This window comes from Bombyx mandarina, chromosome 21 (assembly GCF_030267445.1).
Source record: "Bombyx mandarina strain Sakado chromosome 21, ASM3026744v2".
In the NCBI taxonomy this organism is placed as follows: domain Eukaryota; kingdom Metazoa; phylum Arthropoda; class Insecta; order Lepidoptera; family Bombycidae; genus Bombyx; species Bombyx mandarina.
This window is the reverse complement of record NC_143227.1, coordinates 9694020-9766108: the sequence shown is the minus strand read 5'-3', so window position 1 is coordinate 9766108 and position 72089 is coordinate 9694020. Positions and strand designations below refer to the sequence as shown.

Below are 72089 nucleotides of genomic sequence, written 5' to 3'. Positions count from 1 at the left end.
CAGTCTCGAAGTCTGCCTAAACTATGTATATTGATTCGGAAATATATTTTAAGTTTTTTTTTTTCTTTTTTTTTTATATAGCCCTTGTAGGCGGACGAGCATACGGCCCACCTGATGGTGAGTGGTTACCGTCGCCCATGGACTTCAGCAATGACAGGGGCAGAGCCAAGCCGCTGCCTACCGCTTAATACTCTCCACAAGCCTCGTTTGAAGAAGGACATGTCATAGCGCTCGGGAAGCACCGTGGAGGGGAGCTCGTTCCATAGCCGGATGGTACGTGGTAAAAAAGATACGTATACAAAATAAATTTACTATTTAGGTGGTAGGTTATTACATACCCTTCTTCTACAAATTGATGCACTTGTGTAAGTCTCGAATAAGTCACCATGATTCCACTGCGTTTGGCAGCTTAATGCCAGAACAGAAAATGTATTTCAGATCACAAGCCTATGCGGCAGCGTCAATGTCATCTCTAAACTGAAGGCACTGAGCTATCTAAAAGTAATTTTTTCCCAATGCTACGATATGCCTTTCTCAGAACGAATCCTAAAAAGACTTGTTATCGTGAGGTAGTTGTTTACCTGCAGGACACTGTCAATATCTACAAGCATCGGTAGCCCATTTTTGTTAATGACTGAGATAACTTCAGTGGCAATAAACAAACAAACATTTTACTGGTGGTAGGACCTCTTGTGAGTCCGCGCGGGTAGGTACCACCACCCTGCCTATTTCTGCCGTGAAGCAGTAATGCGTTTCAGTTTGAAGGGTGGGGCAGCCGTTGTAACTATATTTGAGACCTTAGAACGTATATCTCAAGCTGGGTGGCGCAGTTACGTCGTAGATGTCTATGGGCTCCAGTCACCACTTAACACAAGGCGGGCTGTGAGGGCATCCACCCATCTAAAACATTTCTAAATTTTAAACTAAAATTCAACAAAATCCTGCGTTACAAAAGAGTTTGAAAAAGTAATATCATAGTCAGATTAATCTCAGTCGCTAAAGTTGAGATTTAATGAAAAACTAATCGTGACCACAGCGCAACTCTGTAAGCTTTGTGCCGCTGATGAAACTGAATCTTAATTAAATTTACTGTTGGTGATTGCATTGTTTGTAAGCGAAATTGTATACTTGTATGTGAGTGTTAATGTGCTTTAATCTGAGCATTAAAATAAAAGTTGTATGGTCTCGTGGGACACCGGATAGGAACGAAGTTTCTTATTATAAAAATATTAATTTTAAGTTCTATTCGGGGTATAAAGAAAATAAAGTGGAGGTTTCCCAACAACCCACGGTCATTCAGTAACGTGCGAACTTATTGTGGTACACTTCATTCACGGCTGTTTGCATAAGAGATAGTGTATTGCGCAAACGAGCGCTCTGAGATCGTGGTCAATGAATGATGAAAAAAATATGTTATTTTTTCTACGTTATTACAAAGTTAAGTAATACACTGTGTGCTTTACTAATTTTTACGTTATTACAAAGTTAACTCGTACACTGTGTGCATTACTAATAAAAATCTTACGTTACGGACGTTTTTTCCCGGTTAGGGTACCCCTCCGCATCGTCCCATAAGGAACTTCGTCCCAAAATCAAGCATTAAAAAGCATTTAAGAAAAACCTTCTACACTAAATACCTCGTTTTAGGATAAAGACTACCCGTTACACAATTTAGTGTAAGTAAATTTAGTACTTGAACAGTATTGAAAATCGTGTAATTTGATTAAGTATTTTCGTTAATGGCGCGGAGGCATATAAGCTATTCCTCTCATTTATAACACCGACTTTTAATGACGTATTAACGTTGATCTTCTCTATCATCCTGTACGAGGTGGAGACTTGGTGTCTCAGGAAAAAGGAACGCAAAAAGATCGATGCCTTTGAAATGTATTGATTGAGAAAGCTGCTACGCATTCCTTGGACAGCTATGAGAACCAATGTCTCCATCCTCGAAGAACTAAAGGTCACCAAGCGCCTGCTGACTACGTGCCAGGAAAGGATCAGGAGTTTCTTTGGGCACATAATGCGATCCCCATTGCACAGCCTGAAGAAACTCATCATTCTCGGACAAATGGAGGGGAAGCGCGCTAGAGGAAGAGCGCCAGCTAGATGGATGGACCAACTCAAGGTGACTGTAGGCCAGATACAGGGAGCAGTACATATGGCGCAGAACTGGACCGAGTGGAGAAGATTGACATACAGTCACGATCCTCGGCATTGAGGGAACGACCAGAAAGAAACCAATTTACTCATGTGTAGTGGTGGTAAGGCGTCTTATGAGCACGCATAAGTTCCACTGGCATGTCTAGTTCTGCCGCGTAGCAGTAATGCGCACCGCCTCACGGAGCACATTCTTGTGGGGCTTAATCGACCAAAACCGTTATACACGGGAGCTCTCTTCTTCGACGTCGCAAAAGCGTTCGACAAAGTCTGGCACAACGGTTTGATTTTCAAACTATTCAACATGGGCGTGCCGGATAGTCTCGTGCTCATCATACGGGACTTCTTGTCGAACCGCTCTTTTCGATATCGAGTCGAGGGAACCCGCTCCTCCCCACGACCTCTCACAGCTGGAGTCCCGCAAGGCTCTGCCCTCTCACCCCTCCTATTTAGCTTATTCGTTAACGATATTCCCCGGTCGCCGCCGACCCATTTAGCTTTATTCGCCGACGACACGACTGTTTACTATTCCAGTAGAAACAAGTCCCTAATCGCGAAGAAGCTTCAGAGCGCAGCCCTAGGACAGTGGTTCCGAAAATGGCGCATAGACGTCAACCCAGCGAAAAGTACTGCGGTGCTATTTCAGAGGGAAGTTCCACACGGATTTCCTCCCGGATTAGAAGGAGGAATCTCACACCCCCGATTACTCTCTTTAGACAGCCCATACCCTGGGCCAGGAAGGTCGTTATCTGGGCGTTAACCTGGGCGTTATCTGGATGCATCGATGACATTCCGCCCGCATATAAAATCAGTCCGTGATCGTGCCACGTTTATTCTCGGTAGACTCTACCCCATGATCTATAAGCGAAGTAAAATGTCCCTTTGGAACAAGGTGACACTTTACAAAACTTGCATAAGGCCCGTCATGACTTACGCGAGTGTGGTGTTCGCTCACGCGGCCCGCACACGCATAGACACCCTCCAATCTCTACAATCCCGCTTTTGCAGGTTAGCCGTCGGAGCTCCGTGGTTCGTGAGGAACGTTGACCTACACGACGACCTGGGCCTCGAATCTATCCAGAAATACATGAAGTCAGCGTCGGAACGGTACTTCGATAAGACTATGCGTCATGATAATCGCCTTATCGTTGCCGCCGCTGACTACTCCCCGAATCCTGATCACGCAGGAGCCAGTCACCGTCGACGCCCTAGACACGTCCTTATGGATCCATCAGATCCAATAACCTTTCCATTAGATGCCTTCAGCTCTAACACTAGGAGCAGGTTTAGGGACCTCGGTAACCGTACTCGTCGAAATCGACAAAGAGTTCGCCGTGCAACCTAACCAATGAATCAGCTCGCTGAGTTTCTCGCCGGATCTTCTCAGCGGGTCGCGATTCCGATCCGGTAGTAGATTCATTCGCGAAGCAGCTACTCTTGAGCTGTTAGGTCTCCTTCGGAGGCGCTCGGGTAGCTGTTAGCAAATCCCACCCCTCCTGGCTGAGCCTTTGCTCGCCCACTTGTCCTGGTGAAACTGGAAAGGCCTCCGGGCCATCAGTAATCTTTCAATCATAAAAAAAAAGCAGTAATGCGTTCTGGTCTGAAGGGTGGGGCAGCCCTTGTATTTACTATGAGCTCAGATAAACATTTAATATCGGATAGGCTGTGAGATTGTTCGCCAGTCTAAATAAAAAAATAACAACAAGAATTAGAACCTCAGATTTATAAACAACAAGCCGTACGTACTCGCCCGCTTCGCTGGGCATTTAAAATTAACATTATTTTTTATTGTCATTATTATTAGGGAGTCCAACACTCATATAAATATTAGCCTATCCATTAAGTACATGTATTTTCTACATGAATACTAAGTTTCAAGTCAATTAGATGCATGGTTCAGTGGTTATAACGGAACATCCGTAAAAACCACTGTAGATTTATATATTAATATAGATATAGATGTTACTGGTAATACATATAGATGTTACTGGTGGTAGGACCTCTTGTGAGTCCGCGCGGGTAGGTACCACCACCCTGCCCATTTCTGCCGTGAAGCAGTAATGCGTTTCGGTTTGAAGGACGGGGCAGCCGTTGTAACTATACTGAGATCTTAGAACTTATATCTCAAGATGGGTGGCACATTTACGTTGTAGATGTCTATGGGCTCCAGTAACCATTTAACACCAGGTGGGCTGTGAGCTTGTCCACTAATCTAACCAATAAAAAAAAATACACAAGAATGTTACTATAAACGCAAAAATTAATCGTAACTTTCCAAAAGCTTCTTCAAAATATTTTCAATCCAGGACTTCGCACAGCCAGTACGGAATTATTATTAACAAACATAGTTTCAGCTTCCAAAGTTGAAGCAGAGTTTTGCTTCTGCTCGCAAACAACTATAGTTTTTACTGAAACCTTCTACAGGGAAACTGTGCAAGAATACCGTCGAATATTTGGCGTAGTTTCACTAAAGATATGAGGCCATCCTTGGAACTATTTTCCAGAATACAATGGAGGCTCGCTCATCATATTCTCCATCGAGATATTGAATATTAATGCGTTGCCAGCTTCTTAAGGTTTTTCTTTTGCTTTTATAAATATTTTAAAATAAATAAAATTGTAAATATTAAAACACAGCCCACAAAATTACGGCTAGTATACTGTATCAATGATTATTGTTTTGAAATTTGTTTCGGAGGTCAATATATTAGCTTCAATCAACACCTTAAGAAGCGAAGGAATAAATATTAAAGTGTCACTGTAGAGCAATGTTAATCTGTGACTTGTTAGAATTGTATAATTCCTAAACGCATCTATATGTTAATACCAACTGACAGCTGTCACTCGTGTAATAAGTGTCAACGTCGTTCGTGTGCTCGTCCCTTTTCTTCTTGCGTCGTCAATGAGTACGGACACAAAAAAGTGTATCGCCGATAGAATAAAAACTATCCATGAAAATCTGCATCTTTATTATAAGAAACCCAGACGATGACTCCAACATGACTATCACGAGCGCTTTTAATTTTCATCGTTTTGATTTTAGTTATGTTACTAAACTGAAAAAAAAATGCTATAAAGAACAATAAGTTATTCTTGGTCAAGTAGTCATCGTATATGATTCTCTGTTCGAGAATATTATTATGCGTCTTCACTGCAACAAAGTGATTGAAATATTCAAATCTATTTAATATTAACATCATTTGCTTTCAAAACTAGGAAAGAAAATCAGTCAGTCAGTACTGTTAGTCAGGAACATAAGATTGGACAAATTCCACCTGGTGGTGTTAGGTGGTTACTGGAGCCCATAGACATCTACAACGTAAATGTGCCACCCCCCTTGAGATATAAGTTCTAAGGTCTCAAGTATAGTTACAACGGCTGTCCCACCCTTCAAAACTAAACGCATTACAGCTTCACGGTAGAAATAGGCAGGGTGGTGGTACCTACCCGTGCGAACTCACAAGAGGTCCTATCATCAGTAAAAAACCAAAGAAAAGACCAAAAAAGTTACAATCTCCTTAATCATATAACCGAAAAACCCATTTTATTACAGCAATTCAATTCGTTGAGTTTATACAATCTCGGACTGTCACTCAACTTAATTTACCCGTACAAGTTGACGATAAACAGCGAGTGAGCCCAAATTTATTTTATTGCGCCGTAAACCTTTGTTATGTAACAGAAAAAGCTTAACGCTATTAAATTTTTAACGAATACGAGATGGTTTTTGAAACACAACTCGTTTAACGTGATCCACGTAAATAAATCTTATATCTTTAAACGAGCAATTCTTGTATATTAATATATATATAATCTGAATCTCGGAAACGACTCGAACGATTTTCATAAAATTTAGAATACAGGGGATTTCGGGGGCGATAAATCGATCTAGCTACGAATTATTTTCAGAAAATATTGTTTTAATCGTGTTTTCAATTTTCAACTTTATCGATTGACTCTTCCCGACATCTATTGGTGAATAATAATACTATTAAGCTATTTCAGCAGATAGCGTTGTCAAGCCACGCGAAGCCAATAAGTGTTTGGTTTAAGGTTAGACCAAGAAAATGAATTGTTTATTTATATTATTTGTGTCTTTTTCATATAAAATATATAAAAAATACCGAGCAAAGCTCGGTCATCGTCTAGTGACATATTACATGCGCACATATTGCGACCGAGAAATATGTGGATAATCGTGCCATCATTCTTAAATACCAGCATCAATTACGTAATTGACAATGCTGTCGTAAATACGCGAATCGTGGGTACTACAGAAAACACTTCGCCTTAATGATATTCCTAAAGTTTTAACTACAATTATTCCTTAAAATTCCAGGTATTATAATATCTAAATTTTTGATTATTTTTTTTGCTTAGATTGATGGACGAATTCACGACCCATCTGGTGTCAAGTGGATTCCAGAGCCCATAGACATCAACAACGTAAACGCCGCCACACACCTTGAGACATAAGTTATAAGTCTCAGTTTTAATATCATATTATGCATATTATAAAATTAAAATTAATCCGTAATTAATTATGAACTGAACGAATCCAAATTAAGATCGCTCAAAACGAAATCGCGTTCAAGGTTACGAAATTTAAAAGTCTAATAACTTAATCAGTAAATTAACCTTTCCATTAAACTTTATCAAACTTTACACGGGCACTCCAGTTTTATGATCGGCTAGAGGTATTTTACATTTTGTTAATATTATTTTTCGTATATTTCGTAGGCACGTTGGCTGTTACAATACAGATTAGATTTTGACATTACATATGTCTCATTGGTGAATGGTAACATTCACCTTGTGTCGACCGTTGGCTCCGGTGGTAATTTAACACCAAGCGTGGCACGAGCTCATCTGCACATATTCAGAAGGAATTGCATACTAGTGGTCCCCGCTGTAATCAAAATTCGACTATAATTAATTGAAATTATAAGTTTGAACATTCTTATTGGTTCTATTTTCAACGTTATACTTCTATAATCACAGATTTCGCCAAAACTACACTATAGAAAAATAATGTTAAAGACAAACAACATTAATCTATTCCCAATTTGACCACAGACTTTAAAAAATTACAAAAGTTTCACAATTGACAATTTACAAAGAGTGAATATTTTATACATATGTGTTGTGTCAAATACACCGTAGTGTGTGTAATGTTTTTTTTATTGATTTAATGTATTTTTAATGCATAATTTTTAAATAATAATAGCATTCTGCACTTCTTCTCTATATTCTCTATGTGTGGGAAATTTCACACTTCTCCGTCCGGGCGATTTTCGTAAAAAGGGATACAAAGTTTTTGCCTCGCGTATTATATTCCTTCCTTATATTCCTTCGTAACATTAAAAGGTATGTTTTATACCTAAACAGTAATGACAATGAGATTGTTAAGACAGCTTTAACTATGAACGTGGAAGGCTTTATAGGAAGAGGTAGACCTAAGAAAAAATAGATAGATTGCGTGAAAGACGATATGTGTAAGAGGGGAGTGAGCGACAAAATTGTATATGATAGAGGAGTATGGAAGGAGAAAAGATGTTGCGCCTTCTCCCACGACTGGGAGAAGGGCAAAAGAATGATGATGATACCTAAAAAGTACAAAATTATTGTCACTGGAATTTTAACGATCGCGAGGTTAAAAATAATTGTGCAATTCGTTTTATTTCGAAAACGACCCTGCTAGTATCACATTATCCTAGACGTGTCCGTTAAAATTTAATATCATCATTAACGTTTGCGATAAATTCTCAATGTACGTGAAACCACATTCCCGCTAAAAGTACTTCCACATATAAAATTATGATTTAGGCACGTGACTCGGGTTGTAAAGGAGATTCCGACGTGAAATTTAGCGCTTCTAAACGTCTCGATGCTGCCAGCATTTACTACGTACCTTCACACACAACATTATTTAGATTTACAACGATTCATGTACCTACCTGAATAAATCTGTTGAGATCGTTTATTGTGAATTAGTGGCACAAGGTTACGTGATTCCTTTGTTGATACTGTTGATACTGATACTGATACTGATGTTGATACTGATGCGGACACGGATACTGATACTGATGCTGATACAGATACAGATACAGATGCTGACGCTGATGCTGATGCTGATGCTGATGCTGATGCTGATGCTGATGCTGATGCTGATACCGATACTGATACCGATACTGATACTGATACTGATACTGATACCGATACCGATTTATTTATTTATTTAATAAATTGCACCAACAAAGTGATCATCAATACAAAATATTGACAAATTGACAAAAGTTCATGGCAGATGTCACCTCAATTATAGATGCAATCGACAGTGCATAACATCAAAAATAAAAATAAAATATACAGCTAAGATTTGAATACATTTCATTCATTGCTTAAGATTAATTTAATTGGGAGATGATCCGCGACAGATTTTTCCTGTAAGTAGTGAGACAATTAGAAAAAACATCTATTTCACTTAAAATAAGTTCAGCGCAATCGGACAACTCCGAAGGAACATTGACGGAGACCGCGCTACCGTGGACATTATTGTAGTCCCAAAGGATTCTGTTTAAGGGAGAGTAAGCACCTAAATTCGAATGAGCGGGCTTTCTTATAAACGGTTTATATTTCTTCGTTCTTGGTAGGTACTGATACTGACACTGTTGACTACTTTCTTGTCTACCTTTGCCCTGAAGCAATCATGTATTGCGACTTTAACTGCTGTACAGTGGATGCTCAAATATTATTGAGACGTCAATCTATGTCTCGAGATGAGTGGTAAAGAGCACGTAATTCTCCTGTAATTCTTTAACATCAGCTTAAGGGAACGCTACCAGTGATTCTGACAGATGAGGTCAAAGTTTAAATCATATTAAATGACTGAATTTGTCGTTGCTATAGTTAAGATACCCGGCGTAGTTATATCGGGCGATACGATTGTGGCGGTGCTCAAATCCCGTAGGCACCAATTTTGTTTAATGAAAAACATTCTGAACATATATTCACGGACGACTTCCACGATTAACAAACGATATCGTGTTATATAAAACAAATCTGCGAAAAATACTATTTGTGTAATTCCTAGAGCCAGTGAGTAAAAGCTAAGCGAGCTCAGTTTCCGTGTGAGCTAATGAAATAAGCAGGTTCCATTTTTACAATACTACACGATATTATTCCTTCATGTAAAAGTCAGCCGTGAGCATCTGTTAGATAAATATTCTCATAGAAAATTATGTAATTCCCTTTGCGATTCGGCATATTGGCATCTCTCGATAGGAATAAATACATCGGAAATCTTGATCGTCACGCTTAAAGTAATGTATTGTAAATAAATAAAAGCTTTACGATTATTTACTCCTAAAAAACAAGCATAATGATGATTTATATATTTAATCATAATATACCTATATTATACTAGGAGTACTCGCCCGCTTCACTGAGCATTTAAAATTAACATTATTATTTATTGTCATTATTATTAGGGAATCCAACACTCATATCAATATTAGCCTATCCATTAAGGACATGAATTTTCTACGCGAATACCAAGTTTCAATTCAATCGGATTCGCGGTTCAGTAGTTATAACGGAACATCCGTAAAAACCACTGTAGATTTATATATTAGTATAGATTTTATTTATAATATATAACGTTAAATTCCAAATAGATATTCAAAAACCGCAATGTAGTATTTTAATTGCAAAAAGATGCTTGATAAGAAATGGCTGTTATAACTTTATCAAAGAAGTTTTCCAAAATGTACTCCTTCACGTAGAAACTGCTTTGGACATTACATAATTAACTGCAGTGAAGATATTGTAATTAATTGCTTGATAACGTCATAGATTTATTAGGCTAGCAATGTGAGTGCAAATTAAACTAAATTTAATCATTTCATGTAAATTATTATGAAATATGTGTAACTACTACTTTAGCTAACGTCTTTTTGAATAGTATAAGTCAAATAGTACGACTATTATGACTAAATAATTATAAATGACATTATGTTCTCATTATCTTCAAACAAACGTGATCAAGATCTCTACTCTTTGTTTCCTATTACACAAAAGAAACCGTATCTTTTGTTGTCAATGTTTTTCTCCGCAATGTAGATTATCTCAAGTACTACAGACAAAAAATAATTACAGGAAAAAACAAAGCAAAACTGCTAACGATATCCCAAGGCTTCAAGTAGCCAATAGTAAGTTGATCAAACGAATTACTCATCTATCTATTCTGTCTAATATATCAATTATAGATCTAGTTCATGCAATATTATATTAATACACGGCCCTTTATAATATTATTAAAGTTAATTTTATTATTAATGTGAAATTTACGTATTTGATTGTGCCTAACTTCACGTAATCACGTAAAAAATGCTGGATGTAATGACACAAAGATGGATTAATCAAGCCTGTATTAAGACATAAGATATTTTTATTATCGGAAATAACATAACCAGAGCTACGCCGAGTGTATCTGCGACAGTAAACTCTCTTTATCCCGGGAAAATGCAGGGTGCTTCATCTTTCTACATAGCTTCAGTTAATGTTTAAGTCATTACAAAGTAATATGTGTTACGAGCACTTAACACTTTTAAAGTTAGCGCATCCGACGGAATAATAGCGCGTCTATTTTAATGGACCGTACTGTTTATGGACTATTATGAAACATTGCAATGACCGGCAAATTTATGCTTCATAATCTTGAGGTCTAACTCGTATATTAATCTTATACCTTTAAACGAGCAATTCTTGTATATACCTAGTCAGGTCATAAGTATTGTCACACAGTAAAAACTTTTCTTTTAGAATGCTGGCCACAAAAAAGTTTATTGAATTCGAATTTCGAATCGTTCATGAAAATAAAAATGTATACTTTTAGAATTTTACTCATTTTTAAATATGGAGTGGACGCTTAAAGAAGACCGTGTTGCAGTTAATGCGTTGCATCGTTGCGGTAACGCGCCAATTCAAATTTTTAACATACTAAAAATTTTTAATATAACCAAAAGATTCGTTTATCGTACCATCAAACGATACAATGAAGACTCTAGTGTAGATGACAGGTCAAGAAGTGGTCGCCCTCGGTCTGTTAGGACTCCAGCAGTGATAAAAGCTGTGAAGGCGCGAATTCAAAGAAATCCCAAACGTAAGCAGAAACTGTTGGCCCTTCAGATGGGGTTAAGCAGAACCACGGTGAAAAGGGTGTTAAATGAAGACTTAGGGCTTCGGGCATATCGAAGAAAAACAGGACATCGTTTGAATGCTCGTCTAATGGACCTGAGACTGAAGAGATGCCGCGCTTTGTTGAAGCGGTACGCGGGAAAAAAATATCGGGAAATTCTTTTTTCGGATGAAAAAATTTTTACCGTAGAAGAGAGCTACAACAAACCAAATGATAAGGTGTACGCACACAGTAGTGAAGAAGCGAGCAACCGTATTCCGCGTGTCCAACGAGGTCATTTTCCATCTTCGCTCATGGTATGGTTGGGAGTTTGTTATTGGGGCTTAACAGAGGTACATTTTTGTGAGAAAGGTGTAAAAACGAATGCAGCTGTGTATCAAAATACAGTCCTGACGAACCTTGTGGAACCTGTTTCTCATACCATGTTCAATAACAGGCACTGGGTATTCCAACAAGATTCGGCGCCAGCTCATAGAGCGAAGAGCACACAAGACTGGCTGGCGGCGCGTGAAATCGACTTCATCCGGCACGAAGACTGGCCCTCCTCCAGTCCAGATTTGAATCCGTTAGATTACAAGATATGGCAACACTTGGAGGAAAAGGCGTGCTCAAAACCTCATCCCAATTTGGAGTTACTCAAGACATCCTTGATTAAGGTAGCCGCCGATATTGACGTGGACCTCGTTCGTGCTGCGATAGACGACTGGCCGTGCAGATTGAAGGCCTGTATTCAAAATCACGGAGGTCATTTTGAATAAACTTTAGTGTCATAAGAATCTATGTTTTGTTAATTTCATTTTGGTATATGAATGGTTACATAATGAATAAACTTGTTTCAATTATTTTACATTAAACATGTGACAGAATTTATGACCTGACTAGGTATATATATATTTAATCTGAATCTCGGAAACGGCTCCAACGATTTTCATAAAATTTAGTATACAGGGATTTCGGGGGCGATAAATCGATCTAGCTACGATTTATTTTCAGAAAATGTTATTTTATTCGTGTTTTCAATAATCAACTCTTTCCGACATCTATTGGCGAATAATAATATTATTTTTCTTAATTGAGGGCAACTAACCGCTTTAAAGACACAACAAGATGGAGTTATCAAAAAAAAAAAGCCGAGCAAAGCTCGGTCGTCATCTAGTTATAGTAAAACGTGGTCAAACCGAAGGAGTTACAACGATTCTTCATGAAAATATTAGAAAAGATGCTGACAAAACGTTAATTGTTTACTGACAATCACTTTATTAGAAATCGTTAATGTTTTCATGTCTCTAATTACCTTCTCAACTACCGACGGGTACAAAGAAGACGGTAGTAATAGTTTTTTTTGCTGCTCATGCGGTTAAACGACATCACGAGAGTGTTGTGAGACCATACGAGTATGGACCCACCACCCAGCCTATTTCTGACGTGAAGCAGTAATTCGTTTTGGGTAGAAGGGTGGGGCAACCGCTGTCCAAAAAACTGAGACTTACTCTAATGTCTCAAGGTGGATTTACGTTGATGATGTCTATGGGCTCCGGTAGCCACTTAACATCAGGTGCGCCGGGTGTTCGTCCATCCGTGTAAGCCATAAAACTAAAATCCCTCTTACTTTCAACGTAATCGAGCGAGACGCGAGATTTTAACCTTTTTTAAATACCGCCATCTCTTTTTGTAGGGCATTTTCCTAAAATCGAAAAGCACAATCCTGAAACATCACCGTTGTTGTCTATATAACAGGATGAAATCAACCAGCTTACACCAAACAACCTTCCTCGTCCGTTGTATAAACAAACAATATTGAACTTGTTCTATTGCAATGAAGCGAATGTACATTGTTTATTGCGACATTCTGTTTAAAATGCCGATATACATGTTTATTCTGTTTGTATTGGACATTTTACGTTAAAATAACCTTACTTTGACAATTTGTGCACTAAAGACTTTTCATATAGGGTCACTTGAATGAATAAAGGCTAATGTAGATTACCGATTTTTTTAAATTTTTAAATGAAAATGAAAATTGAAATGATAATCTTTCATAAAAGAGATACAACTATTACCTCCGCATATATAAAACAAGATGACACGAGATTTTCTGTAGACAGTAGTTATTTATTAGTCAATAGCTGCGAATCTAAAGGTGAAATCCTAATGGGAATGCTATTCTGATAATAATAATAAATAATAATAAATATTTACTAACAATCACGCCACGTTAACTGGTCCCGTGATAAGTTCGTAAAGAGCTTGTGCTACAGGTACCAGATAACGGATATAAATGTAAGATTTTTATTATACACATACATATATTTAATATACATCCATAACCCTGGAAAAGACATTTATATTTATCATACAAATATCTTCCCTTGGCGGGATTCGAACCCGCGACCCCCTTGTGTAGTGACCATATCACTTACCACTACACCAGACGACCGTTAATGTATTCTAATTATTATTTTCGACTCCCTCGTTATTCATATTATCCTTGTCAACTATGCTTCAGGATCCAGCTGTAAATATATACTTGTTTTTGTCTCGTTCGTGTATAAATATTTTCAGTATTCATACTAAAACATAAGGAAATCTAGACTCGGTATCATTGCGTGTAAAACAAAACTGTTGATGGATAGGATCATGTTTTTTTTCTTCCCTGAACTCGGATTTAAATCAAAAAATCTATTGATTTTGCTTATTACTGTCAAGAAAAATGTCAACAATCTAATATTTGTTTCGAGGAAGTAAACAATTTTTTTTGTTACAATATCACATTCCTTTGTCGGAAAACAGAAAATCCAATCGTTGATACGTAAAGGAAACTTAGAAAAAATTATAATGACTATCGCATACAATAGATGACGGTTTCACAAAACTTCCGACAAATGAGGATTATTTTTAAATAATCTCTAAACAAAGAATATTCGTGTACGATTCAGTCGTGTATTTACTCATCAAACGTCAAATAAGATATTTGAGATCGGTGAGTTGTGACATCTATGAACCCAGATTATAAATCAACGCTTAGATAGGGCATAAACTCCATACTAAAAAATGAAATCAAAGCTAACGTGGATTTATTTATCAGAATACGTAGTCATTATGTATGACTCAAATAAAAAAAAGGGTGCGTATACTTATGTACGCGGGTAAGAAGTTATACTTAATTTTTATTAAATTTATTTCTTTTCTTTTAAATTTTAATCAATTTGAAAAAAAACGATTAAACAACATCCTCAAACACGCATATTGGACTTCCCTTTTCTTGACATCGTATAAATTCGGTAATTCTCGGTACGGTTCGGAAAGTTCACCTGCGGCTATATTCAGACTCGCCAAGTTACGTCGGTCGTATTGTAATGAGCGATTTAGTGGGCAACTTCATTCTGTTAATTTTGTGTCACGGTGCGCGCGCATCGTAAAATTTCACTATCATCAATTTTTCATAACGCGCCTAAAGAAGTATAACTTCAAAAATTTAAAGTTCTATTAAAATTTTCTATCGTATGTAATGTGCTGACTTGTAAAGTTAATATTATAAACACTTTAGTGAATACGTAGAATCTTAATACGAGACGCTACTTTCCATTGAGCGATAATGATAACGGGTAAAGCAAATTTTACCCATAGCTGTACCTATTAAAAAAAATCTAACAAATTATTACTAGGCTACCAATGGTGAGCATTATTTTATTTATTTTAAATGGACTCCTTACGAAATGTTAGCCTTATATCTCTACAAACTGATGAAGAAAATTAGAATATTTATTTTTTTATTTCGGTTTTTGTTTAAAAACTTTTATTACAAGACGTAAGGGTATGTAATAGATTGAGAACTCAGAATAGTTCATATACATTTACAGCATAATAAAAAGTTAATGGCCTACGTGTAATTTATCATAAAAAAATATTATTTCACATTTTTAAGTAAGCTTACAAAGTTAGATAACATCGACTCAAGGCTAAGGAAACATCAAATAGTGTACTGGGATAAGATGGGAATGAAAAGGTTGAAATTGAGTATGTTCTAAAGCTACGAATATAGTTAATATAATATATTATTTATTTTTGGGAGGATATTAAAAAAGAATCTTTTAACGGTTATTTTACAAAAATATCTTACTAACTTAAAAAGTTACGAACTAATTTGGTTATTTAAATTTTGATAATTTAAACAAAAGTATATTCAGAATATTAAGATGCACGAATTACCTATTCAAAAACATAATATGTACTGTATATCAAATAGTGATCGTCGTAGCAAAATGTGCTGTGGAATAATTTAAAAAGGAACATAAAACTTAGTGGAAAAATATTTATGGTTTTTTATCACTGCTTCTTACAATCGCAAGTTCTTATATAAAATTCGCTAAGGTAACCCGCAGGACTCACAATGTGCCTTGATTTGTGACAGAGGCTTGACAACTCACCTTTGTGTGACGGCCCACATAAATCACGCTCTCTGAAGATTTGAGTGGACGTCTTCGCTATCTTTATGTAACAAATAAGCTGCAGCCGGAAAAATCTCGTCCTTTTTCCGTAATGTTTTGTGTTTATCTTACGCATTAAATTTTGAAACTTTAGCTTTAAATATGACAGTAATACCAAAACAGTAATTAACAATATTCTAACGTAAAATTAACAAATCCTAAATCGGTTAGATGAAACGCAAGAAATATAATTTTTAAATTGAAACCTCAAAGTCGACCAATTTCCGGTTTTGCAATTATTACATTATATTTAAAATATAAAAAAAATTGTGTTGTAGTTTCAAAATAGTGAAAAAAAACGAAATTAATGTTTTTTTTAATACTTAGATGGGTGGACGAGCTCACAGCCCACTTGGTGTTAAGTGGTTATCGGAGCCCATAGACATCTACAACGTAAATGCCGCCACCTTCAGACATGAGTTCTAAGGGCTCACTTTTAACAGCACAACGGCTGCCCCACCCTTCAAACCGAAACGCATTACTGCTTCACGGCAGAAATACCTAACCGTGCGGACTCACAAGAGGTCCTACCACCAGTAAAAATGTTCTTTTTGTGTATCGATTTAGTAGTTAATAGAGCAAATCAACCTTAGCAACTTATTGAGAAATTCTTGCTAGCATTTAACGAGTTTGCGGGGCATGATAAAGGAAAGATCTTCGCGACTTGAACTATACTATATGCCAGCCTATCATGAAAATATCGCTAGCGCAATTCTGGTTATAGTCAAATATCTTACGATCTACAATAGAATGGGTAAAAGCATCGAGTTAATCTCAGTTTTATCTCAACTTCATTTGCTCTTAGCTAAACTGACGACCTCGTAAAAAGGGTTTTAGCCATTTCACAATAGAGCTCTGTTTATTAGCGGAGGAGTAAGTGTGGCCTGTCGGATTAACTGCAACGGGATAGTCGATATGACTTCCCGCGCTCGGAAATGCTTTTAGGATCGAGTTTAATCGAAAGTAAGATGGTAAACTAATGGTTTTGCGGTATATTTTAAAAGCGAATAGTCATGTTATGACTCGGTATTCCAAGCTATTTTTATTTATTAATCGATTTTCTAGCGAGAAATTCAAACGAACGTAACTCAAGGGCGGATCCAGGGCGGTCATGGGGGTCATGACCCCCTCCTGAGCTGGTTCCAGGACCTAAGTGGACCACATATTGAACATAATGATTTTAGGACCACGGTTATGGAATATAAATAAGCTGCCTCATTCCGGGCGTGATAGTACTTCTCTGGATGTCTTCAAGAGAAGATAACAATATGTACGTGTATATGTACAAGTTATTATGTGTTAAGTTTTTCAAGTGTACAATAAAGAATAAATATTTTTAAGTACAGTACTTACGTACATTAATAAAATACCTACTTTTTACTTGTATCTATTGTTATCAAAATTAAATTATAAGTTCTTGACTTGACCATGACTATGTGACCCCCTCCTGGCACCAAAGTTGGATCCGCCCTTGACGTAACTAGATACAAATATGTTAACTTTAATAGATCTTAATAACGTACCTTAATTGGAAATTAACGAATAATTCAAACAAGTTACAAAGCTTCTATTTATACATTTATGTACTTTAATGTAATCAACTAAAGTTACAAGTTATTTGTATACCACAAAGGAGCTTACTTGTGATATAATCACGTCCATTATCTATTCCGTCTGCTGGAGGCTGTCGCCGCAGGTGTGAATATTATAACCAATCACCGTCCAAGACAGAGACAGTTCAGTAATATTACGTTGCAAAAGGTAATATGTGGTTGGTCCAAGTTATAAGCTACCTATTAAAAGCTATAACTAAATAATTTTATTCCTAAAAACGAAAAAAGTGATGTTTTATCTTTTTGATATTTGAAAATCTATATTTGAGTGTAAACGCTTACTTTAATAAAATGCAAATGATAAAATCAAATGTATGAAGTAAAAGAAACAGCAAATGATTTAATGGAAAAATTTGCACGTTGCAGTGGATATACTGGATCCATTACTGGAGATATAACTCGAGGTGGGTTGACGTCAGACAGGCAGCTGGTCGTAAAACTGTTGCGAAATCCGTATGCAGCATGATAAGTGGCAAGTTGAGCCGACTCCACAATGTGGGGTAAAGGGAGGAAGAATAAGAAGGTTTTCGGTATGTATCAGAATTAATAGTCACATAGCCTTAATAATAGTGAAATAACGATTTTTTCTAAATACAACATGACAATATGAAATCTCTTTTACTTTTATTACATTAAAAATTTACTAAATTAATTATTCAAATACTGTTACGCTGGTAAGAATAACACCATCTGTCATCAAATAGCAGAAACGGATATCAAAAGAAATAGTAATATCGATAACGCTCGAGAAGTGTAACGCCATTTATTGTTAAATAGCGGAAACACATATCAAAACGACTCGTCCTATCGGGAATGTTTTCGATAATTGTAGACTTGTCGTGTCGACTATAAATGCGTTGCAGAGTACAGTTAGTAATCGGATCTACTCGAAGCGAAACAGCGAATGGATCACCTGAAGTGAAGCGGAAGAAGTGTATTGGGAATTGTAAAGTATTGAAGTGTTAAATAGAGTATTATTTGTACTTCTGTGAAAGTTTTATTTATCCCGAGCCCCAGTGCGTAACAATACTAATAAATTAAATTACTAAATTTAAAAAAATAATACGAACGATATAGAAATAAAAAATATCTTCATTGATTTCAGTGCCGGTCAAAATTACCCTCTTCAAGGCTTACTGCCAAACCTTTTATACAAGCGGTATTTGAGCTACTCATACCCAAAAAACGGATAATGCCCTGCGCATACAATATAATAATGCCTTCAGGGCGTTGTTGAGGCTTCCACCTTATTGTAGTGCATCAGGCATGTTCGCCGATGCGCACACGGATGACTACTTCGCGATGATGCGCCAAAAGGTGACATCCATTATGCGTAGAGTAGGAGGAAGCACTAACAACGTCTTGAGGGTACTAGCTGAAAGACTGGATGGCCCGACCTTGGGTAGGTTCATCAAGTTGCATGTTCTACATGCTGATTGATGGGGCTGCCAGGGACGGAGTTGATTCATTTATTTAAATACTAATTTAGGTTAAATAGTTTTTTGTCGATTTAAATTACACCACTTTAGTGAATGAAATTAATCACTAAAGGTCCAGGTTTAATATTTATTTACATACAACAAGTTGAACACGCACAAACAGGAAGCACAGCACAGACGAAGAATAATTAGTTCATAGAATTAAATAGTAAGATAGAAAAGCAAGGTGGAAACTGAATTTAATAAACATACAGGAAACAAAGAGTTACGAAATAAGTAAGCTATCGATAGGCGACATGCGATCTGCGTGGTGTCGAGAGAATCGCTGTCGGTTGGGACGATGCGCCGGAGCGGAGTTGTCTCCCCGCACACTCCACTGCAAATACCGTTAGAATGTGCGTTTTCGTTGCACATTCTATCGCCGTTATTTTATCGTGTGATGTCGGTGTAATTATAATAAATATGTAAATATACTAATATTATGGTTGTAGTATAAATGTGTGCGTGTTATTATTAAATGTATTTATTATATGTATATATTATATAAATGACAATATACATAGTAAGTGTGCTAGTGTGTGTCTGTGTGTGTTTGTGTGTGTAGGTGGATAGGTAGATGCCACATCACTCCCCCGCGGAGACCGTTACTACGGGCGGTAAAAGTCAGGGAAGTGTACTCTGCGACCTGATCTGGTACGCCTCTCTATGCTAATTTCCTTTTCAGGTTGGTGTTTTGGTGGTTGTTCATCAAGTAAGTAGGCTGGTTTCACTCGGTCTATCGTTACTTTGATGGATTTCCCTTTTATGAGCAGTGTCAATGTTTTATCATCTCTGTGCAGCACGGTGTGAGGTCCTGTGTATGCAGGTTGTAATGACCTGCGCTTTGCATCATCTCTCAAATAAACGTGGCTGCATGTCTTGAGATCTTTAAATATAAAGGTTGGTTTATGTCCGTGTCGTGATGCTGGTTGTGGTTTTAATTGCTGGGCGAATAAACGTAACCGAGCAATAAAGTCAGACACATCATTGGTTGGTGTCACACTAGGACTGTCAAAAAATTGTCCCGGTAGTCTCAACGTTTCGCCATAGACCAATTCTGCTGAGGAAGATTTCAGGTCTTCCTTGTAAGCGCACCGTATGCCAAGTAAAACTAACGGTAGTATCTCCGTCCAGTTCTCTTTGGCGTGGCATACAATAGCGGCTTTTAGATGGCGGTGAAATCTCTCCACTAATCCATTGCAGGAAGGATGGTACGCAGTAGTCCTTTTATGAAGAAAACCTGTCAGCTCCGAGAGATGTTTGAACAGTGATGATTCAAATTGAGTTCCTCGGTCTGTGACTATTTCTGTAGGACAGCCAAATCTTGACACCCAGCACGTTAGTAGAGCCTTGGCTACTGTTTCAGCTGTTATGTCGGTTATTGGTGCTACTTCAGGCCATCTTGTAAAGCGATCTACGACGGTCAGACAGTAGCGGTAACCTTGTGATATCGGTAGAGGACCAATCAGATCAATATGGATTTGTTGGAATCTGGCTTGAGGTAGCTGGTAAGTGCCTAGAGGTGCTGATACATGGCGTGTTACTTTGGCACGTTGACATGCATAGCACGATCGAGTCCAGTCTCTACAATCCTTGTTTATACCGGGCCATACGAAGCGCTGTGAGATTAGCTTGATTGTAGCATTGGCCCCGGGGTGACTGAGGCCATGGATATTATCAAAAACTTGACGTCTAAACTGTCTTGTTATGAACGGTCTAGTGTGTTCAGTGCTGATATCACAGTATACGCTGGTTGTTGTTGCAGGAATTTGGATTTTTGTAAGACGCAGCGACGATCCCTCTTTTAACAGATCTTGGAGCTCTGCATCAACGGCTTGATCTTTAGCTAGCTGTACATAGTCCAGTGGTGCTATTACTTCTTCTATTCTAGATAGCGTGTCAGCAACTACGTTGTCCTTTCCCGAAATGTGACGGATATCAGTGGTGAACTGAGATATGAATTCCAGGTGACGATGTTGTCTGGGTGAGCCTTTTTCTTTACGTGCGTGGAATGCGAACGTTATAGGTTTGTGGTCCGTGTAAATTGTGAAATTTCGAGCTTCCAGCATGTGACGGAAATACCGGACTGATTCATATATCGCAAGCAACTCGCGATCGTAAGGTGAGTATTTGCACTGACTGGGACTTAGCTTGCGGGAAAAGAATGCCAATGGTTGCCATCCTCGATTCTTGTATTGTTGGAGTACAGCGCCGATGGCGTTCTCAGACGCATCTGTGACCAATGCCAGTGGTGCTTCGCAGTCTGGATGTGCCAATAATGTGGCACGGCACAGACTATCTTTACAGTCTCGAAATGCTTTTAGTTCCTGTTCGTTAAAGTTGACAGGATGTGAGCCCTTCACTGAGCCTGTAAGGAGGTTGTTCAATGCAGTTTGAGTTTGTGCAGCTGATGGTATAAATCTTCTGTAAAAATTAAGCATCCCTAGGAACCTTCTAAGCTGTTTTATGGTTTTCGGCTCAGGAAAGTTTTGGATGGCTTCTACTTTGGCTTCGAGAGGTGTTGTTCCTTCAGCCGAGATCGTGTATCCCAGAAACTGCACCTTTTCAACTCCGAAAACACACTTGGAACTATTTATGACCATGCCATAATTTTGAAGACGCTTGAATATTTCGCGTAGATGCGATTGGTGCTCATGCTCGTTATGCGAAAAAATTAAAAAATCGTCTAAGAAAGTGTAGCAAAAGTCAAGTCCTCTAGTTATTTCATCGACGAATCTTTGGAACGTTTGGCCAGCATTACGCAGACCAAACGTCATGAAGGGGAACTCGTACAGGCCAAAAGGTGTGGTAATAGCTGTCTTTGGTACGTCCTCTGGAACAACAGGAATTTGCTGGTAAGCCTTTTCTAGGTCTATTTTGGAGAATATGGTACAACCATTGATGCAGTGGGCGGAGTCTTGGATGTGGCGTATCGGATAGCAATCAGGTATTGTACGCGCGTTTAGCATGCGGTAATCGCCACATGGTCTCCATCCATTGTCCTTTTTTGGAGCAAGGTGTAACGGTGATGCCCATGGACTCTCTGACGGCCTAGCGATGCCATTTCGTATCATTGACTCGAACTCTTGTTTAGCGATTTTTAGCTTGTCAGGAGCCAGACGTCGAGGGTTGCAGGAAACTGGTGGTCCAGGTGTTGTCCGTATATGGTGCACGGTGTTATGATTAACTGTACGCGGAGCTCCAGAAGGTCGAGTTATATCTGGATATTCCTTTAAGATTTCGTGATAGTTCGTCTTCACCAATATCGTGCGAATCGAAGAAATGACGTCAGACCGGGCTGGTGTTGCAGATGTTTGTAATGTGGTTGTATTGTCCACAAGACGTTTGTGTCGGCAGTTAACAGATAAGTTGTAGAAACTTAGAAAGTCAACGCCTATTATGGCTTTGGAAACATCGGCTACTACAAATTTCCATGTATAGTTGCGGCGAAGTCCAAGGTCCAATTCCAAATGTTTATATCCGTAAGTATTGATTAGTGTCCCGTTTGCAGCGTAGAGTTGATAATTGGTTCTTTGTCTTCGTTCTTTAATTGCAGTCCGTGGAAAAACACAGAGGTCGCTTCCTGTATCTACGAGAAACTGTGTTTTGGTTTTTCGGTCCGTGATGAACAGGCGACCAGAACCAGGGCAATCGTGAGTCGCCATTACCGACTGCCCGGGGCGTTTCCCGAATAGAAATCGCAGGGTTTCACGCATTTCTTCGCTTTTGTGCCGAATTTTGCATGGTACCAACAGTTGGGATATTTCTTGTGAGAAGAATGTGATCTGCTAGTGCTACGGCTTCTTTTTTCTCTTCTATATGTGGGCCTTGATCGTATTGTGTCTCGAGTTGATAAAGCGTGGACTTGCTTGGTGAGTTGTGCTATCATTTTGGCCATTTGGTCGATAGTATTCTGTGTGGTAGCAGAAGTACTAGCGACTACAGGTGTTGCTGGTACTATATCATTCACCCTGTCTGCCACCTCGGCGAGTGTCTGAAGCGGAGTTAAAGGCTGAGCAGCCAGGACTGCCTGTATGCTGCTGGGCAAACGGCTGGTCCATATCGTCTTCAAAAAATCCTCTGGAATGTTCGGTCCTGCCAGGTGTTGCAGATGACGTAAAAACTGGGAAGGCTTACGATCACTGAGCTCTTCGTGCATGAGAAGCTGTTGCACTTCCTTTTCACGTGATGCGGATAGTCGCTTAGTTAATTCCGTTTTTAATTTCTCGTATTTGTTTGTTTCAGGTGGAGCGATAATTATGTCTTTTACCTCGGCAGCATAGATGTGGTCAAGTTGGGCGGTGACGTAATAAAATTTTGTTGCGTCACTTGTGATGTTCGCCAACGCGAACTGTCCTTCCACTTGTGCAAACCACAATGCCGGTTCCTGCGGCCAAAACGGTGGGATCCGTACTCCGACACGACATGATTCACCAGATGAGTCAATGGAAACGTGCGCTTGGTTTTTCGAATCACCGGCGATATTTTTTGTTGTATTCATTTTATTTTATGTTTAAAATGTTCTTGAACCGGGGTCACCACTTTAGGTTAAATAGTTTTTTGTCGATTTAAATTACACCACTTTAGTGAATGAAATTAATCACTAAAGGTCCAGGTTTAATATTTATTTACATACAACAAGTTGAACACGCACAAACAGGAAGCACAGCACAGACGAAGAATAATTAGTTCATAGAATTAAATAGTAAGATAGAAAAGCAAGGTGGAAACTGAATTTAATAAACATACAGGAAACAAAGAGTTACGAAATAAGTAAGCTATCGATAGGCGACATGCGATCTGCGTGGTGTCGAGAGAATCGCTGTCGGTTGGGACGATGCGCCGGAGCGGAGTTGTCTCCCCGCACACTCCACTGCAAATACCGTTAGAATGTGCGTTTTCGTTGCACATTCTATCGCCGTTATTTTATCGTGTGATGTCGGTGTAATTATAATAAATATGTAAATATACTAATATTATGGTTGTAGTATAAATGTGTGCGTGTTATTATTAAATGTATTTATTATATGTATATATTATATAAATGACAATATACATAGTAAGTGTGCTAGTGTGTGTCTGTGTGTGTTTGTGTGTGTAGGTGGATAGGTAGATGCCACACTAACATAGTTCGTAAGTTATTTGTAATACTAACACAATATGAGACTGATGTCTTGAAATAAAAGTTTTTTTTTATTCTTTTTTTTTATTGAGTAATCAATAAACCAGTCACTTTTTTTTTATTTTAAACCGAAATGCTTCCGAAGTGAAGTCATTGAACAATTTTTTTAAATCCCAAAATTTTTCAATCTTCTTAAAGTCTGTAACTTGGAACATACCTTAATGTATTGTTGGGGGAAAATAATGAATTATTTCCCCTGAAATTTGTCTACCTGTCTACATCGTTCGACCGTTCGACGCTTATTTTCAGCAATGCAATTACAGTGGCTTTTTATTTACTGGACTTTTATACGATCAAAATTATAATAAATAAATTGACTTTTACAATCGCTTGAGTTCGTCTGTTTCCTTTGAAGTTTCGTTTCCCAAAAACGATTATATTCAACTAATCGTAGTATTTTTATGTGTTTTCAAACATCCATAAATACCAGCTTAGACGTCCGTGGTGATCACACAATCAAAAACATTCGAAGCCTATATTATTACCTACCTATATTTAATGAAATTAACATAATAAACCCGTGATTAACACTTTGACTGCCATGTAGGTTACCGGTGCCCTTTAAGGCGCTGAAATAATTATATCGATTTCTGTTACTAAGGCGCATGGATTGCCTAACATTACCTTTTAAGGTATTGCATAGCTTTTATCGCGGGCTTTGAGCGCGGCGAAATATAAGTTCTAAGGTCTCAGTATAGTTACAACGGCTGCTCCACCCTTCAAACCGAAACGCATTACTGCTTTACGGCAGAAATAAGCAAGGTGGTGGTACCTATCCGTACGAAGTCACAAGAGGTCCTACCACCACCATCTACAGTTTACCGATGACTTTCACAGAGAAAGAACTGGAAAACGATAGTCACAATTTATTTAATTTACTAGGGATAGGGCGTTTAGGCCGCATAGGACGTATATCCGCGCGGATAAGCACTACCATTCCGACTAATTCTGCCGCGCTGTGATGCCTTCCGGCTTGTCAGGTGGGACAACCGTTGTACAATACAATTGAAAGTTCAATCTCATATCTCAAGGTGGGAGGTGGAATTCCCGTAATGACGTCTATGGGCTCCAATATTATTTTACACTAGCCATACTTTGAATCCCTCTGGCTTAAAAGAGGAATTAAAATTGTACTCTGTAATTAACTGTCATGGGGAATTAATAAGACCAGAGGTCTCGCAGTAGTCGAAATTCGACTATGTACACTATTATGATTGTATTTTATACTTCTATAATCACAAATTTCGCCAAGGCTACACTATAAAAAATATTTACAAAGAAACAATATTTAATCTATTCTCAATTTGACAACAGACGTCAAGAACAAAAGTTTGACAATAAATAGTATGCATGCGTGTGTGCGTCAAATACATGGTATGTAGGGTGTGTACTGCGTTCTTTATTGATTTAATGTATCTTTTATGGATTATTTTAAAAAAATATTTGCATTGTGCACTTCTTCTCTATATTCTCTATAAGTGTGGAAAATTTCATACTCCTCCGTCCGCGCAATTTCCGTAAAAAAAAAGGGATACAAAGTTTTTGCTTCACGTATTAATATATAGATAAACTAACATCAATTTCGATCAACTGTAAACCTACAGTGAATCTAATTATATTATTATTCAAGAAATTAACTCACATAGCCACTTGCGGAACAAACGTACGGTTATTCTATATGTGTACCTACATTCAGTTGTTATAATCATACATATTATGATATTCAGTTTATGAACGCGAAATAGCAGCGTTTAACGGAAACTGCTTGCTATTTGAAAAATTTTACCGTTCGACTGATCAACAGTGAGGGAATATGGAATAATATGATAATTGATATCAATTTTGGTTACGTTGTCACGGTAATAACTCGTTTTCGCTAATGTTTGAATTAACTTCTGATATACTTTTTTTTTTATTGATGAGATGTGTGGACGAGCTCACAGCCCACCTGGTTTTAAGTAATTACTGCAGCCCATAGACATTTACAACGTAAATGCGCCACCCACCTTGAGATATAAGTTCTAAGGTCTCAGTATAGTTACAAAGGTTGCCCCACCCTTCAAGCCGAAACGCATTACTGCATCACGGCAGAAATAGCGGGGTGATGGTACCTACCCGTGCGGACTCACATGAGGTCCTACCACCAGTAAAGCTACCACCATAAAAAATAAACATTTTTGAACTTTATTCCCGGTTTTTATGTTCAATTGAAAATTTGTACAGTAACAACCGGAAACCTGTTCCGGATACAGTCATTTCTTTTATTCGATAAACAAACTGAAATGCTAGCGGCTAGCATTGCGAAATTCACGTTCTGTGTTCTTCAATTTTAATGAAATTTTCCGTTGAATAGTATTTAGGGTACAAAGTTGACAATCACAATTGTAGTTCTCGTACTTAAGCATTTAAACAGTGGAAAATGTTACGAAAGTACCTACGCGAATTACCACAATACCTTATTTAACTTGTCCTGACGTTGAACACAACAAAACAGTTGTAATGTGTTTAAAACAAAACAAATTTGCTCCCAGTACGTAATAAATTCCTATAAATGTTTTTAGAGTAATAAGGTTTAATATCATTGTTTGCCACTTTTCTTATTGTAAATTTAATCATTACAATGATTAATAAATATGTATGGGACAATTTTTAAATGAACACTTACGTCAATAGCTAATCTATATATCATAACTTAGAAGAAATATAAAAAATGGGTAAAAACCAGATGTTTGATAAAGATGTGTCTTAAACTTCATAAGCTTGGTTGGTATCTAACACCACGACCCTATTTAAATCGGTTTGCTTTCTAGGAATGCACCTTCTTCTCTACCTATTGGCCGGTAGCCTAAGGGGATATTCCAACCACGCGCGAACCAGTAGGTGAGCTCACGGGCTCAACCAGAAACAATTTGCTTACACTAGCAAGAGGAGTGCTTCGCGGAATCTACCACCGGATCGAAATCGTGATGTGTTTTCCTGTAATTGAGGCAGAACACAGATTGAGCTAACTTTTTGTTACTCTTTTAAAAATAATTCGTACTGTTCTTCTACTAGTAACATATTTGCTTTGCTGGAAATCTAAATAAATAAATAAAGTTTAGAAATCAATCCCAACGAATCAGAAAATTTATTGAGATCAAATTTAGTGAGAGGCGTATTTTTCAATCAAAAATCATTGGTATTTAATCTCAATTACTTATTGCAATCGAGGTGGAGCATCGTTGCGTTCGTTCGTCCAATATTAATCCAATCCACGTCGTTTTTATAGAGCGAAACCGAATTTGCATACTTGACTCGGAATCAACGTGCCGATTTTATGTACACAAAATTCGATAGCAGAAGTTCGTTTTATTGAAACTTTGTTAACGCAGAAAATTGCAGAGAATTTTTATGAAGTTCAAATTAATGAAAAAAAAAATCCTTTTTCCGTTTTTTTTTCTACCAATAGATAGGCAATAGAAAGGCTTATAAAGCAAAAAAAAAAATTTTTATTATTATTCTGAATATATTTGAGCGCTAAGAGTAATAAAAAAAATTGTAAATTTATTTATTTAATTTATTTATTACACTTCATATAAAATTTACATTTGCGGACTTCATGCCTAAGGTATTGTCTACCATTCAACAAAAAGTAGTGCAGACTAAATAATGGTAGCTGTAATTATTATTATTTATTTATATATTGCTCAGATAGTTGGACGAGCTCACAGCCCACCTGGTGTTAAGTGGTTACTGGAGCCCATAGACATATACAACGTAAATGCGCCACCCACCTTGAGATATAAGTTCTAAGGTCTCAGTATAGTTACAATAAATTAATATTAAATTACAAATACACATATACAGAAATACATACATACAATGCATAATTATAAATATATATACATATACACACAAATACATAAACACATATACTATATATATGTAGGTATTATAACATATTAGACAAAATCAAGTTAATTTCTTGAAGTTAAATGAAACCAGCATAATCTTTAAATTTGCGTAATTTCTAATTAGAGTAATGTATTGATCTCATAAAGATATTTTCCTAACCCGTTTGAGGACCCGGTCAGCCATTATGCAATGGAATTATGACTACAACCTCATGCTTCAAGAGTGACGGTAGGTATTTACATTCTGAAGATGTTTAAGACCTTTTTTTTTTATTGCTTAGATGGGTGGACGAGCTCACAGCCCACCTGATGTTAAGTGGTTACTGGAGCCCATAGACATCCACAACGTAAATGCGCCACCCACCTTGAGATATAAGTTGTAAGGTCTCAGTACAGTTACAACGGCTGCCCCACCCTTCAAACCGAAACGCATTACTGCTTCACGGCAGAAATAGGCAAGGGCGGTGGTACCTACCCGCGTGGACTCACAACAGGTCCTACCACCTCCATTAGGAATAAAATTTCAAATTAACCGTGATTCGGTCTAGCCAAAATATCCACTAGAAGTCTCATTTTAATTTATTTTAAGTATCAAAGTATACATACATTGGCTTGTGAAAGTATGTTCACTTTTCGGCATTGAAAAATATTGGTCTTAGCTTAAAATTTCATTGCCGACACTTTAACGCTACAATATAATATCAAACAAACAAGTATTCGGCCTATTTTCACATTAAGATCCCGGCATATGGTTCTCTCATCTTATTTAGTCAGAGCACGTAACGGCAATTTTCGATGGGTTCCATAAAAATAAAGTTATTGGATAGGCCTCATAAACCACGAATATTCTCAAGCTAAGCAAAAAAATATCCATCATATCACCGTCTTTTTTGTCATGAAAATAAAAAAAGTGAAATAGCTCATAAGAGATATTTTTGACACATGAACAATTTGAAAAAATATCAACTAGTTTGACTATGCCTAATGGTTACACTAGCTTATCTAAATTAATTTAGTTATTTTTTTACTATTGAAGTTTTTATTTTACATTTTCTTCTTTCTTCTCCTCATTCTTCTCCCGTTCGTTCGCACGATGCGAATTTTCACTGGTGGTAGGACCTCTTATGAGTCCGCACAGGTAGGTACCACCGCTCTGATTATTTCTGCCGTGAAGCAGTAATGCGTTTCGGTTTGAAGGGTGGGGCAGCCGTTGTAACTATACTGAGACCTTAAAACTTATATCTCAGGTGGGTGGCGCATTTACGTTGTAGATGTCTATGGGCTCCAGTAACCACTTAACACCAGGTGGGCTGTGAGCTCGTCCAACCATCTAAGCAATAAAAAAAAATAAAAAAAAGTGAAATCATTCGCCAGACAGCCAAAGTTGCCGACAGAGCTCAACACATAAGCAAGTTGAAGTGACAAAAGACCGGTCATATCTGTCCAGGAACTGATAGCCGTTAGGATATACGAGTTCTGGAGTGCAGACCACGTAAACGTAGTGTAAGTCGCCCAGTAACAATATGGTGCAGCAATACAGCTTCACACGGAGATACAGCTCATTGTCTACTTGTTTAGATGACCAAGAAAGTTTCAATCGACCGGCCGGTCATTGCGCAACCGCCTTGCAATTTAGCTACCGAAAACTCTAAGGGCTCAAGTTTCCATAGAAATAGAGATCATAAAACATACATACATACATACACATACCTACACACGTACACATTTGAAGTCGTCGTGGCCTAAAGGATAAGACGTCCGGTGCATTCGTGTCGAGCGATGCAACGGTGTTCGAATCCTGCAGGCGGGTACTGCGTTTCGGTTTGAAGGGTGGGGCAGCCTTTTCAACTATACTGAGACCATAGAACTTATATCTCAATGTGGGTGGCACGTTTACGTTGTAGATGTCTATGGGCTCCAGTAAGCACTTCACACTGGCTGTGAGCTCGTCCATCCATCTAAGCAATAAAAAAAACATACATCACCCATGGATAACAGGTACGTCTTAATTCAAATAAGTATTTCACAAAAAATGTACTCAAAACGGGACTTGGTGTTACGTTAAATGTTGTTCGTAAACACGATGAAATAGATAAAAGATTTTAAAACAAATTATGAGTATTCAATCAAAATAATTATGTTCAAATAAATATCCTCACAACAAACAAACTTAAATAGGCAACAATCTACTAATCATTATTTTCAATGTATTGACAAATTTCTGTTAAATTATTTTAGAAAAGTATGCAACGATACACCTACAGAGACCTACATTAAAACCTTACAAATTCCACCGATTTCACATGAGAAAATAACATTGTTTTATTTCCTAAAATCACTCGTAGTCAATTCTGTCCCAATTTGTTCGACATCAACTATTGAGTTGATCTACTAAGTCCCAAGAGATTAAAAGACGTGACTTGTTCAAACTTTCTTACGAAACAACTACTAGTACCTTCGTTGACTTTTATTCTATGAGTTTTTATTGACGGAGCAATACACGGTGAGTATCCCCCTGACAATTTTCGAAATAAGAATCACCATTGCATAAAAGGTGTTTCTTTGAAATGTCTCTTCAATATTTTATCTATACTTCTATACTATTCTATAATAATATTATAATAATAATATTATAAGGAGGAAAGATTTGTTTGTTTGTATTGAATAGGCTCCGAAACTACTGAACCGATTTGAAAAATTCTTTCACTGTTTAGAAACTACACTATTCCCGAGTGATATAGGCTATAATTATTTTTAAAATTACGGATCCTTACTAAAACTCCAATAATGTAACCCAAGGTGTAAAAAAATTACCTTAAATATTTTTTACAGCGAAAACTAGTGATGACAGAATAAAATAGTGTACTACGACTTTGCTGAACACCTTATTAATTACAAAAAGTGTCGCGACAGCATATGTCTAACTATTATAGTTATGCCGCAATAAGTGATCTTTTATTTTAAAAAACCAAACAAGGTCAAATATCGTTGAAATTTTTGTTAAAGACCCGAGCGAAGCCGGAGCGGGCCGCTAGCTTGAAATAAACCTGTTTAATACTATGAGATTGTGTCGAAAGCGTTACTAGTGCTCAAAGCGTGTGTTTTCATGAAATTCGTAAAGATTTTAATCTAACAATGAAAGATTTTGATATTTTTATTATTTTCGTTCTAGTGTAATTATTTAGAAGTCATCAGTAAAGGATGAGTACAGTCTTCAAAATAATGAAGAGTACTGATCACGATCTGGATTTATCAGTTAATTGTTTAGAAAGAGCTAGTGAAGTACTCTTGAAAAAGTATATTTTTAGAAATTTACTTTCAATAATACACTTTGAACAAATGATAATAAACATTTTAATTAATTCACAGTAGATAGCATCTTGGCTGAATGAAGACCATGAATGATAATGCTGTCACATCAAACAAGTTTCTATCGCTAACAAATTTCACGAGCAAATTTTAGTTTAAAATAGCCACAAAATTGGCATTAATATTACAATTTTACAAATTGATATCTTTACTAAGTAAAATAAATAAATAAATATTTGAAGGTGCGATAAATAGGACTTAAATCAACCATTAAAAATACTAAACCTCCGAGAACTTCGTATCAGGCACCTTACACGATCTACCGACAAATGTATTAGATCCATAATTCTTTCGAACCATGAACAGTCGGAGGGTTTATATTGGTTTTTGTTTTCTTGGTAAATAAAAGTCTGTCAACTATATCCAATCTAATTATTTACTACCTTATATAATAAAACATTGTCACTCAATAACTTAACAAGTAACAATCAACCAAAAGTTTCTCTGTGCTATCTTCAGTAGTTTTACATAAACTTTATACTGGGGCTTTCAAGCGACTGTTATAACCAATGTAGAAAGAACAAAAACTATTGTATCGAATAAAAAGAGTACAACAGCATTTTAAATCTTAAACGACTCGAAGTCTGAAAACTAATATTCCATAACAAAGCTACATTTACGATTTACTACATAACGTTACGTTACAAACTCAATTTCGAATCGAAATGAAAACCCAAATCACGAAAACTACACTTCTATAATACACAATAATAGGTTTAAGCTATTGCATAGATTTTACCTCGGGCTTTGAGCGCGGCAACTGAATCCAGAAATTCCGTAACGAAAATAACCTGACACCCCCACTACGCCTACTACGTAGCTCGTGTTCAACGCATTCACACGTTTCGCTTGTGTAGTGTTTGTAAATAAGCGCGTGGCGTGACGTCACATTGCATGCGCATCATGAAAAGTCTGCCCATCTCTCTCTCGCGCGGTCCAGCTTATGAGTGTGAAGGGGACAGTTAATGTTTTGCTTTTATTAATGTTTAATATAGCGTGGTCTTGTTTTATTATTGTTTTAATATTAAATTATCATTGTCTAATTATAATTGTATAAGTTGATAAAAAATGCTATGCAATAGCTTTACTGCAGCGGTTCCCGAGTGCTACACGTTTTTTTTTTCATGCGAGAAGATTTATAATATTACGCTATTTTTTAGTATCCGTTGGGAATAAATTATTCAGCCAACAAATAAATAAATTATTCAAAACATTCTGCGGCTCTTAACGAACGTCAAAGGACTTTTAAATACTTTTTTACCATCGGCGTTCATGGTGAATTTCGATTTCGTGAAAACGCTTCCAGTTAAAATCAACGCAAATTTTATTCTAAACTAGCTGATCCGGCAGACTTCGTAGTGCCTCAATCGATAAATAAAATAAAATAAACTTATAACAAACAAAAGGATTCCGTCCGATGGGGGGGACATCAAAGGAAAAACAAAATTGTTATTTTTATTTAATTCCGAGCATTTTCATATTTATTTTAAACCTTTTAAACCTTCTCTGGACTCCCACAAATCATTCAAGATCAAAATTAGCCAAATCGGTCCAGCCGTTCTAGGGTTTTAGCGAGACTAACGAACAGCAATTCATTTTCATATATAGAGAAGAAGAAGATTTACAATTATAGATTAACTTTTTACTCAATTTTTTAATCTTTCTCAGTTATCTTTTTTTTATTGCTTAGATGGGTGGATGAGCTCACAGCCCACCTGATGTTAAGTGGTTACTGGAGCCCATAGACATCTACAACGTAAATGCGCCACCCACCTTGAGATATAAGTCCTAAAGTCTCAGTATAGTTACAACGACTGCCCCACCCTTCAAACCGAAACGCATTACTGCTTCACGGCAGAAATAGGTAGGACGGTGGTATTTACCCGTGCGGACTCACAAGAGGTCCTACCATCAGTAATTACGTAAATTATAATTTTGCGGGCTTGATTTTTATTACACAATGTTATTCTTCACCGTGGCAGTCAATCGTGAACATTTGTTAACTACGTATTTCATTACAAAAATTGGTACCCATCTGCGAGATTCGAACACGGGTGCATCACTAGATACGAATGCACCGGACGTCTTATCTTTTGGGCCACGACGACTTCAAATTTTTTTTTTATTGCCCTTGTAGGCATACGAGCATACGGCCCACCTGATGGTGAGTGGTTACCGTCGCCCATGGACTTCAGCAATGCCAGGCGCAGAGCCAAGCCGCTGCCTACCGAATAGTTAAGTTATCTACGTTACAAACACTATTGACGGGTTTTTATTACAATTTTATGGCTATACCATTTAATTATCACAAACTCACAAAAACTAAAAATCTCATCCCATAAATAATAGTGTTTAAAAGTTTTTATTAAAAACGAAACAAAACTGCCACATTGCGTTTTAGAAATTTAAAAGTGTTGTCTTACGTTCTTACTTTAGATTCATATTTTAATATTATTTTCTCCGTGGCAACAGTTGTCTTGGGAGCCGTTTTATGATAAAACTTTTCCATCATAACTTTAAGAATATATTTATACATTTTTATTTTATGAAAGTTTAACGTAAAAGATTCCTTTTTTTTGTATTTTTATTTCGGACAATTAATGAAAACTGCATCCAACTAGTTGGGTAAAAATTTTTTAGCCACTATCTAGAGTTTTGAAGAAAAATTTTGGTATCTTCAGTATCAGAGAAGTGGAATAACAAGGCACGTTACAATTTCCAATTAAAGAACCAAAACCTAAAACTTAGGCAAGCGAAATACTTTATAAAACCTTAATTAAAAAATCTAAAATTAAATTTGAAGAATTAGGCACTCATGGCCAATCAGACGTGAACTTTAAAAAATATTTTTTTAATAGGCCACTTAATCCAGTCAGTTCCAAGCCCTTGTATTTAAAGACAGTAAAATTATTTAATCGTAGCTCGCTCAAAATCAATTTGAAAAACAATTTTAATTGTTCATGCTATACAGACGAGCTAACTATTTAATTATTCAACATCGATACCACTAATGAGATTAACAATAATTACTTAAGCCTAAATTACTCGCATGTAGATTAAACACTCTTGCATTAGGGTAATCTTCCACGGGCGTACATAAGCGATATGCGATGAATATCTAATTTATTTTCAACACAACGCTAAAAGTCAGCGTGTTAGGCAAAGTAACATCATTTGCGACATATTTTTGTGGTTTTGTATTAAAACTAAAAAAAGGACAAGAATCCCAAAATTTACTTGCATTAAGAAATAGTAGAGCTGTGTTACATAGAAATGCACGTATATTAAAATTTGAGTACGGTCAAGGAATTCGCAATGTAAATTTGTAAACATTCCACGTTTAACGATCCCACATAAGGTCTTTCTGTTGTGTTGTGTGTGCTCAACACTTTATAGGCACACACACTTTTTAAATAGTTATTTGAAATAAATAAAAAACACCCGAATCGTCTTTCTTTTCTAGTTTGAATCACGTAATTATTGGTGGTAGGACCTCTGTGAGTCGGCACGGGTAATTACCACCACCCTGCGTATTTCTGCCGTGAAGCAGTAATGCGTTTCGGTTTGAAGGGTGGGGCAGCCGTTGTAACTATACTGAGACCTTATATCTCAAGGTGGGTGGCGCATTTACGTTGTGGATGTCTAAGGGCTCCAGTAACCACTTAACACCAGGTGGGCTGTGAGCTCGTCCACCCATATAAGCAATAAAATAATAATAATAATATAATACGTGTCCGGTTTCTAATTAATGTGCATTAAATAATATACAGTTTTATAAAATTACTAGCGACTCGCCCTCACTTCGCTTCGGAAACATTAAATTTAGTTATTGATAGCAGAGTCCAACGATGTTACCCGCGGTTATTGTCGTACCGCGGGTGACGCCGCGGCGCGAAGCTATTCTAAAAAAAGTAGCCTAAGTTACTCCTTATATCATCAGCTACCTATAAGTGAAAGTCTCCTCAAAATCGGTCCAGCCGTTCCAGAGATTAGCCGGAACAAACAGACACACAGATAGACAGACAAACAAAATTGTAAAAAATGTTATTTTGGTGTATATATGTATATTCATATGCATGTAGTAAAAAGCGGTTATTTCAATATTACAAACAGACACTCCATTTTTATTTATGTTTATACATGTATAGATTACGTCATAATTGCGAGTCTTAACTCCTCCCTTTGATAGTGGAAGAGAGACATAATTGAGTGTTCGTTCCACTTGTGAACAAGGGTGTTTAATGCGTAATTCGTCTTTGATAATCCATCTGTCAGGATAATGTTATTAATAGCGCTATATACGAAATCACACATTGAGCTAACTAATATTTATTTTGTATTTACATCTAGATAGGAACAAGAAATATTTTATGTTACTGTAAATTGAATTAAATGTAAATGATTACTTATTTCTGCCGTGAAGCAGTAATGCGTTTCGGTTTGAAGGGTGGGGCAGCCGTTCTGACTATACTGAGACCTTAGAACTTATATCTCAAGGTGTGTGGCGCATTTACGTTGTAGATGTCTATGGGCTTCAGTAACCACTTAACACCAGATGGGCTGTGAAGCTCGTGCACACGTCTAAGCAATAAAAAAGAAAAAAGTGAAAATTAAGTTTGCAAATTGGTTTTAAGCGTTGTCTCAAATAAAATGAATAATTAGTCTTGATAAAAATGTCAACAATACACAAGACTGTTACGTGAATTAAAAACAAAACCACGATATAGAACAACTTCCCGAAAAATTCCGCTGAGAAAATTGCTTTTCATTTGTTACAACTAACGCCATCTATTTTAAGTCAAAGAAACGCTTCCGTAGAAGGTAGAACTCTTTCGTGGCTACGCCGCTGTTCAGTTAGTGCATAGTTTTGCAAACATAAAATAGATGGCGTGCTAAATAACTCTGTTAAAGTCAAAATGTTTCGATTGTCAGATTTCAACACCAAGGCGATTTCAGTCCTTTGTTTTTTTACATAAAAGTATGTTATTTTCTGAATGAATTGATATTTAATTTTCTTGAATCTAAATCCTTCAAACATACAAAACGACATATTGCGGTCAACTCGTTCGCTGCAGTCGACACTTGCTTATATTTTATTAATTTAAGTGTATTTAATATAAAATTGTAACTGTGTTTTTCAAGGAAAAATACTAGATAATTGTAAAAGTAACAAAAAAACTAGAGGTTGTTTTTTGGAACCGGTGGTAGAGTTAGCGTGTTTCGACATTAATTTCGAAATTAGATAGAAGAAAGAATAGAAAGTTACGAATGAATTCTATTTGACTGGCACTTTCAAATTCACATAAAATTCTATTGTATTCTAATTCTAATCTATTCATAAAAATATCAATATTAAATAAAATTTTGCATATAAAATAAATATCTTGATAAGGTAGAGAGAACCTTATGATGTACGCGATAAGAACCCGGAAGATATGTATGTAAATATTCGTATAATATATTCCTACTATAGAAGATACGAACAGAAAAATATAGCTCGCAGCTTCACATATATATATAAATATTCATTTGTATTTGTGAAAATCATGTAATGCCTATGAGATTATAATAAATAAGTATGTACATAAACTATAATATTATTGATATTCCTGTTTAAACCAAAACACTGCCCATTCAAATCACGTAGGTATATATTGCATCAGTTATTTATATTCAAAGTACCGAAATCTATTATCTAAACATAGCTAGTTGTACTAAAACAATACTGTTTTGATTAGGATGAAATAAACAATCGGTCAAGCGAGATGAATTTAAAAATAGTTGTGTTCCGTCTATTTTGTAGACAAAAGAAACACAATCTATCTAGAATCTACCCAGTAAGGATTGCGGGAAAACTGTAATCCTGATATAAAAAGGTAAAGTTACCCATGACATTATTCGAGTTAGTATTCACAAATTAAATATCACCTCATTGATTGATGAATTATTTTTTATCTTCGACTGTGTTTTCAAATTGCTTTGTAATATACCTATATTATATCACGAGGTAAGTGATGGATGAATGAGTATGAAGAAATAGGAACATAACTAATATCAATTTGTATACAGTGCTGAGACTGGTTTGGAGGGTGGGGCAGCCGTTGTAACTATACTGAGATCTTAGAACGTATATCTCAAGGTGGGTGGCGCCTTTACGTTGTAGATGTAGATGGGCTCCAGTAACAACTTAACACCAGGTGGGCTGTGTGCTCGTACACACATCTACGCAATAAATAAAAAACTTGGACTGAACGAGAAGTGCTGGACTGGAGACCTCTTCAATGACATCAGCAGAATAGCCCGGAGCTACATAACGATCAAGATCAGTCTTTCAAGAGTAACGATTGACTTTTTTTTTCCTACCTATGCTGATAGCCTTGAGAGGCTATTTCAGCTTCACCCTAGCGTGTGTAGGTGAGCTCACGCGGCTCAAACCGGAGTGTTGCTAGCACCGACCCTAGCAAGAGCAGTGCTTCGCAGAATCTACCACCGGACTGGAAACGCGACCCACTGAGAACATCTGGCGAGAAACTCAGTGGGCTAACGATTGAGAAAAAAAAGAATGCCTATATAAAGGTTTCAGTGCCCAATCAAATTGCTTATTTTAATCGTTAATGAAGCTATAATACATTTGGATTCGATGCCCAATCGCAGTCATTGTTTATTATATATGTTTGCCATTTGAAGTCCCGATGATACTTGATCTTGCCTCGTATGGCAAAGATTACATATTAGCAGTCACTAGCGCGTGGTTGCTGCACAATTCAAAACATAGCCTGTCAATATCGTATTGGACGAACCGTAAATTGCCAGCTGTAAATTGCATAATCCTAAAAGCGTAATTTAACATTCCTTAGCTCGAAGACTTAGTAATAAACCGCCATAAAACGGAGAAAAGTTATCAACAATAAATTTCGACATACCGTACTGTAAACAAAATAAGCCGACGGCATAAACGTGGCTCAGTCATCGACCATACATGTAGTAGCACATATCAAAACAAACAACTGTTTGAATCAAACATGCGCGCGCATTGATAGCAGTTAAACGAAGGCAGTTAATCGAGCATTAAAATTATTAAGTGAATGTTGATTGGAGATTTTTATGTATAATGTGATGTTTGAAAAGGAGATGAGACGGAACGTATTTGTGCTTTTATCTGTGCTTTTCGTCGTTAGTCTGCAGGTAAGCCGAAAAGTGGGCATTTGTATGTTATAAATGGGACTTCGATGTCATAGTGGGTGGTAGCGTTCTTCTGTATCAATTGGTTTCACAATCCTCGGACGAATTCATCGTCTTCCCAACTCAATAAATTAAAAAGTCTAACTTAAATACATAGTGCATTTTACCATTAATTTAAACTTATACATGAGACACGACTAAAATAATATACCGATTACAGTTAAGAATCTCATAAGAGATGTATTATATTTCACAACTCCAATGTATTCCTGCAATGTACTCACACGTACCCACAACTCTGGTATTCGCTAAGATGGGTTTTTATGAAATTTCATAAAATCCAAATACGATATGAAAATCCAAATAAAAAAGTTAATTTCGACATTTGGTATCTAAACTTTAATAAATAAAAAGATAATTGGACTTTATCAAACACCTGGGATCCTCTAATCGTAAAAATGAAACCCTAAGTTATAAAAACTGACATATCTCAAGATGCGAAGAAGTTCAAATATTAATAGATATTTTTTTCACAAAATTTGACGGTACTTAGCGTAAATGCTGAAGTTAATATATATTTTTCAATTTAATTTCATTTTAAACTAATAACTACCTAACTAATTTTATTTCATTACCCGAAGCTCTTCTGTGTCATTAGTAGGTATAATTACTCTGTAGTGATAGCTTCACACTGATATTAGTAAACTATTTCAAATTTTAATCTTATACCTTTAAACGAGCAATTCTTGTATATTAAATAAATATGTATATAATCTGAATCTCGGAAACGGCTCCAACGATTTTCATAAAATTTAGTATACAGGTGATTTCTGGGGCGAGAAATCGATCTAGCTACGATTTATTTTCAGAAAATGTTGTTTTATTCGTGTTTTCAATAATCAACTCTTCCCGACATCTATTGGCGAATAATAATACTATTTTTCTTAATTGAGGGCAACTAACCGCTTTAAAGACACACCAAGATGGCGTTATCAAAAAAAACCCATCATCTAGTAATTATTATATGTAGTAGTTCAATTTTATTTATTCGAAATATCTTAATGCTTATTCCGTTAAAAACTTTATAGTTACTTTTTCAATTTAGCGATTTATCAAAAGATTAATCAGATAGAAACAAAGTTAATAGATGGTTCTATTTAATGTTCTGTTTTATTTCTATGTCGTAAAGTTTACGATCCCTTGTACTCTGTGTTGTTTTTCGCGGCTATTTAAATTGTTGTTGTTTTTATTTTTTCACGAGGCAGTACAGAACGTTCACCGATGTCAGCAACAAATTGGAAATTATTTCACCTATAAAAGCCGTCTAGTCTTTGTTGGCAACTACATCGGACACTGTCTAACGTAGACAGCTCATATCGCTTGGCTTAATGGTCAATTTAGAGCTTATATTTTTGATCGCATTGAATTGGTAGGCGAGTAAGCCACCCAACCTCATGTTGGGTGGCTTACTGAGATGTGGCGAAACCCACTGCTTCAAGATCGAAATGGATAGTACAATGGCCCTGACACGCGTGAACTTACAAAACTCCCAATTACGAGTAAAAATCTGATGTCGAATGCACTAGAACATTCGAAATCTATACTAATTCGAATTTAAATAATAAAAATTAACACGAAATGCATGGCACGAAATGAAAACATCTTGCATGGTAGTGTTCCTTGAGTCTTTTAAGACAACTCGAAATAGAAATTTTTACAGTAGGTACTGTCAAATGTTAAAAAAGCTAGTAGCAGGTATTATATTGTTTAAATATTTCTAATTTACTTAACATTTTATTACTTCCCTCGTTTTAATTTTAAATTGCTCTCATCTATCATGTTTAATTACGACTCGAGGATGCCGTAAGTCGGTACGGCCCATTAACCTCTATTTATATCATTCTGAAATTACAATTTCAGTTTAAATTTTCATTATTATCTATATATTAATACGTGAAGCAAAAACTTTGTATCCCTTTTTTACGAAAATTGCGCGGACAGAGGAGTATGAAATTTTCCACACTTATAGAGAGTATAGAGAAAAAGTGCACAATGCTATTTTTTTTTTAAATAACGCATAAAAGATACATTAAATCAATAAAGAAAACATTACACACACTACATACCATGTATTTGACGCACACACGCATGTATTGTCAAACTTTTGTTCTTGACGTCTGTGGTCAAATTGAGAATAGATTAAATATTGTTTGTAGCCTTGGCGAAATTTGTGATTATAGAAGTATAAAATACGATCATTATAGTGTACAAATCTATTGTACAATTCCAATTAATTATAGTCGAATTTCGACTACTGCGGGACCCCTAGTTACTATTATTGCAATGTCACATATATGAAATTTGGAACATGTTACGTTGTCAGCAATATTGAGACATCAAAATTGTAGCGATCTATAAATAAACTATAGCTTACAGTGTGTATGAAAACAATTCTCTAAAACAAAGACTGTTGGGAAAGGAAATATTTTAGTATTGTGTTCTTTTTTTTTTCATTGTATCCAATGAACACAAAAAGTAAACTAGTCCATTGTGACGCGCGACTCTTGGGTGAACTAATAAAAGAAAGCTATAAAGAATAACGATCAAATCATAAAAATATTTAAAAAAAAATAGTGGTCATTCTTAATGTTAAGAGAATATTTGTTTTTTATTGCTTACATGGGTAGACGCGCTTACAGCCCACCTGATGTTAAGTGGTTACTGGAGCCCATAGACATCGACAATGTAAATGCCGCCATCTACCTTGAGATATAAGTTCTAAGGTCTCAGTATAGTTACAACGGCTGCCCCACCCTTCAAACCGAAACGCATTATTGTTTCGGACTCACAAGAGGTCCTACCACCAGTAGAATAGGCTAAATTTCAATAGTTCTTGAACGAACCTAACTGGTAGCGTTCGCAAATTATTCACAAATACAAAACAAGAGCAAAACCTTAATAAATTAAAACGAAAATGTTCTTGTTTATTCTTATACCATGCAGTTTATTCAATTATTTGAAATGCTATCTGAAAAACCGGATCATTCAATTTGTATTGAAATGAACATTAACCGAATTGGAACAATGTCACTGAATCAACAAAATGTGGGTTGCCGCTCGCCGATAAGCTGTACAATGTATGTTTAATGATCACAAATCAACATTATTCTTCGTTAATTTGGCGAATTTTTCAACAAGAATTTTGTTTATTCCTACAATTTAAATACTGATATTAAATAGTCGTGCTTGTGTTCATTTATTAGATAGAAATTATTTATTACATTTTATTTGCGATTTATCTCGAAATTTTCTTACAAATTAGAACTAATCTAATACTCGTAGTAGATATGACTGTGATATGACTGATATGACTGTGATGATAATTCAATAAAAGAAAATTTTCACAGGGATATCTGTCAAATGCATAGTTTAGCGTTCGACAGATATCCCTGTGAAAATTTTATATCTATCTTTATATTTTTTTCTAGTTCTCGAAATCGAAACGCATGATTATTTTATAGAAATAGAGAAACGGGCAATAATAAAATCGCAATAAAATTAGACTCTTATATTTAAAGTAAAGAGACCTAAATTGCAATACATTTCTTCTACCCCTTTAGTTACATTTGGTAACTCAAATCCATTTTGTATTCCAGACGACAGATTTCCAGGATAACCTAATAAATGGTTATCGGGCGCTGATTGCGGACATCCAGGTCCGAACTCAGAAATCGCGGGAGGACATGGACACACTAGTATCACAAATAAAACTTTTAATGAAGAACGAAGCTGATAAAGCTATTAACTATATGACAGTTTATTTGGAGCAGATATCGTTATATTTTCAGGTAAGATCATTGTTTTACTAAGGTGCGTACAAAAAACAAAATTATGATACAGAAGAAACTCTTGAGGGGATTATTTATTTATTTCACCAATACTAGATCATTTTTATTATTTTTGGGAAGATTTTCGGATAAAGTGAATTGAGTTCTTCGAGCATGTAACTATACTGAACTTTTGGAGTACATAAAAACATAGTTAACCCTCAATGGTTACGAAAAATAATAGAAAAGGTAAAGTGTTCATAACTAATGCTCTGAAATGAAATTTTTATTTTACAGTATTGCTATACTATTTTTTAATGTACCATATTGTACCGCTTTTACGCGCTGTATAGGGCTCCCATTGATGGGGCGACGATCAGTGGCCTGATTGACGAAGCTTACACGAATCTGCTGAATGCAATCAGCAAAGTATCGGTTATTGTAGCGAACCTTGGATGGAACCTATATCCAGCAGTGGATGTCTATAGGCCTATGATGATGAAAGCACATTACAAAAATGAACATTTGTTAATGACGCATATTCACATGTTTGTCAATTTGTTCGTATTCTTAAGTCCGCATGTTGTTGACCCATTTGAGTTGAAAAGGTGTATTATTATTTCTTTATTCTTTCCTATTTATTAATCCTTTTGTGCATAGATGTATCAATACACGAAATGTAGCAAATCATTCTAAAAACTTTAAATCATATTGAAAGATAGCTGAATTAAATTATCACAAATTCAATCTGTATAACCATGCAAAGTTATATTAGACTAGCCGTACTCGCCCGCTTCGCTGGGGATTTAAAATTATCATTATTATTTATTGTCATTATTGTTAGGGGGTTCAAAACTCATATAAATATTAGCCTATCCATTAAGTACATGTATTTTCTACATGGATACCAAGTTTTAAGTCAATCAGATGTGTTAAGGATCTCTAAATCCCCCTCCAAACAAGTTTTTATTCTCGCCCACCACCGAGCTTCACTTCATCTAGCGATCGCGAACGCATATACATCTTTAACGATTACATACATTATCTACTACAATATTCAACCTCATTATTATTTGTTCTTCAGTTTTTATCTTTTAATATACTTGTAAATACGAGCCAAATCGTTTCATTGAAGAGTACAATAAGACATCCAGCAAGGAACAAGATGCATGGTTCAGTAGTTATAACGGAACATCCGTAAAAATCACTGTAGATTTATGAAAGCTTTGAATATTTTAGGTGATAATTCACGATCGAAAGCCTCGGAACGGCACGTACTGCAAGGAGAGTATCGTTAAACTCCTCGGAGAGAACCTGCAATTGGCCGACGAGAACGTGACGTTATGCTTGGCGCTCGGCTACCAGAGAGTACAGAGACTACCAGGTACTAAATTTATTTATTGGCATTTTCTATCAAATAATATATTTTAAGACTTCAGTTTTAGCAAACGAAAATATAATAGACTAGCGACCCGCCCTCGCTTCGCTTCGGAAACATTAAAACACACATGAAACCAAAAAAATAAAATAATTTTTGTTTTAAAAAAGTAGCCTATGTTCATCAGGGACAATGTCGGCTTCTAATGGAAAAATAATTTTTCAAATCGGTCCAGTAGTTTCGGAGCCTATTCGAAACAAACAAACAAACAAATCTTTCCTCTTTATAATATTAGTATAGACTAATCGGCTATGGAGGAGAGGTTTTTCTATACTTTTTTACTAATCTATACTAATATTATAAAGAGAAAAGATCTATTTGTTTGTATTGAATAGGCTCCGAAACTACTGAACCGATTTGAAAAATTCTTTCACTGTTTGGAAGCTATATTATTCCCGAGTGACATAAGCTATAATCTTTTTTGAAAAAATTAGGGATCCTTACTAAAACTCCAATAATGTAAAAAAGAAGGTGTAAAAAAATTACCTAAAATATTCTTTACATCGCGTGCCCTGCGAAAACTATTGATGATAGAATAAAGTAAGTTACTAAGATTTGGTATGTATAACACATTATTATTTACAAAAAGTGTCGCGACAGCATATGTCTTAGCTATTATAGTTATGCCGCAATAAGTGATTTTATTTAAAAAAATAAAACAACGTCGTTGAAATTTTTGTTAAAGACCCGAGCGGAGCCGGAGCGGGCCGCTGGTTTAGTTTGATATATGTAATTACACTATGTGTTTCGTTGATAGCCGTTGATCTTTATGAAGCCAGTGTCTTTATCAACTTTAAGAGATTACGTAGAGGTCAATATAGTGTTGCGATAGCCTTACGCTGGACTGGAACACACTAAAGTTTCGCGCCAGAAATAGGCAGCAGCATGGTGGTGTCAGGGCGGGCTTATAGCACGTCATTCTACTAATAAGTAGACTCTTGGGTAGGGATAGACAGAATGGCAGAAATGGACCTGATAAAATGATACTGAGAATACTTATAAAATAAAATAAAATAGATAGTCATTTCTCCCACCTATATCTCCTGTTAAACAGCAGGACTGACCATTGTCATTGACCTCTTATTTTCTTGACTATCTCTTCCCATTTCTCCTCTACTTCCAGTCTTCAGTAATAATGGAACGTGTTTTCAATGTTTATTGTTTTTTTAATAATTGTAAATACTGGTAAGGCATATTGTGCCCGAAAGTGTGTCGCGTAGCAGTAATGCGCTTCGGTTCGAAGTGTGGTTTAGTCGTTGTACTAAAAAACTAAGACTTAAAACTTATGTTTCAAGGTAGGTGGTGGTATTTACGTTGTTGGTGTCTCGATAGATATTGGTTATCGGAGCATGGACACTTAACACCAGGTGGGCCGTGAGCTCGTCTATCTATCTTAGGAATAAATTAAAATTGTTAAAATAAAAAAATGTTTATTTCTTCGACGAATCACCTTGCTTTTCAGTAAAAAAGGTGGAGCAATTGTTATTACTTACAATTCAGATTTAAAAAATAAATGAGCAATAATTTCTTCTAACTTACTGGTGGTAGGACCTCTTTTGAGTCCGCAAGGGTAGGTACTACCACCCTGTCTATTTCTGCCGTGAAGCAGAATGCGTTTCAGCTTGAAGGGCGGGGCAGCCGTTGTGCTGTTAAAAGTGAGACATTAGAACTCATGTCTCAAGGTGGGTGGCGGCATTTACGTTGTAGATGTCCATGGACTCCGGTAACCACTTAACACCAAGGGGGCCGTGAGCTCGTCCACCCCTAAGTCTAACCAATAAAAAAATTTCAATAAATAGAAATCTTCGTTCTAATGCATAGGAGCGTTTGCTAACAATCTCCTGACTGAGCGGATTCATTCACGTAGTCGCTCATAACAAAAGGTGCGAGTTCATGTTTACGCGAACGAAATAAAAGTACATAAACTATTTACGATACGGCCTCATTTATAAGGAAGTTGTGAAACTACGTGTCACACATTTGATTTTGCTACAGGTTTCCTTGTTTGCACATTACATTTCCGCTGTCACTATATACAGGAAGTTCCAATATTGATACGGTAGCGTTTTGTATTGTAATATGGTGTGTTGACGATGTTTTTTTTTGCCTTTTTTGCATTTGGTGACTTTAGTCTTATACTGTGATAGTGTGACTTATATTAGTGTGATACCGAAATCCATAGACATTGCGAATCTCACTTCCACTATGAGACCTGAAATCTGAGTATATGTGAAGCAACAATTTCCATACTTCACGTAATGCTTAGTTACTATTACTTTATACTTAAATAAACCAATTAATATTTAGGCTTTTTAAACGAAAAGAAATCTAACATCCTAAATACTTAGGAGATTATATTTACTAAGGCTTTAAATATTATACATAAAGTTTTAATTTCTTAGAATAACTAAATAGTAATTTATTTAAAATCATGCACGACAGTGTAATAATATCTGTCGGATAATAACAGTAATAATATTTGAGAACAGATCACGCATAGGCATCCTTCAGTCCATTCATAGATAAGAATCTCCCAGACAAAGAGAAAACAAACCTGTTCATCACACAATATTTGCCCTATGTGAGAATCGAACCCACGACCCTGGGCGCAACAGTCAGATCCGCTAACTACTACACCACCGAGTCAGACAGACCGAGTCAATAGTATTAGTATAATCTTAATTCCCTACCTCGTTTTCTGCCGTTCATGGTAGGTTGTTGTTGAGCCCGCATGGATTGATTGCACAGGTCGCGATAACCATTACAATACAATCAACTTCGATCTAATGTCTCAATGTCAGTAGCAGTAGTTCATCACGTTGTGTTGCTAATGAACTCCAGAAACCACTACAGGGCTCATACAGTGTGTAACTAGCCTTTTATGATAACTAATTAAAAAAAAACATATACTTAAAACTATAGACGCAGTTTCATAGTGAACAGTCGGTTCGTTCGTTTTTTTCTTACCTATTCTAGTAGCCTCGAGAGGTTATTCTAGATTCAACGTACTAGTAGCTGAGTTCACGGGGCTCAAACCGGGAGTGTTGCTAACACTGGCCCTAGCAAGAGCAGTGCTTCCCAGAATCTACCACCGAATAGGAAACGGGACTCACTGAGAAGATCCGGCGGAAAACTCAGTAGGCTGTGTCTAAGGGTTAATTTACTCGTCGAGCCCTTCGTCGCAAGCGACGGGTTCGGCGAGGATAGTGACTGGTGGACCGGTACTTGAGGTATCTAAAAGCACCGTTAATGGATCGGAAGGATCCGCAATGATGTGTTTAGGACGTCGGCTGTTTACCATTCGATCCACAGGATCGGTTATGGTGGTTCGTTCGTTTGTCGTCTAGGGTATTAAGTTTTGACTCTTCCTTTTTTTCCCTTTTTTCTGTAGTCTTGTCTAGAAAAGCCTCACAATCTCAGGTCTCCGTTTTAGTCTATATCTAGTCATTGTAGGTCGTATGTCCTGTCAAAGAGGTCGCATACCACGACACATAGCTTTGGTTTGGGTATGCATAGGTATATGATTAACTTATTATGCTTAACAGAAAAGCTACAAGTACATTTTGAGACGTTAGAGAATCTAAAGAAGTATTCGGCTTCGAAACTATTCGAGTGCCAGAAACAACAGCAAGTCGGTGGGAACTGCTCTCACGAGAGCCAAGATCTGGAGAGGACTGTGGTAAGTAAAACTATGATAATTGACTTATTATTGAGTTATTTAAACTTATTGAAACCAAAGCACTTTTATAGTTCAAAATGCAAAGGTAGTATCTGTGGTGAAATAATGACGTCAGTATTCACTATAGGGCGCTCTCTTTACAGATTTCAATTAAAAACACTGCGATCAATTTGCAAATGATTAAAAAAAACTTAAAATACAAGAGCGCATTAAATGTAAGAAAACCAATTATAAAATTAAAAAGTCACTTTCTATCGTTAATATTTACAACCTGTCGTCCATGACCATGTAAAATGTAAAGTATTTAGAAGTATCGGAAAATGTAAAATTTATGTGTGTAGTGATTGATGCCTCTAAAAGGCTTGAAATTGTATCAACGAACAGCGAAAACTTTAGAAAATGTTGTTCATAGTTTTGGAAATAAGTAATATTAACCAGATTATTCGGTCTGGAGGATCTAGTCTACATAATTAAACTTTTTTCATTAAGCACGATTTACCTCATAATAGATTTAGGAAAAAGTATAAAACTTTCCCTTTGACTATTAAACCAACTAACGACGAGACCTTTTGAGAAACTAAAAGTATTATGTTTGTGTGATTGACCATCATCTTCTTTTAATAAAATTTACGTCCTGTAGAGTTGAAGCGTAATAAATATAGTTTATTAGATTTTCCCGACGTTTTTTTCGCGTTAATGTAGACAAAAGAATTATATCTCTCGTAAACAGTACTTTTTTTCTGGATGACACATGTCTATGTCCTTTTCTGTGTCCTTGACAGGGTGTATAAAAATTTTCATAATGATAGATTCAGTAGTTATGATATGAAGGCATATCAAACAATCATTCCTAATCTAATCATTTCCCACTGTAACTTGTGCTAAACATGAAATACACCTATTTGGAGTAGAAGTCGAGGCGTTGATGTATGCCAAACAACTTCCTTGAAGTATCACTAAATACGAATAACTAGTTAATCATTATTACATAATCTCTGCTAATGAAACAATTTTACGTTTAGCTCCACAGAGATTTCACATGTTATGCTGGTCCAATCGTGGCTTAGAAACCATGGTAGAACTGCACGTAATCAAATTTCAACTCATTTGATAAATTTAACCATGTCATTTCAAAAAATAAAAACTACAAATTTCCAGAGAGCATTATCATTTCAATCTATACTAAAATTATAAAGAGGAAAGATTTGTTTGTTTATTTGTGCTAAATATGCTCCGAAACTACTGAACCGATTTGAAAAATTCTTTGACTGCTTGGAACCTAACACTATTCCCAAGTGACATTGGCTATAATCTTTTTTCGAAAAAAATTAGGGATCCTTACTAAATCTCCAATAATGTAGCCCGAGGTGCAAAAAAAAATTACCTAAAATATTCATAAATCGCGTGCCCTGCGAAAACTATTGATGATAGAATAAAATAATATACTACGACCTTGTGGAACACATTTTTACAAAAAGTGTCGCGACAGTATATGTCTAACTATTGTAGTAATGCCGCAAAAAGGGTTCTTTTATTTAAAAAAATAAAACAACGTCAAATATCGTTGAATTTTTTGTTAAAGACCCGAGCGAAGCCGAAGCGGGCCGCTAGTTAATAATAAAAACAAATTTTATGTTTTTTTTTACAGTTCCTGTATGAAACGTCACCGTTTCCGGTGGTGATGTCTGAAATAGCTATACACGGCTTCAAAGAAGTCTCAGATCTAAGTGTTTGCCTCAAAGACATCATATCACGAATGATGACGCATTCCGTCAAAGTCATCGGAGACTTCAACCGATGCATACATAACATTGAGATGCCGAAACTGAAATATTTGCTTAAGTTCATGAAAAAGTACGCCTGAAAATGACTGACCGTCTGCGGGATGAATTAAGAAATTGTAATGTTTTGTAAATAACTTTTTTTTAATAGTTACTAATAGTGTTTTAAGTTGAAGCTTTCCACTATATAAAACCGGATAGATGTAAGTAAACATAAAAAATATATATTATTTAAGTGATAAATTATAACATGCTGCGCATATTGGTAGTAACAAAGAAAATCTTTAAAAATTGTATTATATAAAACGCCTTCCTTTTGATACTGCACTCGACTAGTTATAACTATGTCTTAATAAAAGCTAACCCAATAAACGTCAATTTGTAAATTTTCCTTTGTTTTTCCCTTAGAACTTAATGCATTACGAACATAAAAATGGCCAAGTCGCTCTTAGCATTCTCGAGTGCTCGACAAATATCAGTTAATTTTAACTATACAGGTATGTAGATACACATAAACATTATTATTATAAATTTGAACGTTTGTTACATGATTGTGTGTGTTTGTGTGTGTGTATATATGTGTGTTTTAAAAAAGATTTTATCGACGAAAAGCTAATTTTTGTTACGATAAAATACACGATTTGCTATGACAGGAGGCACCTAGTCTTATTAATACAAAATAAATTAATAACTTCAATACACCTAATGTGTCACATTCTGGACAATATGTTATCTGGGATAATCCAGAGAGACGTTCGTTTGATGGGGAATATTTCGGCTGGGGGTATTTTCTGTAAGCTTTTCCTCATATATCTATATACATTTTGATTGGATGATTGAATTCTGAAGGTGTATGTCGTACACAGAAATTCAATTAATTGTTTCAAAAAAAAAGTTTCTCATGAAGTATTTAATTTTGTCTATATCATTTCATTCTAATTTTGTGAACAATTCTATTCTTGAGATTATTTGTAAAATTCTCTTGTAGTTTACTCTACATCTTCGAACGCTGCTCGCATTAATGATCTGACAGATTTCAAAGATAAAACTTTATAGATATTTTTGTCTACTTTACGATTGTCCGGAATGCTGACTCTTGCTTTACTAGATCATACACAAAAGACTAGTAGATACTACTATAGAGACTAGATACTACAAATACTAGGATATTCACAAAATACGAATTCATTTATACCGCAAATTACAAAGATAATAAAATAGATAATTACCGTTAAATACGGATATGAGCCATGAATTTTTCTCCTTTATCCATAACAGTAGTAGCCAGTGGGAGATAACCGCTTCTTATATTGCCACGTAATACTCTCCCTAACCGCTATTTTCGGGTATGTCGTGGACCCTCATGCTGGATACACCAACCACCCTACTTATTTGAGCCGTAAAGCAGCCATGCGTAATTTTTTAAGGGTAGAATAACCGCTAGTCCGAGGTACATTTAGAAATTCACGTTATAGGCTCCAATAACCATTTAAGATTAGTTATACCAGCGGTCGGGGAACCGGGGTAAATTACCCCAAATGGGGTAAAATGAAATTTTGGGGGGGGTAAAAATGAAACTTTTGTGAGTAAAAAGTATATTATATTGAACTGAAACTTCTTTAGAATCGTTGCGATTTCAAATTTATCATGGGGGCTATAATATGAGAGATGCTAAAACAAAGCGATTTCGTTTGTTTTTGTTTTGTTCTTTGCCATGGGGTAATATCAACTTACACAAAAATATTTTGGGGTAATAATTAAAAAAGTTCCCCGACCGCTGAATTATACAGTAAGCTTGTTTGCGAATCTAGTGAAACCAAAAAAATATGTCGACGTTTCTGTTCCAAAGTTTTAGATTGATTTCAAAGAAACTTTGATCTTACTATGACATTACTATATAGATTAAATGGTTGTAAGAATAATTCTAAACTTAAATCAAACAAGCTATTTCTTCAATCAAAAATTAAGTGGAATCTCAAACTTGGGGTGAGAACAAAACATAAATTAGTATAATATTAATAGACACCAGAACATAAGGACTGCCGTCGTCCGTAAGACAAAGTCTCGTGAAACTAGAATATATGACTGCTTCACGGCTGAAATAGGCGGGCTATTGGCCTACAAAGCAGACTTACAATACACCCTAAAACCAGTAAACAGCCACATATTTGAAAAAAATTAAGCTTCTTTAAAGTTTATCGCCTATAGAGACAAGTTAACCGACGTTAAGTTAAATGACGACGCTTGTAGCTGGAAGTAAGTATTGTACTTTTTGACGAAGCATGTTGCTGATAACTCTGTTTCTATAATCTGACGAAGCGTGTTGCGGATAATAATATGTTTAAAAAAAGTGTTATTTCATTATTGCGATTAAAAATGTTGTTAAATGGAGTAGTTAACCTTTATCATTACCGTATTTGATCATATTGGATTTTTGAAAAAAATAACGCTAAAGAATTTAGGTTACTGTTTCTATTTAAATCGCGTTATTTTAATCATGTGTTTTAGTTATTTATTTAAGACATGTGCGTATACAATCATCTTAATGCTCCAAAACCACCACGGCAGTACCTAAGCAATTTGCAAAGAACATTAATTGTTGACATGATAACGATCCAATTCAGATAATTGATACTAATATTTTTATTTTTTAAATCACTCACCAATGATATGAGTACATCTGCGGATGAGGGCTGATATTTCAAGAGCCTGCTGAATCTGAGAGTCCTTTGAGCCATCGTTAGAGGTCCAACAGGCCGCGACACATGGATAAGCGGAGAGGATGGCGGACGAGACGGCGGGGTCGTCATGGCTGGAATGTTCCTACGGACCGTCTCTAAAGGCACAGTTCTAGCCACCAAAGTGTCACTACCGACAGAATTTGCACTACCACTGAACATGTTCATCAAATCGCCAATAGAACCGCCTCCGCTTGAACCAGTACTACACCTCAACTTGTCCAAGTCCGTCAAACTGGACCCTCGTCGGACTCGCAACCGCGAACCGGTCACATTGGTCCGGCTCTGATACGGTTGGTCCCGCCTCACGTCGGCTTCGCTGGCCGCTTGACCCTTTCTACTTCGAAACATTGTTAATCCGACATTCCACATCAAAGCTTAAGAGACAACTGCACGCCACTTACACCTGTTGAATTTGCATACAAACGGAGCGATAATGCGGTTCGATATCAATAGTGCCAGGGCCGCCCGCAGGATGCCGTGGTGTCCTCGCACGTTTCCGTCGCCATCGCTTGCGCAATATTTCAACTCCCTGATCACATTCAATTTTTTTTTTCTATCCTAAGGGGTGCGCACTCAACAGAGGCCGTTTACAGACTGAGTAGGGTGAACGGAGCTCGTAGAGTGCGTGTGGTCGGAGTAGCGGAGTAGAACTAATGATGTGATCGAGTTCAACGCATCAGGCCTCCACAGGCGGCGAGCACTTTAACTTAGACGAATAAAAATCTGTACTTAATACAATGAATATTGTGAGAAACAAAACAAAAAAAAGTTCTATTCTGAATTCGATCCGTCGACCTACTTGTTTAAACATTACTTAAGCACTTGATTACGAATTTTTTTTTTCTCTCTCTACGGACTCTAGATGATATTTAACTTTGAACAAAGTTTATTGAGTTTTGTGAAAGTAACTCAATAGAAAATCCAAGAGTGAAAATAAAATTTAATTAATTGCAAAAGAACTTGTGACGTAATTAGCTGTCACGAGAGTGTTTTGCACAGCTTCTTTTTTTCTGCCCTAGATGAGCTGATTTGTATTAAGTGATTACGCCGATATTTTGTAGCAACTACATTCTACCACCAGTGATCAGTTAGTGTTGAAGTAGGGCTTGATTTTATTACACGGTGTTATTTCCTCGTCGTGAAAGGCGTTTATGATCACCTATGACTCATCACCTTTTTTATGACTTTCGTACTACTCGCAAAGCAAACAAGTGCACTTATCTCATATATAATTTAATTGAGACCTCAACCACATATCTCAAGGTGGGTGCGGTATTGTGATATTTATGTAGTCACTTCATATCAGAACGCTCTTATGCTTATCCGCCCACGTAGCAATAAAAGAATATTTGAGATACACTGTTAATTTTTCACAACAATTTTCATCTGCTATTTTCTATTCTAACACTATAATCATTGCTTGACACAGAAACTATCCTAAAAAGCAACAAAATTCGAACTTCATTTTCCCATTTAATCCACACTAATATAGTAAATGCGAAAATGAATTAGTTAGTTTTTGACTTACGCTTTCGCGTCGTAACTACTCAACCGATCATCACACGTCGACAGTGTTACAAAAAAGGTACTATGTAGTAATTTTCTGGCTCCAAAATCAATATATGCTATTTATTCCGGAGGATTTTTCTAAATGAACACCAACAAAGCTAGTTATAATATCAATACACAAGACATCATTAATGTACATTTTTGGATGATTAGCGTCCTCACAAAGCAAGTGTCAATCTAAAAGTCAATACTGAAGTGAAAGATTGCTTTGATGTTACGCAACACGTCATCCTGAAGAAACTAAGCGACAGATAAATCTGGATTAATCTCATTTCCCTGTACGCGAACATTTCGTGTTACGTACGAGTAAATCTTTCTTATTTCGGGCATTATTAGAAAATTTTGTCGGTAGAAAATTTAATATTTAATAATATAAGTTCAGTGACAAAGTCAAAGCTAGAACGAGCCAGTGGTAAATAATATAAGAGTTTTTTTTATTGCTTATATGGGTAGACGAACTCACAACTCACCTGGTTTTAAGTGGTTACTGGACCTCATAGACATCTACAACGTAAATGAGCCACCCACCTTGAGACATAAGTTCTAAGGTCTCAGTATATTTACAATGGCTGCCCCACCCTTCAAACAGAAACGCATTACTGCTTCACGACAGAAATAGGTAGGGTGTGGTAGGTACCACGACGACTTCAAAGTGCACAATGAATCAATTAAATAAGTGTTGCAGATTGAACGCTAGGATCGAAGACGGACAGGGGGATAGGATTGACCGTGCCGCTTATCAAAATGGTCAATAAATTAATAATAAAGAGCTTAAAAACAAAAATGACTATCGTCTTTACTGGTGGTAGGACGTCTTGTGAGTCCGCGAGGGTAGGTTCTACCGCCCTGCCTATTTCTGCCGTGAAGCAGTAATGCGTTTCGGCTTGGGTAGGGCAGCCGTTGTGCTGTAAAAACCTTAGAGCTTATAATAATGTCTCAAGGTAGGTAGCGGCATTTACGTTGTAGATGTCTACGGGCTCCGGTAACCACTTCACATCAGGTGGACCATGAACTCGTCCACTCAACTAAGCAATAAAAAGAAAAAAATAATTAAACGCGTATGCCAAACTAAAAATCAAGGTAACATTTTTTTTATCCTATTGACATAGTCACAGCATATTAAGTCAAATTATTAAAATCATTGAACTGTCATCGGTTCTCGATATGTGCACAATTTTTCAGGTAAATCAAACATCTTAGTCATTTAAAAATTCATTACATCGGAAGATACATAGATAGAACAAGTGAAGCTAATAAAAATATTTTAAGGCATATTTTAGGCAGACGATCATACGGCCCACCTGATGGTGAGTGGTTACCGTCGCCCATGGACTTCAGCAATGCCAAGGGCAGAGCCAAGCCGCTGCCTACCGCTTAATACTCTCCACAAGCCTCGTTTGAAGAAGGACATGTCTCTCTCTAATAGGCGGCTTATTAGAGATAGACATCTGTCTCTCTCCCTCTCTCTCTGTCGTCAAAGCTGCTTTTCTTAAAGACATAAAGCTAAACGAAGTGGCATTATACGACTGTAACCATTTAACCGGGAACTAATCGATTAACGAAAATAAAGGCATGTTGCGACAAATTTAGTGAAATCCACCAAATCATAAAAGCTGTGATGGCACGTGGTCTGCCTATATTGGGCATTAAGAAATATAATGCACAATGTTCGAAACACGTCGTTGAGTTGTAACCGGTTTCATTTATCAAAAGAGAATTTTGCTGTCCTACTTCGCTTTGAAATAATTTCTTATTCTAAAGACACTTCAAGAATTCAAATGTGTACAAGAGATAACACTAATGAGTTGTTAAAATTTTCAGTTACTTTAATTGCCGCGATAACCATATGGGTATAGTCACTTATTATAAACTAGTCATAAATGTAATTTATATATTAATACGTGAAGCAAAAACTTTGTATCACTTTTTACGAAAATTGCGCGGACTGAAATTTTCCACACTTATAGAGAATATAGAGAAGAAGTGCACAATGCTAATATTTTTTTTAAATAATGAATAAAAGATACATTAAATCAATAAAAAAAATATTACACACACTACATACCATGTATTTGACGCACACACGCATGCATACTATTTATTGTCAAACTTTTGTTCTTGGCGTCTGTTGTCAAATTGAGAATAGATTAAACATTGTTTGTCTTTGTTAATATTTTTTATAGTGTAGTCTTGGCGAAATTTGTGATTATAGAAGTATAAAATACAATCATAATAGTGTACAAACTTACAATTCCAATTAATTATAGTCGAATTTCGACTACTGCGGGACCTCTAGTTATAGTAAAATCATACAGGATACATCCATACAGTACTGTAATCGATATTCATATGATGGTAAATTCTATTCTGTCTAAAGTAGAGGCTTCTAAACTTTTGCAATCAAAGTGCATAGTTAATAAGCGCAGTTTCGAACAACTTTTCACTATCAGAACCAAATCGAGTTAGCGTTCACATGACATGTTAAATTTCTATGAACAGTATAATTTTACACAATTTATCGTCTATTAGGAGTTGGAAAGTGTAAATGAAAGAAAAAAAATTAACTCCGCCGAAAATTTTTTTTATTGCCCTTGTAGGCAGACGAGCATACGGCCCACCTGATGGTGAGTGCTTACCGTCGCCCTTGGACTTCAGCAATACCAGGGGCAGAGCCAAGCCGCTGCCTACCATTAAGTACTCTCCACAAGCCTTATTTGAAGAAGGATATGTCATAGCGCTCGGGAAGGACCGTGGAGAGGAGCTCATTCCAAAGTCGGATGGTACGTGGCAAAAAAGATCTCAAGGAACGCACTGTGGATGAACGAAGTGGTTCCAGGTAGTATGGATGAACTCTACTCCGAATTGTAATTTTGTTAACTAATCTTCAATAAATATACCAAAAAACTAACTTTTTTTATTTTCTTTGAACTAAATGCGTAAATAGGCGTGTCCAAGGTCATCACAGTAGGTGTTGAGTATGGTACGTTGTTACAGAGGTCTCGCATTAACGCAGCGCCGCGCCAAGTGCCCCACAGGGCTAGACTCGGGACACTGTTTTTACTTTAAGAACGATGCTATGTACTCGTAAAATATTTTATGGATAGTTCATTATGAAATTTACTTTCATCTAATGACTCACTTTATTCAAATTTAATTTTAAACGAATTTCGCACTCTTCGATTAATTTGATCAATAAAGGACAATGCCCATTTTCTATGGGCGTTTGGGCCCCTAAAAAAAGTTGTCCTGTCATGATGGCTTTAACTTAATTTGATAGACAAAGAAATATCGTTTCATATTCAGAAAACGATTTTTATATTCTCACCCAGATTTAAGAGAAATCTGTTTTTTTCTGCAGTGAAAATTAAGTTGTTAATTGTTTTCTTCGAAATCAATAATCGCTCTCATAATTATTTACAGTATTAAATAAGTTAATTGTGGTTAATGTTGCTAGAAATAAGCCCTTACGTACATTTTATTATTATTATATCCTCATAATAATAATAAAATGAAATGAAAATCCGGAAGCCGGCAACGATATTGTTGTTGTTTTTAAATTCACCAATAAGCTGGCAAAGAGCGTAGCCTATACAGCCTAGTCTGTCGAAGTTATATATTTTTTATGTCAATAAAAAGCCGGTGTATCTCTTTTTATTGCTTTTTGGGAGTTTTGACGTCAACTCGACGAATACCACATTGACTAAGCACAGACCTTTTATACACAATATTACAAATACAATAAATACAAATTACACAATAAACTATTAAAAAAACATTAAAATAAAAATTCAAGTGACGCTTCATTCGGGTTGCTGCCAAAACTCTCTAATCATATATAATAAGAATAGAGTAATGGTAGGCCATTGATATTTTTACTAATGGAATCATTAATATCTAAAAACATTAAATAATTCATGGTTTTAAGTAATAATTATTATTACAATATATAAATATTGAATTGAACAAAAATAAACTAAGAAGCCTGTGAATTATAAGCATTAGCTATTTTTTTTTAATTTGTTGTTCAAGTCACAAACAACTCTTTCGTTTGACAGCATATAGGTTTGCTATAAGGCTGTATGGGCTAAGCCCTTTGCCTATTGGCGAATTTAAAAACTATGGCATGGATAGTTTTGGGATGTTATCAAATAAGTAATTTATTTTTTTGGAAAACAATGCCAGGTTGAAAGAAATGTTGATACATAAACTAAACAACGTGAAAAAATAAGGCATAGTTTTTCAAGTACAAATAGTTTTGACATAAAGTTGGCCCACTTTTGGGCATTGTCCTTTACTTTCAAAAACATATATTATGTTATTAATAAATAGATATGAAACTCCATGTAATATACTACGTCATTACGAATGGCGATAACATTGAAACAAACAATGATGTTTGGGATTGGTGAATCATCTTTCAAAGTTTTGTTAAATCGGAAATAACAGCAACATGGAATTGGTTGACTTAGAATGAGAAAATGGACTAAGTTTAACAACAAGTCTTGTCAATGATATTATTTTGTTATCAAATACACCAAATTGATACATCCGATAAACCGTACAATTTTCGCTGCTAAGCTATTTTCATTATAACTAATTCAAAAAAGTCTAGTCAATCCTATTATTTTGTTTTCAAATACACCAAACTGATACACCCGATAAAACCGTACAATTTTCGCTGCTAAGCTATTTTCATTATAACTAATTCAAAAAAGTCTAGTTTTTTTTTTTTTTTTTTTATTGCCCTTGTAGGCCGACGAGCATACGGCCCACCTGATGGTGAGTGGTTACCGTCGCCCATGGACTTCAGCAATGCCAGGGGCAGAGCCAAGCCGCTGCCTATCGCTTAATACTCTCCACAAGCCTCTTTTAAAGAAGGACATGTCATAGCGCTCGGGAAACACCGTGGAGGGGAGCTCATTCCATAGCCGGATGGTACGTGGCAGAAAAGACCTCTGGAAACGCACTGTCGATGACCGCAGTGGCTCCAGGTAGTATGGATGAACTCTACTCCGGTGGCGGGCGGTGCGATGGTAAAAACGAGATGCCGGTATCATCTCGAACAATTCCTCAGAGCACTCCCCATGGAACATTCGGTACAAAATACAGAGGGAACCGAAGTCCCTCCGCAGACCCAAAGGTTCCAAAGGATCCGCGAGAATGGGATTATCGACGACTCGAACGGCCCTCCTCTGTATGGAGTCAAATGGAAGAAGCTGGTATTTGGGAGCCCCGGCCCAGAGATGGGAACAGTACTCCACGTGAGGCCGGACTTGTGCTTTATAAAGCAAAAGTCTTTGTCCAGGCGTGAAATACCGCTTCGCTCTGTTGAGGACTCCCAGCATTTTGGACGCCAACTTGGCTTTGCCTTCCAAATGACTCCGAAATTGGACATCACTCGAAATGTCGACCCCAAGTATCCCGATGCTCGCGGAAGGTTGCAGGGATACTCCTTGGAATTGCGGCGCCATGACAAAGGGGTCCTTCTTCGCAGTGAACGCGCAAACTTGTGTCTTCAACGGGTTGAATTGAACTAAGTTCGATTCACCCCACTCGGAGACTCGCCCCAGAGAGTTCTCCACTTCAGACACAAGTTTTGATCGTCTCTCTTGCACCACGCTCCGAGAAAGACTCTGATGGCCGAAATAGTCAATCCTATTATTTTGTTTTCAAATACACCAACCTGATACACCCGATAAAACCGTACAATTTTCGCTGCTAAGCTATTTTCATTATAACTAATTCAAAAAAGTCTAGTCAATCCTATTATTTTGTTTTCAAATACACCAAATTAATACATCCGATAAAACCGTACAATTTTCGTTGCTAAGCTATTTTCATTATCACTAATTCATTCTAACGATGTCTTCGGAACTTGTTAAATCGAAGTAATATACTAAAGATATCAAACACCACGGGAGTTTTATATCCAGTAGTGATAGACGGTTTAATGTCCTAATAAAGCCATCGCTTATGTTGTAATAGTCTATCTTGATGGGCATCATACAGAGATTAGGGAGGTCACGTTTTCCGAAAGGTATAGCTAATATCCTAATTTATAAGATACAGCTAATTTGCTAAGGTAAAATTTAACAACAATCTAATAAAAGACCACTTGTTCTGATCAGGTAAATTCATAGGCAAATTACCGATCAAGAGGAAACCGTTCTTAACTACGGAGATAACTTCTGGTGATTGTATAATAGATACGATACAATTAAATACAGTTAAGCGAAATGTTATTAAGTATATGTTTGTATAGTAGATTCAAAAATTACGAAAAACAAATTTTCTGAAATAATAAATTTTATTTGTGCTTGAATTCAAATGTTACTTGTGTAACAGCCGATAAATTACAGTTTCACCTTGGAATAAATACCTCAGTGAAGAGTTCGTTCAGATTATTTTGTTCAGGTCTCTCGATTTGGAATCCGTAAATAAATCTATTAAGTTATCTTTTGGTTTGGTCGCTTGATTTTAAATAATAGTTGGTTCCGTTTTAATTTGGTAAATTTTTAAATTTGTCACAATCCCTTACGTCAAAAATAACAAAAAAATATGAGAGATATCAATACCTTATGATGCATTCAAACTTCGACGAATGCTCATATTTCGTAAGCTAAACTTATATATAAATTGTAGTCCACGATCTTAAAATAATTACCCAATTTTCTTTGTTTTAGGACAACGTAATATTTTATCACTACATACCATAGAAATACAAACATTCTCCAGTTCCAATGAAATTGCGCACTTTAACTTACCTGATCCAACGAATGCTTCAAATAAAATCCACAACAAAAATACATAATATTAAAAAACAGATTTATAAAAATCCAATGAATTCAGAATTAATAGTGGTAATACATTAAATTATAAACAAAACAAAATGAAACAAAAAAATAGTATGATAATAAAATATAAGAGTTATTAAGTAAACAAAATATCATATTACTATTTAAACCGTTACATATTCAGAATGTTGGAAATAACAAAAACAAATGGTATTCTGAATTCATTGTCAAAATACTAAAATGACTCACGTTTAGCTGCATCACGATTTTGTTGTATGCTCGGTGCCACCTCTGTCTCGCTGTGAACTTCGGCTGCTCTGCTTTATCGTCCCGCTGCTCCGGCTCTTGAAATACACCGTCTTCCTCATTATACTGTCCGTCTCGTCTAAATTGATCTTGGTCATCGAACTTCTCATGCTCATCTTGAAACTCATCTTCGTGGTATGCGTCTTCGTCTTGATAATCATCACCTTGATCATCGAACGATTCCTGTCTACCCCTGAACGAACTAGTGTCCTCGGCTACCTCATGGTACGTTGTGCGCTCATCTTGAAATGTTACTTTTGATTTTTCTGTAGGTTGTTCTGCAATAATTGATACGTTTTAGTTGGACAGTAAATCAATTCGTTTTATAAGAAAAAAATAATAGATGTTACGATTGCTCAAACTACCAAATGAGGAATAAGTATAAATAAATATGGTTAATTGAATTGAGAATTTATTAATTTGAAAAATATATAATGAAACTTGACATTTGTTTTAATTACATTCTAATCCAGATTACGTCTAGTACGCAATCGAATTTGGCGGTTTTCGAAAATATTCAAGTTTAAGTTTCTTTTTATCAGATAGATTATTACACCACGTCACAAAATATAATGAAAAATGTGAGTTTAAATAGTTATAAATTAATAGACAGAAATAAGGTCTCATTTTTGTTCAAATATTCGTTCAAAATTATTTTTTACATTTTTGTATAAATACAATGCAATAAATAATTACCATCTTGTTTACCCGGCACGGATAGTTTATCCTCGTGTTGAAATGAACTTTGCGATGTTCTACGGTCAATAACAGAAGGCGTTTGGCTATGGTAACTGTCCACAGAAGGTTTACGCATTTGCGAGATCGCTCTTGTTGGAGATGCGACCTTGTGCAAAGGACTCCTAGGACTGCTTGGAATTTCCGACATATGCCTATCATCGACATCTTCTTCATGGATTGTATCATGCATGTATTCATCATCTCGATATCTATCCAAAGAAATCTTATCGCGATCTATCGATTGATCGTATTCAGTCTTATGATACTCGTCTTCGTAGGCACTTTCTTCAAAACTTGAGTGGAGTAAGTCATCTGGTGCGTCCGGTAACGTCCGCGTTCGACGCACTGGTGGTCTCTGTATAGACTCCTGTCTCCTAAGAGAAGGAGTGCGGGGTAAAATTGGAGCCGTTGTCGTCGCCGTTGATGTTGGCGCTGACGGCGTTGTTTCTGGGACGGAGGCTGTCACTGGAAGTTTGGATGAAAATGGTGTTACGGGAGCTACACCTGTAGAAAACTGATTTGTAGGAACAGTTGATGATTGATTCATATGCGGAGATTGTGGTGCTGCCGGGGCAGAAACTGCGGCTGCTGCAGCGCCAAAGAAGCTTCCTAATTTCTTTGCGCCACCCGCCATTAAGGAGCCTAATGTAGCAGCGCCAGTCATTACCGTCGCTTGCAACTGTTGTGCCGACTGTTGCTGTTTTTGTTGAAGGTTTTGCTGTTGTAACTGTAATTGTTGCTGTTGTGCTTGCTGTTGCTGTAAATTACTTTTTTGTTGTTGTTCATAGTGTTGCTGCTGGTTTTTTTGTTCTTGTTGAATCTGTTGTGTTTGATCGTGCTGCGGCGTTTGCTGGTTGTATTGTTGTTCTGAATGCTGTTGTTGTTGTGGCTTCTGGTCTTGTAAGTAATCCTGATCTGGCAAAACCTGCTGTTTACTGTCATCTTCATATTGGTACTGAAAGTCCTGCTGGTCTTGATATATACTTTGTTTATCATGATATTGAGCTTCTTGGCTCGATTGAAATTGTTGATCATCATACTGATAGTTAAATTGTGAATAATTTTGGTCCTGATAAATTTCTTGTTGGCTAGTTATAGGCGGTTGAGTCAAACAAGATATTGTCGATGGCACAGTCTTTGATAACAATAAGTCTTGTTCACTAGTCACTGGATAACTAAACTGCGTCGCATTGTCCGAATCAGTCCACGGGGTTTTTTGAGCTGAAATTTTGAAAAAAGCACTGTTGAAATGAAACGTTACTGTGTCGCAGATACTGTTTATCAAACGGCAAGCCATGACTGAATGTCAACAAACAATAAATTTGAATGTCAAATACAGTTTTATTATTTACTCAATCGTACACAGGAAGCCATTATCGTGTGTCCCACAGCGAATATATTTAGCCCTAGTGATAGTACATATAAGTGTTCTGTTTGAATACATATAGTTCACAAAGAAACTACTGCTAATACTTTTAATGGCCACATGATTTTACATGATAACAATCTATCCAGCTATTTAGAAGATATATGTAGATAATGCCGACTGCTTAAAATAGTCGCCAGGTAGTAAGACTTTTAGTATTTGCACAAATTTTCTGTAATGTAATAATGTCGCCTATACATATATTTTGCAAAACAGTCACGCGATTTGAAGGCGATGGAAGATTATTCCAAAACAATTGATACTTCCGCCTTAAGTACCGAAAAAAGATTGTTACACGAATACTTTAAAAGCCTCTTAATAAGTATCAAGTGCCCTTAACCTGTCTGCCCCTAGACTCTTATACAAGACTAAACATTGAAGAAATTTAAGTTTTCACTTGCAACTGTATTCTCGGATATAATTGCTTTAATAAAATACTGTAGGTATTCATCTCAACGAGGTATGCCTTTCGGATATTATGCAGTAAAAAGTGGACGTAAAACATTGACTTCTAATCGCTTTAAGTATCTAACTCACCAGCTGCAGGCGGAGTAGCATGAGGAGTTTCATTAAAGAATGGTTGCATTTCATCTTCGTCGTAACTGCGAACAAATTTAATTATAAGCATTTTTAATTACAAATCCTCACATGGGATCGCCTATGAAAAGATGGATATTATAAACTGAAGTTATATTAATAAAGAGAGAGAGAGAATACACTTTATTGCACACCAAAACACAATTTACATTCAAAAAAACAATCAAAAAACAGATAAATTTGTACAATAGACGGTCTTATCGCTAAAAGCGATCTCTTCCAGACAACCGTTTAATTTATAAAATAAATATCTATTTTAACACATATACCTATTTATAATTATATTTGAATGACAAATCAACGTTTTATTTTTGCATTAATATTTAGAGATTTAGATTGAACTGGCTATTACAGGTGAAACCGAATTGCATATTTTTTTCTAGCTATTCTATTGATCCCGAGTGGTCATACTAGACTCACTGAATGAGTAGGTGAGCTCACAGGGCTCCAACCTGATAAATTTGCCAATACTGAGCAGTACTTCGTAGAATATACCACCGGATCAGAAACGCGACCCACTGAGACGATTTGGCGTGAAACTCAGTGTGCTGGAAATATAATACTGAAAAGAAACGTTAAGGTGATCCCGCCTTTAAGACAGTAATGCAGGATTGATACCATCTGGATCGATTTTTAAATTTGTATTTTTACTCAAAATTTCAAACTGTTTTTATGAATTTATCATTTTCCTATAAGAACATAATGTTGAAACAGACGACCGTAGATACAAACAGATAAATAATGTCAGAGTAAATTTTCTCGCCAGAGTTATACTACACAAACGTTTACGGATGCTGACATCTGTCAATGTGGGCGTGACACTCAGATTTGCTAGACGTAATCACCTTATAATTAAGTAACTTTTTCTATGTCTGATACATATACATATCTCTGTCTGATACCCAATAAGTACCAAATGAACAAATAGAACGCTAACTACCTTGCTGTACATACCTTGTGTAATTATTATCAGTATACAACTCAGTAGCAGTGTCTTGATATTGCGGCTGGTAATTGTAGCTGTCGTAACCGTAGCTCGCGTCGGGAATAACTTTTTCAGGTTCTAAAAAGGAAACTGTAATGAATTTTTGATAACCATGATATTTTTTATCAATTTTATTGATTCGTTGTGTTTGAATTGGTGCAATGCAATGTTTTTGTCCCTCTATCAGTTTTTGTTTAAAATTATTAAATATAGGACAGTCAGTTGTACTTTTTAGTTCGAATTTAGAATATAAACTAGTCTTATTATATCCATCAATAAAAATCGCTTCAATTAATTTCACTCAAAGAAAACTGCCGTAGCATACCGGCCAGGGCCCTAAAACTGCGATAATTTAATACAAAAAAATTTTTTGTATGGAAACTATCGACATTTTGTAGCGGATGCCCCTAAACCTATATATTGTTAAAGTTAAGGCATTTCATTATTGTGTAACTAAACACAGAAAAAAAAACAACTTTATTTGTCACTAGAGGTCCCGCAGTAGTCGAAATTCGACTATAATTAATTGGAATTTTAAGTTTGTACACTATTATGATTGTATTTTATACTTCTATAATCACAAATTTCGCAATTTTCACTATAAAAAAATATTAATAAAGACAAATTATATTTAATCTGTTCTCAATTTGACCACAGACGTCAAGAACCAAAGTTTGACAATAAATAGTACGCATGTGTGTGTGCGTCAAATACATGGTATGTAGTGTGTGTAATGTTTTCTTTATTAATTTAATGTATCTTTCATGCATTATTTAAAAAAAATATTAGCATTGTGCACTTCTTCTCTATATTCTCTATAAGTGTGGAAAATTTCATACTCCTCCGTCCGCGCAATTTTCGTAAAAAGGGATACAAAGTTTTTGCTTCACGGATATAGTACGTATCACGTATATACGTATATAGTATATAGATAGACAAATTGATTAAATTTTATCAATTAGTGGTTTCTGAAATTTTACAAAATCCTTATTTAAACATAAAATGTATGATAGGTAATTTTTTACTGCCATCTACAGGAGCAATGAGAAACTAATCGAAGCGAAGCCATGTAGTGGCTGATGCCCGTAAAAATGTTTGTTGAGTGCTTAAGTTACTTTTTTTAAGGGATTTTATGACCTGGTAACTAAGGCCTTTTTTAGGTCATATCTTATTTTAATTTATATTCTTGTTTTTATGAAAAATCATAATATGGAGTGAAATGAAATAAAATGAAATTGATTAATTTGAGACATTAATTAGTTGGGATCAAATTAAATCAAATGAGATGAGATGATATGATATGGGATGAAATATAATCTCAGTAAAATGGTGATCATTTACTGAGATTTTTTCAGTGGACTGTTTGGAGGATCCCGAGAAGTTACGTCCAGCGGCTTTGTTTCATTTTCCGACATTTAACAGATATTAAACACGGATATTTCACAGATATCAAACAATTAATAAACCACCGTTATTACACATTTAAACCTGAAGAAACACTAAATAGACAAAATAAGACAAATCACACAGATTCACTCCTCGCATTCCCGCCAAAAAGACCGCTTGAGCTACTTATCTATAACTAATTTATGTGTATTATCTGTGATACCGGGTTCGTAAGGCACGTGCGCGGTGGGAGTTGTCGTGGCGGGAGTGTAGGAACCGACGGGCGGCTGCGGGAGCCTCGACACGGTGGGGGGCCGCGGCAGTCGCCGACCCCGCCCGCTGCGGACAGACCCCGACTCGCTGCTTGGAGGCATCGGTAGTGCTCGACCACGTTTCGGCGTTGATGATGGTGTCGCTACAACGATATAGTTCAAGTTTTAGTTTTTTTATTGCATATATGGGTGGACTAGCTCACAGATCACCTGGTGTTAAGTGGTCACTAGAGCCCATAGACATCTACAACGTAAATGCGCCACCCACCTTGAGATATAAGTTCTAAGGTCTCAGTATAGTTATAACGGCTGCCCCACTGCTCAAACCGAAAGGCATTACTGCTTCACGGCAGACGCGCGATCTAGCTTATGAGTGTGAAGGGGACAGTTAATGTTTTGCTTTTATTAATGTTTAATATAGCGTGGTCTTGTTTTATTATTGTTTTAACATGAAATTATCATTGTCTAATTATAATTGCATAAGTTGATAAAAAATGCTATGCAATAGCTTTACTGCGGCAGTTCCCAAGTGCCACACGTTTTTTTTTTATTAGACGGTGTTATTCCTTCACCGTGGAAGTCAATCGTGAACATTTGTTAAGTACGTATTTCATTGGAAAAATTGGTACCCGCCTGCGAGATTTCAACACCGATGCATCGCAAGATACAAATGCACCGGACGTCTTATCCTGTAGGCTCAGAATTTAGTAACATATTGGTAGTTTAGCAGATCAGCATTTATGGCGGTATTCTATTGTAAGCAATTTTAGTGTTTTTAAACTCTATAAATAATTATTGGTATTAGAGCATGCGATGAGTCGGTACGGGTAGAGAACTCATCTCTACTGCGAAGCACATGCTCTGATTTAACGGGCGGAAGGCTTATACTACAAAATTGAGACCAAATATTTTTGCATAGATTTTAAAATTTAACGTAGTCAAAAAGTACATACCTGGTAGGCTCGCAGCTGTTCTTCTAGGCCGCGGTCTGTACGGCGCCATCTCGTTGTGATCCGAATAGCGTGACGACAGAACCGTCTGCAATACAAACATAATGTTACGCCGGTAAGAGTAACGCCATCTATGGCCAAATAGTCGAACGAATATCGAAGGATCTACTAGCATCTAGAACGCTCGAGAAGTACAACGCCATCTATTGTCACATAGCGGAAACACGGTACTCGGCTTTTGTGGAATATTCTCGACTATTCTAGAGATTTCGTCTCGACTATAAAAGCGTTGCAGAGATGGCGCGCAGCCAGCTAGTACCTAATCGGAACTACTCAAAGTGAAACAGAGAACGGATCACCTGGAGCGAAGCGGAAGAAGCGAATTGAGAATTTTAAAGTGTTTGTCAAGCGTTTTAAGTGTCATAAATGCTAATACAGTGTTAACTTGTAATTCGGCAGAATTTTTTATTTACCCTGAGCCCCAGCGCATAACAATAAATTACCTAGTGTTTTTTTCGTATTTCGCGAGTCATAATTAAAATTACTTTTACGGTTTAGTTACGGAGTCATCCATGACCACGAAAACTGTAACTGTAACTGCAGTACTCGAAATTTCAAAAAAAAGTGCGAGATATTCAAAGAAATTTTAATTTCATTAAGCGATATACAACATTTTTCCTTCTATAAAGTATTAATCGTGAACTCTGAATCTCTGCGGTGTATTCTACGCACTCAAACAAGATTTATTTTACTCTCGAGCAAGTATTGTACACTAACCACTATTTTGTTTATCGCACGTATGTATGTAGCGTATCAAAATTGCTTCATTTCAATATAAAATTACAGCTACTTCTAATATTAAATGTTAAAATAATGTTTTACCAATAGTAAAGTATACGGAAAGTAATTTTATTATTTACTAATATTCACCCATTGATCGAAATTCGACCATAATCAATAACACCTCAAGGTTGGTAGTCATTTAATTATGGTCATTTTGAACAGAATAAACTGTCTATATCCTAATATTTTTATCGATAGTATTAGTCAACATGATAACAGAGAAAAGTCATCAATTTTTCATAACGCGCCTAAAGAAGTATAACTTCAAAATATTAAAAACACAATATACTGTGTGACAAACTGACCTGCTTAGGCGGCACTTGAGGTAGTTGAACAACGGAAGACCGTCTTTTATTAACGATGTTCTCGTATTCTGTCGGTGTGAGCCCGTAACCATCATCGAAGAAATACTGTCCTCCACTATCCCACTGTCTCGGCGTATCCCTTACATACGATTGGTATGAATAGCTACTAGTATCGTAGTATTCTTCATAGCTTGGCTGCTGAGATATTACATTTATGTGGTCCCTGAAAAAACTCATTATTTTAGTATATGCGTTTCGGTTTGAAGGGCGGAGCAGCCGTTGTACTGTTAAAAATGAGACCTTATGACTCAAGGAGGGTGGTGGAATTTACGTTGTAGATGTCTACGGGCTCCAGTAACAACTTAACACCAGGTGGTCCGGGAGTTCGATCACCTACCTAAGTAATAAAAAACAAAAAAAAAACACGTAGCACTCGGGGACTGCCGCGGTAAAGCTATTGCATAGCTTTTTTTATCAACTTATGAAATTATTATAATTATACAATAATAATTTAATGTTAAAACAATAATAAGACCACGCTATATTAATAAACATTAACAAAAGCAAAATATTAACTGTTCCCTTCACACAAATAAGCTAGACCGCGCGAGAGAGAGATGGGCAAACTTTTCATGAAATGCATGCAGTGCGACGTCACGCCGCGCGCTTATTCACAAACACTACACAAGCGCAACGTGTCAATGTGTTGAGCTACATGGTATGGTGGAGTAGGGGGTGTTAGATTTTATTTTCGTTATGGAATTTCTTGATTCGCTCGCCGCGCTCAAAGCCCGCGATAGAAGCTATGCAATAGCTCAAAAATGTTGGGCACTGTTTAAAATGATCACCTTATCTAATTTTTATCATAGAATCTATAACTAATATCATAGGATCCTAACCGCAAAAGCAGGGTTGATCTGCATTAACTGTAACCACTGTGTTCATCGATAGATGCTTACAAGGAACCATTTTTTACCATCTACCATCCGTTGTCTGGAATGAGCTCCACTCAATGGTAATTCCCGAACACATCCCCTTCTTCAAACGAGCCAGTAGCAGTAACTCCCAGCGGTATGCAGCGGCTTGTTTATGTCTGGGTTTGCTGAGTATCCATGAGCAACGGTAACTACTTCATACCAGGTGAGTCATAAGCGCACCTGAATCAGGCGGCAAAGGATACCTTACATTTATGTTCACGCTGAGACAACACTGTCGTTCTTTAAATGACCTTCGTAAATAATGATTACATAGATTTCAGTCATTGCTCTCATACTTCCGAACAATGCATATGTTTATGATAGTCAGTCGGAAATATTCACACAACTGTTACTGTCATTAACATTAGCCACTTTGAACGCTATGGTACAAGCTTTGCGATCGAATTTTCATTCAAAGAAATATGCGCTCAATCTAAGTTACCACTAAGTGATGATATGTAATAAGTTGACAGAATTTTTTTACATGATAGTAGATGAACTTATGGTTACTAAGCGGTTACAGACATCACAATCATATCACATCACATGAAATCTAGCGTGAGATAATGTCAACGTAATTGTTAAATTGTGAATGAGTTTATTAGCCAGTTCACAGTGACGGTCTTTTTAACCATGTACTATTCGATATTCAGTAAGTATAATTAATTACATTTGAACGGAGTTGAATGAATTTAAAACCGAATGGAGAGCAATTAATTCTTTAAAATGACAGACGACGAGATCTTTTACCATACAATAACCGTTTCTGTAACTTAAATAAGCTCGTCGCTAATTAATATGAAAATCGTGAAAACCATACATTTGTTAAAGTTTTAAACACCGCTACTTTTTATGTAGAATATTTATTTTTGGAACGATTATTAATAAGAGTCGAAAACCCAATTTTCACTCGCGGACCACACTAATATATCTTGAGGAGCGGGCGCACGGAATCCGATTCTTAAGTTAGAATTGAAGAAAACCTCAGAGTAGTATTTTTTCTTGAGAAAGAATTAATATAGAAATGGGCTTACCCTATATGCGTGCCAGTGGTAGGGTAGGATTCGTATCCGTATCCCAATCCATCATCGTACAATGTGCTCTGCCTTTCTAAGCTTGGACGTCTTTGTTCCTCTGCGAATAAATTTAACAAAAATCTAAATTCGGCTCTGAATAATGACATTTAAAATAGTAATTGAATAGTTACGAACATAAACCATCAAAAAATCATCATTTATATCATCAACATATAATAATTTAATAAATGGATAAAGTTCTCAAATTTTATCAATGAAGTGCTAACTATAAGAGATAATAATATAATACTATAATATATTCCACTTGAATCCATGTTAATAAATATTAAACTATTTTGTTTATTTTTTTTATATTATTTGTCAATGAAATTTGACAGCATTAATACGCCATCCAGCGGAAAAATAATGTAAAAACAATATTAGTACTATATCCAACAGATGGTGTTATGTACGGGTTAAAAAAACGGTGGTTTTGAATGCACATACTGTCCATGCACAGGGAACCCACTGTACTGTTTGGACCATAATTTAAATTTTATTCAAAAGGCTTAAACTAACCTCCAGATTGCCAATCAGCAGCCGTCCGCCAGGATATAGCTGATTCCATGCTCGCCTGTGCGTGTAGCTGCGACCACGTATCCATCCTACAATGTAAGAATTCACATTCAACCAAAATAGCGAAATAGAGCCGTACCAACATCATAGTAGCGTATTTTTAAATATTTATCAGACATCAGAGTAAAACGAGAAATAATTTTCAAGCTGTGTGGCAGAATTTATATGTTTGTATACTGATGGGTTCCAATACGTTCCGCAAAGAGCCAAAGGGAAAGGGGGTGACTGAAAACCATCGCTGTTCGATTTATCGACCTTGAACAGCATTAGCTGAGCCACCTCATTTTGCCTTTTTTCTCTATTTTTTTCTTTTCTTTTATTTGTATTTTATTTTATTTAATGTGAAAGGCAATAAATGAACTTTTATTATTATTATTATTAATAATGCTATTAGAAGTTTTAAATCAATAATAAATAAAGATATACCTATTCGTTCTGGGTTGACTATTGTAGTAAAGTGGATCGGTATCTCCGTGTGTGTGGTATTCATCTCTCTCGTACGAATTCTCCCGCGATGTTTCCAACGATCTCTGAAATAATAAAACCGATTCCTTTAGCTTAGAAGATTTTTTTTTCCACCTCGGACTAACTAACTAACTGCTACTCTTTAACAAAATAATTTCACATTGAAGTCGTCGTGGCCTAAAGGATAAGACGTCCATCGTATTCGTGTTCAGCGATGCACCGGTGTTCGAATCCCAGGCTGGTACCAATTTTTCTAATAAAATACGTACTCAACAAATGTTCACGATTGACTTCCACGGTGAAGGAATAACATAGTGTAATACAAATCAAACCCGCAAAATTATAATTTGCGTAACTATTGGTGGTAGGACCTCTTGTGAGTCCGCGCGGGTAGGTACCACCACCCTGCCTATTTCTGCCGTGAAACAGTAATGCTTTTCAGTTTGAAGGGTGGGGCAGCCGTTGTAACTATACTTGAGACCTTAGTACTTATATCTCAAGGTGAATGACGCATTTACGTTGTAGATGTCTATGGTCTCTAGTTACCACTTAACACGAGGTGGGCTGTGAGCCCGTCCACCCATCTAAGCAATAAATAAATAAAACAATTTATAAAAACTGAAAACTGTAAGATACTATAATTTACAGTGTAGACATTATTAAAACCACTTTCATCTTAAAGTCTATTAAAGGCGTGATCAGCGATGAAGGTCCTTGCAAACAGTACAATATTCAAAACATAAGTAGGTAGGCAGCGGCTTGACTCTGCCCCAGGCATTAATGAAGTCCATGGGC

General features: G+C 36.3%; 2 protein-coding genes across 2 annotated transcripts; one reads left to right on the top strand and one right to left on the bottom strand.

Annotated features, from left to right (window-relative positions):
- The first annotated feature begins 38314 nt into the window (after positions 1-38314).
- On the top strand, positions 38315-49770 carry LOC114248265 (uncharacterized). Its single transcript, XM_028181452.2, has 5 exons — positions 38315-38566; positions 42220-42411; positions 43630-43774; positions 47374-47507; positions 49156-49770. The coding sequence occupies exons 1-5, from the start codon at positions 38486-38488 to the stop codon at positions 49369-49371; spliced, it is 768 nt and encodes a 255-aa protein (XP_028037253.2). The 5' UTR covers positions 38315-38485; the 3' UTR covers positions 49372-49770.
- A 12692-nt stretch (positions 49771-62462) lies between these two features.
- On the bottom strand, positions 62463-70311 carry LOC114248280 (uncharacterized). The gene is made up of 7 exons (XM_028181483.2): positions 70212-70311; positions 68201-68423; positions 67056-67140; positions 66054-66245; positions 64414-64522; positions 63400-63464; positions 62463-62657 (listed from the first exon to the last, which is right to left on the bottom strand). Exons 2-7 carry the CDS (start codon positions 68293-68295, stop codon positions 62601-62603), a joined length of 603 nt encoding a protein of 200 aa, XP_028037284.2. The 5' UTR covers positions 68296-68423; positions 70212-70311; the 3' UTR covers positions 62463-62600.
- Positions 70312-72089: the final 1778 nt, after the last annotated feature.

Bases quoted from the DNA above. Each gene is read 5' to 3' on its own strand.
- LOC114248265 (XM_028181452.2), top strand. From the start codon at position 38,486: ATGTATAATGTGATGTTTGAAAAGGAGATGAGACGGAACGTATTTGTG. The intron at 38,567-42,219 runs GTAAGCCGAAAA...TTTGTATTCCAG, and splicing joins TTTTCGTCGTTAGTCTGCAG to ACGACAGATTTCCAGGATAA. The intron at 43,775-47,373 runs GTACTAAATTTA...TATGCTTAACAG, and splicing joins GAGAGTACAGAGACTACCAG to AAAAGCTACAAGTACATTTT.
- LOC114248280 (XM_028181483.2), bottom strand. From the start codon at position 68,295: ATGATGGTTACGGGCTCACACCGACAGAATACGAGAACATCGTTAATA. The intron at 63,465-64,413 runs GTATGTACAGCA...ATTTGTTCGCAG, and splicing joins ACTGATAATAATTACACAAG to TTACGACGAAGATGAAATGC. The intron at 62,658-63,399 runs GTGAGTTAGATA...TCAAAATTTCAG, and splicing joins TGCTACTCCGCCTGCAGCTG to CTCAAAAAACCCCGTGGACT.